Raw genomic sequence first — 72089 nt, forward strand, 5'->3', positions numbered from 1 at the left:
CTAGCCAAATGGATGGACCTGGAGGGCATCATCCTGAGTGAGGTAACCCAATCGCAAAGGAACTCTCACAATATGTACTCACTGATAAGTGGATATTAGCCCAGAAACTTAGGATACCCAAGATATAAGATACAATTTTCTAAACACATTAAACTCAAGAGAATGAAGACCAAAGTGTGGACACTTTGCCCCTTCTTAGAATAGGAAACAAAACACCCATGGAAGGAGTTACAGAGACAAAATTTGGAAGTGTGATGAAAGGATGGACCATCTAGTGATTGCCATATCCAGAGATCCATCCCATGATCAGCTTCCAAACGCTGACACCATTGCATATACTAGCAAGATTTTGCTGAAAGGACCCAGATATAGTTGTCTCTTGTGAGACTATGGCAGGGCCTAGCAAACACTGAAGTGGATGCTCACAGTCAGCTATTGAATGGCCCACAGGGCCCCCAATGGAGGAACTAGAGAAAGCACCCAAGGAACTAAAGGGAACTGCAACCCTATAGGTGGAACAATATGAACTAAGCAGTACCCTGAGCTCTTGTCTCTAGCTGCATATGTATCAAAAGATGGCCTAGTCGGCCATCACTGCAAAGAGAGGCCCATTGGACTTGCAAACTTTATATGCCCCAGTACAGGGGAACGCCAGGGCCAAAAAGGGGGAGTGGGTGGGTAGGGGAGTGGGGGGGTGGGTATGGGGGACTTTTGGTATAGCATTGGAAATGTAAATGAGCTAAATACCTAATAAAAAATGGGAAAAAAAAAGAAAAACTGAGATTACCTGAAAGGGGAACTGGAAATGAAAACAGACGGGGTCTGAGAGAAGAATGAAGCCAAGACAAGGTTCTGATCAAAGCTCCAAGTTTAATTCTGCAACTCAACCTTATAAAGGGAAGACCACAATGCCCATACTTTGTTTCAGCTGGATTATGTTGTAAAACAAGCTAAGCAGACAATCTATTCCTCTATGTTCCTTTAGGAAATTGCATGTACAGTGAGGCAGAGGTTTGCAACTAGATCATAAAACCCATTGTGGAAGGCACTCAAGGTTGTCTAACCTGTTTAAGTCTGGGAGAAGTGCACAATTCTCCCCCCCCCTTTTTTTTACTTGTTAAAGATGAGCTGAACTGGGGCATAATCAAGTCTAAGTAGAGAGTGGCCAGGTGACCCTGTCTGTCTTAGGTTGGTGTCTATATTGCTCCTTCTTACCTGTCATGAGACACAAACATAGCTTTTTGACATATGTCTGCCTTAGGTTGATAGGAGCTAAATAACACTCTTACTCATCTCTGACTACCGGCCTTCGATAGCACACTCTTTCCCATTCAGACCAAAGCCAGGAAGGACATTTGAATATGCACTCAATGCATTAATTCTTAATAATGGATAACTGCCATGGTGAATAACTGAGCTTGCTGAAAGCAATCCTGTGTGAAGGCAACCAATCTGTTTAAGATACAAGGTCCAAATGTTAAAGGCAACGAGATTATAATTAATGGTCCAAGGAGTGTAGAAATTAAAGTTGTAAGCCATGGAGAATAGGAGAATCAGGATTCAAACCATCCCTGATTCCTCCTTTTTCTCTTTTTCCATTTGGCTAGTCTTCTCAAACTTTACACATAGAATCCTGAATGATTGATGTTAAAGTCACAAATTTCATGCAGAGCTGTACATAGTCCTTCCTGTTAAAGGAATCAAAGATCAAGACCTCTCCTGTTTTCAAGAAATAGCTCAAACAAGGAGGTTAGAGATTCTTGCAAATGGGAAATAGAACTTTCAATCCTTCCTATATCTGTATCTATTCCCGTTCTAAGAAGCTCAATTTTTTTCCTTGCAAAACCGGGGCAGAAGCACCAGGCACTGCTCCTCCCATACTCAGAGAGTTCCTTGGCATCCAAATTTTAAAATAAAAAGCATGATTTAAATAATTTTGTAGTGTGTGGGGATATAATTCCCCCTTTTTTGTTTTTTATGGAGATACTGCTTTAAAGTTCCATGGGCCTGATCCATACTACCTTGTCCTTTAGGATAACAAGGAAAAATGTGTAACATCCATTTGTCATAATTGATTAGGTAGAAGTCATTGAGAATTAACACCATTATGTAGTACATGAAGAAATTGAGGACACTGAAAACAAGTCTTTACAATTTAATGTGCATATTTTCTTGACATACCACATTATCGTCTCAAGGTATTACTATTTTGATAATGTGAAAAATGAGTTTGTATGGCCAATTGTTTCTGTGTAAGGCCTATAATCTTCCTGGTATAAAAATCTGGTGTGGCATGGCACTAAGGAAATTATTCAGGCAACCCAGTATGAGCTCTTAAATGTCCTATAAAGTTAAGGAATAGTATGTTCACTTAAATTGAGTTGTATTTGCATAAATAATTGCCAAATTTGAGTATGAGCAGTATCTTAAAAAAAAAAAAAAAGGAACAATTTCAAGCTATTGAAAACCATGGGGTTATATTGGCTATCAGTATAGAATTTGAAAGCTGAATTTTTTTCAATATTTCCTAAACAGTGTCTACAACATATAATTCAATTATTTGTGAAGCAGGAGGAAACTCAAAGAATAAACTTGGGATCTAATTATGGATGTTGATTTCTCATTAGATGAGCCATCTGTAAATACATTAAGCACTATCTCTATTGGCTATATACAAAAATTACAGGAAATACCAACGCTTATATGCAGGCATATTGCAACAACATGTCAATTTTACCTGAAAATATTGCACATGCCATAGGCCAAACATTACTACTCCCCAATAACCAATTTAATTACTGTTTGGAATATGGAATAAACATCTCATCAGTTTCTTAAGGCATTCTTTAAAAAATACTTTTATAATTCTATCTTACAATTCTGCATTAACACAGCAACAGCTTCATAATAGGGTTTTCACACTTGGAGATGAAGAAAGATGAATCCACATTAATGGTCCCCTTGCCAAAGAATTGCTGTGGTCAGGTGAGTAGCAGTAACCCAAACCGCCAACAATTGATCATAATCTATATAATGTAGGTGTTGTTGGCTAATAGTTTCCTCTAATGTCTGCAAAGCTATTTGTGCCTCATCAGTTAGTTGTCCAGTGGAATTAGAATTTGCATACCCCTTGATAATATTAAACAGAGGTTTAATTTTTCATGGGGTAAGCTTAAGATGAGGTCTTAGCCAATTAACATCTCCTAGAAGCTTTTTAAAGTAAGTAAAATATCTTTTCTTATTTGAATTTTCTGTGCCACAATTTGTTTAGGAAAGAACTGATGCCCCAAATATCAAAAAGAATATTGTTATTGAATATTTTCTGGAGTAAAAACTACTCCCCAAAATTTTTAATGCTAATTGTATTAGAGAAAAGGCATGTAGAAAACAAAAACAAAAAACAAAAACAAAAAAAAAACAAAACAAAAAAACCCTTCAATTGTATCAGCTAATAAATCTCGCTCCATATAATGAATAATATCCAGCAAAAGATTTAAAGTTCTAACTTCTTGTATTGAAGCAGAAACAAAATTTCTTACAAGATATAGGGCTATTAGCCATTCCTTGAGGAAAAACTTTCCAATGATGTCTATTGCTCATGGGTCCTTTAAAATGACAAGCTCTCTAAAAGCAAACCATTTATAACTATCAGGGTGCAAAGAAATAGTATAAAAACTATGTTTTGAATTCATAATAATCTTATCCCTATATTTTGGAAAAGCAGCTGGAGTAGGTAATCCAGGTTGTAATGCCTTCATAAGTCCCTAGCTTCATTAACTTTTCATAAATCTTAAGTTTGGAACTTTGTTTAGAATTATTAGAATAACCAATCCCTTGAAAGTGAGTGAGCACATCAGCTCCAGTGTCTATTAATCCTTCAAAGTTTTTTTTCTTCAATTATGAATTATGAGTAGGTCTCTTACTAGTAATAGATTGAACCAAATACACATCAGAGGAACCAAAGCCACCTTGTCCTCCCTTACTCTTAACAAATTTGGGAGGGATGGGATACAAGAGAACTAAAGCAAGTTGAGCAATTCTTTTGTCAGCAGGTCTGGTAAACACTTTTCTAGGGACTAGTCAGGATGTCAAAGACCAAAGGAATGCCACATAAGCCTCCTCTGAGCCCACCATGAGCTTTGCTTTAACTCAAATGTAAATGTTTCTTAATCTGGACCTATTTCCTGAGGACTGGCCCAGTAATTACCCTCCCCGCACTGAGGACAGATTCCAGGGGAGTGATTCTGCTGCCTGTCTATGCTTCTATTTTTTGGACAGTCTTTCCCAAAATGACCTATGCCCCCATACTTAAAAGATTCCGTATCCCCTCAGCACTGTGAAGGCATTGCTTGTACTGTAGTCACCTGCAAGGCAGCAGCCATAGCCAAACCCTGATTCTATGAGTGTCCAAAGACAAATTTTTTGTTTTCTATACAAAGACAAATGTATCCAGATAAGTTTGTCTCTTTTTGTATGGCCAGATGGCCATCTAGCAGGCTGCATTGGCATTCTCATAAGCCAATTATGTAACAAAAGGAACTCCTGCCTGAGGGTCTCCAAAAATTCTGCCAGCTGCTTTTAGCAGTCTCTTCAAAAATACCTGAAATGGTTCATGGGGACCTTATTTTGTCCCAGATAAACTCCCACTGAGATTTCTTATCTATCATGGTGAGTCAAATTTCCTTCTATCACTGTATCTGATAAAGCTTATGTAAAAGGGGCCGCAGGCCAGTGCTGTGCTACAGCTCTTTTTAACTCTTTATTACTCTTGCAGTCATCTCCACTTGCTTGAATTTTTCTTCATTACAAATATGGGTGAGGTAAAACTAGTGAGCCTGTGATCGAAGTGAAAACTGCAGCCAATGGAACACTGGCAGATTACTATAATTTTCAAGTTTGTTTTGCAATTTTAGAACATAACCGGAGTTTTGGAAAACAAACCCAATTATTAACAGTGTAAACAATCCATTCTCTTTAAAAATCAATACGAGGAGTATTACTTTCACTTTAAAATGTTTGGCTTCCAGTTTTTATATATGAATGCATGACAGAGCAGCTTTTAATACCTCATTAAAGAGACACTGTTTTAAATCCTATCCTTTATGAGTATAGTTTCTAGGATAGGATAGGGTTGGCTCATGCCAAGTATTGTTGTTTAGAATGATTCCAACCCTGAGTTACCAGGTTTAAGTTAACTTACTCTTAGCAATATTAGAAATTTCTAATCATACCCAATAACTTATAAGTCAACACTTTATAACCAAGACATGCCGAACATATTTATACCTTTAAAACCACTCAGAAACAAAAATGAAGTAGTACACACATCTTTTATATTTAGACCAAACAAAATTTTCTCATCCTTTCTAGCTGTAATTTCAAGGGAAAAACACCCTGTCTCCAGCTGAGCTTGACTCCCAGTTATCATGCAGGATAACTTATTAGTTTCTGCTCTGCAAATTAAGACTGCATTCTAAACAAGTTAGATTAAATCGAGGGGTGGATAGCCAGAGATAAAGTTTTAACCATTTTTCCTTTTCAACATGAAACATAGAACAACAATCATTCAAATTATGAAATGAAAATAGACATAAATTGACACACATGGACAGATTGGTGCACCAAGGGCAGACAATAAACAGAGAGAGAAGAGAATTTCGTGTCCCAAAGGGACCTAGATTTAACCAGGACTAAGGATATCTCCAGTAGGAGCCAGAGAGGAAGCTGGATAGCAATTTCCAACTGTCACTAGGAGAGTTCTGAAATAGCTTATGTACATTTTGCTAACAGGTCCTGGACTGGGGAAACCTATTCTCTCTCTTTATTTATCTCTCTTTCTTTCTACTTCTCTGAGACACTCAGTGCATAAATTCAATTGAGCTAAGAATTTTTCTAACATCTGTTTTTTACAAACCTTGCTCCTCTCTCCTGATGGAGCTCTTGGCTACAGATATATCCCTATATAAAATTCCCCTGTCCAATGCGCTTTCGCCCCTGGGTGAAATCAGCATCTGGTCAGCATCACTCCAGCCTCGCTGTATCCTGCTTAAATGCATGACCTGCAACAACAGCCTCCAAAAAATAAACTTTATATCTAGTGCTACCATTAATGCTGTTTGTTTCTTAGTGTGCAGGATACCGTTACTTTTCCTCTGTTTTCTCTGGACCTCTACCCAAGACAGCATTTCTCAGTGGGTCAACCCATTTTAGACCCCTTGTTCCAGCATCACCTGTATATTTCCAATGCCCATGGAAAACTGGGTTTACCTGAATGGGGTTCTGGAAATGGAAAAAGATAGTGTGTGTGAGAAGGATAGAGCCAAAAGAAGGATCTGATCAAAACTCAAAATTCAATTCTGCAGCTCCAGCTCATAAAGGAAAGACCACAAAACCCATCCTTTGTTTCAGCTGGATTGTGTTGCAAAGCAACCTTAGCTGGCCAGTCAATTCCCTCTAAGTTCCTAAAGGAAATGGCAGGTGCAGCAAGGCAGACAACTCCACTTAGGTCATAAAATCCATTGTTCTAAGCATTCAAGTTCTGTTTTCACTACTCAAGGATGGGGGAATGTAGGGCAGCAGGCATGGGGGAATAAAGGGAGAGGGAGGAAATAGGAGTCCCCTCAGAGTTCTGGTGCTCTGGGCAGGCAGAATAGGGAGAACTGCCATAAGCTTTCCACTGGGCCCCAGGTGGGTGTCTGCCTGTGGGAAGCCATAGAACTCAGCCTGCCAGGGCTGGGTGTAGAAAAAGGGCAGGCATTCTGAAGTCTCTGGGCCTCAATGAGTCCAGAGATAACAGGTTCTCAGTCTTAGGCATCCCAAACAGAATTTGATACCTTGGAAATGCTGAGAACAAAGTGGGAGCCCTGAGGGTGGCTCAGCCAGCCTCATGGTCAAAGGAAGGAGGCAGGGGAATAAGGGGCACTGGGTGTTTCCCATGCAGGCAAGAATCCTTGGTACAGTCCATGGAGGAGGAAGGGCACAGGAAGGCCTTCAAGAAAGTTAGACATGGCTCTTCAGGGGAAATCCTACCCCATCATTCAAGCACATCAGGCCATGATGAGCAGAGACAGTCTACTGTTTTAGATCTCTATTGTAGAAAGGCAGGGAGAAAGAGAGAAAGGAGAGAGAGAGAGAGAGAGAGAGAGAGAGAGAGAGAGAGAGAGAGAGAGAGAGAGAGAGAGAGAGAGGCTGACCATGGCCAAGTGGAGAGAAGAGGGGGAAGAGACGAGAAAGGAGAGCTAGAAATGAGAGTAAGAAAGGTGAGAGTCTAAGAGAGAGAGAGGAAGGGCCAAGCAACTCTAGTTCCTTTTCTAGTGGGCTGGGCTACAGTCTTGTTGCCAGGTAACTGTGGAGAGGACCATATCAGGCCTCATACTCAGGTAACTATGAGGGTGGAGTCAAGCTAGAATGCCAGGAGCTTGGGGCTTTGTCTGAATGACTGACAGTGACAGAATTATGGTGTTGGTGACTCTGTGGTATCAGACACCTCCCTGGGAACGTGGCTCACTGTCCCATCCCTTGTAAAATTTTCAACTGGGTCTCAAGAGCAAGCCTCTTTCAACCAAACCAGGCTGCTTTTCAGGGCCCCACAGGGGAATGGCACAAACTCTGAAAATCATTAAGAAATTATTTAAAATTCTATGAACAAATTGTCTCTGTTTTGCCTGCTTTCTTAATTTATTAATATTTTCATTCCTCAACTCAGAAAAGTCTCTTCTGTTTGGCAATATTGCCTTATTTACTTGAGAAAGGGTTTTGTCACACAGTCTAAGCTACCTTGAGCTCCCTGTGGTCAGGCTCAGCCTCCTTAGTGCTGGGTCTCCAGTCATAAACTCCCCTTACCTAGAGAGTCAGTCAGTCAGGGAGCTTCTTTTGCATGTATGTATGCATGCTTTGCCTGAATGTGTACCAAAAGCATGTAGTTTCATCAGAGGCCAAAGAGGGCGATGAATCCTTGGAACTGGATTGTCAGTTGTGAACTGTCCTGTGGGTGCTGGGAATCGAACCATGGTCCTCTGGAAGAGAAGCTCTTGTCTTAACTGCCAAGCCTCGTCTCTAGTCCTTTGGTTTTATTTCTTTTGAGAGGTGGTGTCATGTACCCCAGCTTAGCCTTGAGCTCACCATATGATTGAGGATCCATTTACTTTGGCCACTCAAGTGGCTTAGCTATGGGGTTTCTTTCTGCGTGATTCTGTGTGATTTGCACGTGTGTGCATGTGTGGTAATCTGAAAGAGAATGAGTCCCATAAGCTTGGCCAATAGTTGGTGGAACTATTTTGGAAGGATTAGGAGGTGTGGTTCTGTTGGAGGGGTTGTGTCACTGTGGATAGTCTTTGAGTTTTAAAAAGACTTGTCATTCCCATGGTGTCTCTTTGCTTTCTATGTGCAGATCAATATGTGCACTCTCCACTGTTCCTGCCTCCATGCCTTTGCTCTACCCTATTGACTCTAATCCTTTTAAACCATAAGCTCAATTAACTTTAATTTTCCATGTTAACATTTTCTTTATTTTTATTTTTATTTTATTTTATTTTTTGGTTTTTCGAGTCAGGGTTTCTCTGTATAGCCCTGGCTGTCCTGGAACTCACTTTGTAGACCAGGCTGGCCTTGAACTCAGAAATCCGCCTGCCTCTGCCTCCTGAGTGCTGGGATTAAAGGTGTGTGCCACCACGCCCAGCCCATGTTAACATTTTCAAGGCAGGGTTTCTCTGTGAACACATATACATAGCCCTGACTGTCCTGGGACTCGTTCTGTAAACCAGGCTGGCTTGTACTCAGTTCTGGCTGACTCTGTCTCCCAAGAGGTGAGATTAAAGGTGTGCTCTGCTACCTCCTGGCTTTTAACAATTATTTTTTCTTTGCTTCTTTTTTTTTTCTTTTTTCTTTTTTTTTTTTTTTTTTAAGATTTTTATGTCTCTTGCTGTTTTGCCTATCTGTGGGAAGGGTAACATATCCTCTGAAATGGATCACAGACAGTTGTTAGCTGCTCTGTGTGCTAACAATTGAATCCAGGCCAGTGGTCTTCACAGCTGAGTCATCTCCCCAGCCCATATGCCCTTGATTTAAAAAGGATCTGAGAGAAAAAAAAGAGGTCAAGAATTCAAAAGAGAACAGTGAGGAGAGGTATATGTGAAGGTTTAGAGGAGGAGGGGGGACAGGGGAAGGTTTATTATTTTCTTTAATTACATTTCAAATGTTACCCCCTTTCCTAGTTTCCCCACTGAAACTCCCTACGTGCTCCCCCATCTCCCTGTTTAAAACCTACCCACTCCCACTTCCTGGCTCCAGAATTGCCCTATACTGGGGCATAGAACTTTCACAGCACCAAGGGCCTCTCCTCCCATTGATGACCAACAAGTCCATCCTCTGCTATATATGCCGCTAGAGTCATGAGTCCCAACATGTGTTTTCCTTGGTTGGTGGTTTAGTCCCAGGGAGCCCTGGGGGTACTGGTTAGTTCATGTTGTTGTTCCTCCTATGGGGCTGCAAAACCCTTCAGCTCCTTGGGTCCTTTCTCTAGCTCCTCCATTGGGGACCCTGTGCTCTGTCCAATGGATGGCTGCAAGCATCCACTTCTGTATTTGTCAGGCACTGGCAGAGCCTCTCAGGAGACAGTTGTATCAGGCTCCTGTCAACAAGCTCCTGTTGGCATCCACAGTAGTGTCTGGGTTTGGTAGCTGTATAATGGGGTGGATCCCCAGGCGGGGCAGCCTCTGGATGGTCATTCCTTCAGTCTCTGCTCCACACTTTGTGTCTGTAAATTATACCATGGGTATTTTGTTCTCTTCGATCTAAGAAGGATCGAAGTACCTATACTTTGGTCTTCCTTCTTCTTTAGTTTCATGTGTTTTGCGAATTGTATCTTGGGTATTGGAAAAGGGAAATTTATAGTCTCAAAAAAGGTATTTTTTAATTTGCCACATAGCTTCTGCAGTGATAAGTTGCCCACATGGTTTTCTCATCTGAGTCAACCCTATAGCAATGAAATGACAGATGTCACAGCCAAATGGCTTGTTCATCTAGCCATGGTGTTTGTTTCAGAGATAGGTTCTCATGATGTAGCCCTGGTTGGCCTGGAACTAGATCTGTAGACCAGGCTGCCATCAGAACTCAGATCTTCCACCTGCCTGTGCCTCCCCAGTGTCAGGATGAAAGGTGTACACCATTACATTTGGCCTCTTCACTGCTTAGCAACACTGAAGTCACCAGCCTGTGCTTGCAAATAGACCTTTATTATCATTGAGGAAGAATACACACAACCCACTCAGTTTTCAAGAGCAGATGTTCAAGGTATATGCCATCAGAAAGCAGGGGCCTTGACGATCTATCATCAACTGAACTATGCTCACATCATCACATAGCAAATTTTTAATGAAGCTGCCAACGGGAAAAAAACAAGATGTCAGTACTCAAGTGGGAGTGAGGTTTATCTACCATAATTAAAGGAGTGTCTTTTCATCACAGCCATGAATCTGTTTAAAACTTTTAAATACTTTTTTGTGGCTAGCCGGAGAGATGGTTCATTGGTTAAAGCACTGTTCTTTCAGGGGTCCTAAATTGAAACCACATGTTGACTGACAACCATCTGTAATGCGATCTAATGCCCTCTTCTGCTGTGTCTGAAGACATCTTCAGTGTACTCAAAAACATAAAATAAACAACTGAAAATATATACTTATTTGTCGTGTGTGTGTGTGTGTGTGTGCGCGCGCGCACGTGCATGTGCTCGACCATGTGTAAGCCTGTGTGTGTGGTACATGCCTGTGTGTACCTGAGTGGGTACTTGCCTAACTGTGCATGCTGATGTTTGTGCATATATAACAATATACTTGTTTGTGTGTGCCTGTGCACCTGCTGACATGGGTGTGTGTGCCTGTATGTGTGTGTCCTGGAGTACATGCATATGCTCTGATGCCTGGAGTGCATAGATAATTACTTGTGGGAATCCATTCTCCCCTTTCACCAATAGGTTCCAGACACTGAACTTATCTGGCTTGGTGGCGTTGCCTAAACTGCTGAGCCATCTCAGGTTAATTTTGAGTAACTGCGCACATTGGACAAGGACGACTATCATCCATAGCATGAGTTCCAATCCCGGCCTTCTGCAATTGATCTCTGCCCCATTTCTCAATTCTCAGTTGTTCCATACATTCTAGCTTAAGAACAGAGAGAGCAGCCGGGTGTGATTCCACAGACCTATAAATCACTTGAAATTAGGAGATGAGGCCAGGGAATTGACAGAGTTTGAGGCAGTTTGAGGTTAGTCTAGGTTACATAGTGAGACCTTGTCTCAGAAAAAAATCCAAAGATTTTCTTTAAAATTTTTATTTTAAAATTGAAGTTTGTTTGCTTAGCCAAACTTGGTTCACTCAGACTGAATATAGCAATGCATCTCCTCCCCACTAGGGGGCGTGGAGATGGTGGGGCACATGTCAATCATTCCATTATTTACTACTGAGGGAAACATCTACTGGATCACTCAGGAGCTAAGTCAGGCCTACCCTGGACAGTTACACATCCTCCTGCCTGTGGCCTTGTAGACCCTAATGAAAACCTGTCACCCATACCCTTATTCTGCTTTGCATTGAGGTGGTAAAAATGGCGCCCCTATCTCCCTCCACCTGGCATGCAAAACTCCCTGAAATTCTGGGGTAAAGTTCATTATTAGAGTTCATCCTTTACATGTGGAAGACCCTAGATTCACTCCCCCAGCACAAGAAAGACAAAATACCTTCCCAAAATTGGTAAGTCTACAAAGTCAAAAGCAGACCAAGCCCAAATATATTAACATCCAACCATTTACATTAGATTCACCAAAAACACGTTTCTAAAATTAAACAAAAAACTTGAAATCAGAGGGACATTCCACCTGCTCATCTATAGAATGACAGACCCCAGTGACAAGAGATGTTTCAGCACATCATAGAAGCCAGAAGGACATTGTAGCCCTTTCCAAATCCTGAAGGAGAAGAAACTAATACCAATTTTAAAAACTGAAACTGAGTGAGAGGGAGAAGTTTCAGGAGTTCAAAGCAAGCCTTGAATACATAAAGTGTTAGACTACCCTTAACTGTATAGCAAGTTTCTGGGGGTATACAAGATGTCTCAAAACAACAAAATACATGTACATGCTCAAACACACACTGACACAAACAGACACACACACAAACACGTTACATGTTACACATCCAAGGTCTTCTTGAGCAAAACAACAAAACTGAAGCTATTACAGTATCAGATTTTAAAATACCTCACAGCAAGCTGCTGTAATCAAAGCAGAATGAATGATCATATCATCAAACACATACATCACAGCCTAGGAAGAGAACCTGCACTTTTATCCTTTGTTGATTTTTTTTTAAAGGACAAGCAATAGACTCTCCAATAAATGGTATCAGGAAGATTCAAAGGCAACCATATTTTTATACCTATCACTAATCAATAGTTCAATAATCGACTCATAATACATGGGAGGAAAGACTAGATCCGAGACTAGAAAATGACTAAGAGAATCTGTAGAAAAAGCTCAATGACTTGGGTCTAGGCAGGAGTTCTAGGCTAGGAACTCCCAAGTACCAGCCACCAAAGCAAGAACTGACAAATGGGACTGAATCAAATTACAAAGTCTCCACAGCACAGTGGAGGAAACAACCAAACAGCACACCAAAATGTATCAAACAACAACAACCAATCAAGAAAACTAAGAGAATCCTCACAGATTGTGAGAAAATTGAAATAAGTTTTCAATTGTGTAGCCCAGATTAGCATTGAATTTGAATGTGGCATGGGCTAGCCCCAAACTTGAGGTAATTCTTCTGCCTTAGTTCCCTGCCTTCTGGAATTATAGCTCTGTGGCACTATGTTCAGAGGGAGAAATATCTTTAAGTAATACATGTAATTTAAATTATATTGCTAACTTTTTAATATGCTGTTGACCCTTGAAATTAAGGGATCCAGGGTAAAAACCTTTAGTCCCAGAACTCTGGAGGCAGAGACAGGTGGATCTCAAGGTAGAGTTCATAGCCAGGCTGTTTCCAAGACTGCATATGATACACAGAGCAAACCAAAGAGTGGGGACTCATTTTTTTCTCTTCCTTTTTTTAAAAGACATGTGTTAAAGGTGTCTTGCTAACAGACAATCAGCATTTGCTTCAGCATCCTGGGGGCAGGTTTTGGGGACTGTGCTACCATACCAAGATCACTGAAAATAACTTGGATGAAGGTAAGTAAAACTCAAAGGAAAATTAGCCAAATGGAGATGATGACAGCTCACTGATGAAGCACCCCAAGAGGGGTCTGCACTCAGGAGAACCCACCCATCCTGCCATTAAAGACAAGATATGAGGAAACAGTCCCCTCACTTCAGCTGTGGGCCTGGGACTGTTGAAATAACTCTTTGTGCTGAAATCCGAAGAACTAGCAATTCTTTCTTTTCTCTCCCTGCCTTCTTTTCTAATACATAATATCTCTCTCTACAGCCCTGGCTGTCATGGGACTCACTATGTAGACCAGGCTGACCTCAGACTGACAAGATAGCCACATGACTCTGCTTCCTGAGTCGTGGGATTAAAGGCATGTGTTATACTTAGCCATTTATTATTTTTCTCTGTTTGTGATGGTTTTGCAATGAACCCAATCTGGCCACCAAAATTACTAAATAGCAGGAGGTGACCTTGAACTTCTGGATCCTCCTGCCTCTGCTTCTTAAATATTACACACACACAGCCAATGTCTGTTCTGTGTGATGCTGGAGATCATACATTTAGTCATACATTTTATATAAAGTTCATTTCTGTTTAAAAATTCATTCTTATATAGAATTTTTAGTATGTTTAATGTTATTTTCAATGCATTGATGTGAGGGTGTCAGTCAGATCCCCAGGAACTGGAGTTACAGACAGGTGTGAGCTGCCATGTGGATGCTAGGGATGGAACCCAAGTCCACTGGAAGAGCAGCCAGTGCTCTTAATTGCTGAGCCATCTCTCCAGCCCCAGAAATATTTTACAATTAATGTCCAGCTTAAGTCAAGAAGCAGAGCTTACCCAAATGGTGGCAGATGTCTCCCGTTTTGCAGTCGATAACACATCTTGAGCAATAGGCTTCTCTCCTCCCACATGTACACATCTATAGAGCCATCATTACAGGTGATGATGACATGAACGGGGTCCTTCAAAGAACATCCAAAGGTGAGTAGGCTGGAGTCAATGTCAGATCAAAAGACAGGGAGAGGGCCTAGGATATGGCTCATCAGGTAAAGGCACTTGCTGAGCAAACTTGGTGCTCTGAGCCCACGTAAAGATGGAAAGAAAGAGACTAACACCAAGAAGTCTGCCTCTGGACTCTGAAAGTGCTCACACACAGACAAATGCATATGTGCACACCCCAACAGTGTAAAGTTTTTTTAAAATGTAAATCTATTTTTAAACCCCCACTGGAGAAGAAACGATCTAAACATACCACCCATAGTCTCACAATCATTTCTGGGCTGTACTGAAATGTCTGCAGATGGAGACCCTTCATGCTGAAGAGCAAGAGAGAGGATCCAGTTGAACAAACAATCACGCTCTTATCACTGACTCCCATCCATTTCGGGTTCTCATTGTAGTCTTGCAAAGAGAAACTCGCTACCAAATCTCCTGTTCCAAACAAACAGAAAATACAGAGGCAAGTTTTTCAGTCATTTAAGTAAGAGCAATATCCTTAATGCCTTGTGAAAAGCATATCCCTCCTTCCATGGTGTGCTAGTCTGAAAGAGACAATGAAATCATCCCATTGGTCTGACAAGTCCGTGTCCTGACAATGTCATGATCTTGGCCGTGGAAAGGCAGGCTATGACACAGGGACGGTGTGGACAGTCAGTAGCTCAAACATTGCAAAGACAACTGTACTGGCAAAGGACAGTAAAACCCAGGCCCTAGTGCATGACAGCAATGGTAACATGTCTGAGAAATTTGTAGTTGGCTACTGTAGTGACCAACCAGCAGGCACAAGTTTACATCTGGTCAAGGAGCCTCCCTGCTCCCTTTACAAAAGCATCATGTGGAGCACGATCATAAGGTGATCCACAATCCCACACAGTCCAGTGGATCTCCAAATTCATGGCCTGCCTGGTCTACAGAACAAGTTCCAGGTTAGCCATGGTTACACAGAGAAACCCTGTCTTTAAAGTCTAAAAATACAAAACAATGTTAAGCATTTATATCTTACTATGGGAACTTGGGGGAGATACATGAGAAATTGGGATTTCTTTTAAAAATTGTTTTTACATTATTATGTTTGTGTAGGTATTCATGCCAGAAACACACATGTGGGGGTCAGGGGACAACTTGAGGGATTTGGCTCTGTCCTTTATCATGTGGTACCCCAGGAATTGACCTAGGTTGTCAGGCTTGGTAGGTAAGTGTCTCTATTCTCTAAACCAGTCCTTCTCAACCTTTCTAATTCTTCCTACTGAACTTTGTTACAAATTTCATGTGGCATGGGGCAGGGGTCCTGCCCAGCCATAAACTTACTTTCATGGCTTTTTCATAATGGTAATATTGCTACTGTTATCAACTGTGATTTCAGTATTTTTGAAAACAAATTTGTCATAGGGTTCATGACCCATAGGTAGAAAACCACTGGCCTAAGCCATTTTGCCACACTTTCTTATAGTTCTTTATTGTTTACATGTGGGTTTGTTTTTTTTTTCTTTTGAAACAAGGTCTTACTATGTGTCTGTGTCTAACCTGATACTCATTGTATACAGCAGACTGGCCTGGAACTGGAAAAGACCAGCCTGTATCACAGCCGGAATGATGGAATTAAAGGTATGCACAATCATGTTTGGTCTTTTTTTTTTTTTAATTTTATCAGTGTGTGTGTGTGTGTGTGTGTGTGTGTGTGTGTATGTGTGTATGTATACAGATCTGTGTGGGTGTATGTATGCATGTGCACATGCTAAACATCTTCTCAGCTCCATCTTTCCATTTCTGAGACTGCAGCCTTTATGACTCAGTTTTCCTGACTCAGTCTCCTGATTTGGGGCGTGTGCCAATATGTCTGGATTGAGAACTTTCTAAGGTTTACCTTTAACAATTGTTTTGTTCCCGTTCTCTTCCAGCTTCATATCAAATGTTTCAAACCTTGTGACTATGGGGCGCCCTCTTCTGGACATCAGTGTTATTCTGTCTTCCCTTCTTGGGGTCCAGAAGGCTCTTTTGCATAAGGAAAATTCGAGAACGGTAGACACTGGGTCAGAGAATTCTGATGTCCTCAGTAAGCTGCTCATGTAAAACACCTGCAGAGAGAATTGCCCAGGGGAGTCAATGAAGAGTAAATCTCTGCAGCCTGGCACAAGCACACTCCACATGAGGGGCTTCCGAAAGAAACCCAGAAGTGGCCCCATCTGTTCTATACCCAGGACAGGGAAGAACAGTCATTGTTTCCACTCAAGGTCCGAATAACTCACCCTCTCCCTGCCCCTCCCATCATCTTCAGAGACAGAATGGAGTCCCCGAGTCAGGTCAAAAGGCCCCTCACATACCCTACTGCAATGGATGCCTCAAGCAGAGCTTGCTTAGGTAGTTTCCCTGTGCACATGATTAGCCCAGGGCACTTCTGGACACATGTTTTCTTTAAATAAGGCTTTGAGATTATCATAGTGTAACTGAGGCTGCTTTAATAATATATTGATGTATAACTAAATGAATATGCTTGGGCCCTGAGGAGTACTTGGCCTCTGAGAAGACCATCTCTCATCTAAGAACCGGGCACCAGAGGGCTGGCAGTTAAGAGAGAAGGCAGTATATAAACCATTGAGTAAGGTAGCACTTATGTGAAATCTATCAGCTACAGGTGGGTATGTCAGCTAGTGATCTAAAATGGCTTTGAGTTCAGGGTCAGCAAAGCTTTCTGGGGACTGTTATTTCACCTGCCTTCATCCTTTGGGTGAGCCACATTTCAAGGACACGTCATGAATAGTTATATGCCACTATGAATGGACATGTGACTGCTTCCAAGCACATTATTCTTTTCTGACTGTAGGAATGGCTTTTCTTATGATAGGGTTTGAGGGAGGGGGAGTAGTCTGCCTGGATATCCCTGAGAACCTTCCCACTCTCTCCAGTCTTCACCATTACTAGAAAAGACCTACCTTTGGATAAATACATGGGTGGTTCTGACTCAGTAAGACCCATTTCTTCTGAGGAGAGCAATCAATTTTATCAAAACCGCAAGGGAATACATTGACTGTGGAAATGAGGTGTAAATCTGGAATCCTAAAGATGTAGAGGTTACCCAAGATATCGCCTGCCTGAAATCAGAGCAACAGCACCTGGTCAGTGGGGAAAAGGTTAAGTATGGAGGAAGCAGTGTGATCTGCTCTGAGATACACCACTGTGTCTTCAAGTCCAGTAATGAGACCCAAATGAGACCCAGCCTGCCTCACAGAGTGTCTGGATGGATGCCATGAAACAAGGCTCTCTAGAACTGGGGTTTGTCTCAGTAGGTAACTGTGCAGAGAGAGACAGAGACAGAAAGACAGACACAGACAGACAGACAGACAGACAGACACAGAGACAGAGAGACACACACAGAGAGAGAAAAAGAGAGAGGAAGAGAAAGAGACACACAGAGAGAAAGTGTGTGTGCGGGGGGGGGGGGGTGTTCAACCCCAGGGCCTCCAATAGTATTTTCTTGATTCCAAACCTGCTCATGATTCATAAACATACATGTAAGCAAAAATTCAAACAAACACAAATAATTTTTTTCTTTTGTGTTTCTTCAGACAGGATGTCTCTGTGTAGCCCTGGCTGTCCTGGAACTCACTCTGTAGACCAGGCTGGCCTCAAACTCAAGAGAGTCACCTGCCTCTGTGACATGCACCACCATGTCCTAAAGGATTATTTAAAGAAACTTTTGTAGGACATGGTAGCATATGCCTTTAATCCCAACACTCAGAAGGCAAAGGCCGTCTGATCTCTTTGAGTTAGATCACCCTAGTCTACACAGCGAGTTCTAGTCCAGCCAGGAGTACATAATGAGAGTCTGTCTCAAACACATGAGGTATGGTATATGCAAAGATTTTCCAAGCCCTAAATCACTCCTCCCCAGAACTCACTCAAAGGATATCAACATTATCCTTTTTTCTCAATATCTGATAAAGTTCTGAATTTTCTCTCTATTGTCCTTACCCAAATTCACAGATTCAAAAATAGTAAACAATTCAAAGACAAGAAGATGTAAAGTTACTTAGAAAAATTGTGTGTGTGTGTGTTTGTATATGTGTTATATATATATATTTATGCATGTGTATGTAGATTACATATCTGGGAATACATGGAAACCAGAGAAGGAAGCCAGGTATCCGGTTAGATCACTATTCTCCTGATTTCCTGAGAGAGTCTCTTATTGAACCTGGAGCTAGGTTGGCTTGGCTTGGAGCCATCTAGTCCCAGTGATCCTTGTGTTTCCATCCCCAACAACACTGGGGTTACAGACACATTTAGCCACATCCCACTTTTTATGTGAGTGTCAGGGATTTGAACTCAAGTCTTCATGCTTGAACAGTAAACACTGCTACTCACTGAGCCATCTCTCCCCAGATCCCAGGAAAGAATTTTAAAGTGATATTTTTAAGAGAGTGGCTTAAGGAAATGTACATGAAATAGGTCAAAGAATAAAAGATAGCCATATTTATGGTATACTGTAAATGACTCTCAGCATTTGCAGAGACTCCAAGATGGCAAGTTGGATCAGCAGGTAAGAGCATTGACTGCCCTTCCAAAGGTCCTGAGTTCAAGTCCCAGCAACCATATGGTGGCTTACAACCACCCGTAATGACATCTGATGCCCTCTTCTGGTGTGTCTGAAGACAGCTACAATGTACTTATGTATAATAATAAAATAAATATTTAAAAAAAGACTTGACAGTAATGGGACCTCAAATTGGCAAGTGTTCTGTTCTGTGTGACTATTCCAGATTTAGGGGGGGGCACTTACCAAGACAATTGGGCCATCCTTGGAAATGACAGCTTTCAGTGATTTACATGGAGATTCCAGGTTGTTAGTTGCCAGAGCTTCCCTGTTGTGACAGTCCCACAGTTTGATAGTTGATTGTATATCTACAGTGACCGCAATGTGCATATCAGGGAGGGTAGTCAACAACTTGATGCTTGCTGGCTGTACTGGGCTTACCCAGGTTATAACGCTCTGGGGAACAAGAGCATCACCATGTCTTATCAACTCTAGTTCAGCTGCTTTCACCCACCAGTTTTATTTGGAAGCCTTGTCCAGACTGGAACCCTTTCTTACAAGGAAAGTATATGAATGTTCAAGATGGTGAGATGGCTCAGCAGGTAAGAGCACTGATTGCTCTTCCAAAGGTCCTCAGTTCAAAGCCCAGCAACCACATGGTGGCTCACAACCAAAGGCAATAAGATCTGATGACCTCTTCTGGTGAGTCTGAAGACAGCTACACTGTACTTATATATAATAATAAATGAATCTTTGGACCAGAGGAGGCAGGGACTGATTGAACAGAAATGACCAGAGTGAGCAGGGCTAACAGGAGCAAGCAGGGTTGACTGTTCAGAGCAGAGGTCCTAAAAATTCAATTCCCAACAACCACATGAAGGCTCACAACCATCTGTATAACTACAGTGTACTTATATACATAAAATAGATAAATATTTTAAAAAATATGAAAGTTCTAAGCATCCCTCATTGAATGTGATAGCACAAGCTGCAAATTCCAGCCCAGGGAGGCAGAGGCAGGAAGGTCACTAGCAGCTTGAGGCCAAAACGGTCTACAATGTCAAGTTGTAGGCCAATTGGGAGTATGTTACAAGATTATCTCAAAAAGAAAAAGAAACCCAGGGTTAGAGAGATAGCTCAGCAGTTCTGACCACCAGATATTCTTAACCAAAGGACCTGGGTTCAATTCCTAGCACACCCATGGCAGCTCACAACTGTTTATAATTCCAGTTGCAGGGGATCTGACACCATCACACAGACATACCTGCAGGGAGAATACCTATGTACATAAAAATAAAAAGCAACACAAAGAAGAAAAAAAACATCTAGATTATTTGGGGCAGGAGTGGACAGGAAAACAGGACACCTGCATTACACTTAGAGGTGAGCACACACAATACAGACCAGGGAGAAGAACATGGCTGCCAAGATGGCTCAGCAGAGAAGTGTGCCTGCCACTGAACCTGATGACAGGAGTTCAGGCTCCTGGAACCACATGGAAGGGGAGAAACAATTCCCCCAAACAAGTATGAAGAACAATCCCTGGCCCTGTGCTCCAAGCCATTTCACCTTTTACGGACAATACAAGCAGGGAGCATGTTCTTATGGTTACTTCTAGTGAGGCTAGGTTTTGTTGGTTGTTGGTGGTGGTGGTTCTTTTTTGTTTGTTGTTGTTGTTGTTTGTTTTGTTTTGTTTTTTATGAGACAGGGTCACTCAGTCATTCTATATAGCCCTGGCACTCCTGGCACTCACTATATAAACCAGGCTGGATTCCAACTCACCTGCCCTTGCCTCCTGAGTGCTGGAGTTAATGGCCTGAGCCACCACTTCTGGCAGTATTAAGTTTTACAACACATGAAACAAACCTATTCACAATGAATCAATTCTAACACTGGTTATTGTAACATCAATTCTTATACAATGCAAATGAGAAAAACATGTTTCTCTACCAGGCTTTCCTTTAGCTTAAAAAAGTTCAAGGGACAGGAGAGATGGCTCAGTGTTTGAGAGCAGGGCCTGATCTTCCATAGGTCCTAAGTTCAATTCCCAGTAATCATATGGTGGCTCACAAACATCTGTAATGGTATTGGTATTTGATGCCATCTTTGGTCATGCAGATGGAGCAAATAAAATAAGTCTTTTTAAAAATAATCATACACACACACACACACACACACACACACTCAACCAGCAGTACCATCGAACACAAAAAGCCAAAAACATAATTAATTTTACTAAAATATTAGAGGCATCAGTTAAGAGAGCCATTTCTAAGCTCTATCTTCATTTCCATTAAAATTATTAATAACTTCTACTTCCCTCTAAATGTAATCTTCCCTTTAAGTCAATCTCTCACTAAAATGTGACTCCTGAACTGACTCCCTTGAAAGGCAACCTGTTGAAGGCCTTATTACCATGTAGCACATGACTCAGTCTCATGAGGTTGAGGTCCTGCTCCACTCCTGGCTCCCTCTGCCAGGTACAATGATGATGATGCACCACTGGATCCTGCCTAGCACTTAGGAGGCAGAGGTAGGAGGGTCCCCATGAGTCCACGGCCAGCCTAAACTCTAGGGTAGCCTGATATCATCCTAAGCAGCCTACTACCACCCACTTGCCAAAAACAAACTAAAACTAAAAAACCCCAAAACCTCCAACATCAGAATCATCCTGTTCACTATGTTACATTTACAGTTTGCTGTGGGAGGCAATATTTATAAACATTGAGACCCTAACAAAATAGAAGCCCTTTTCTTGGGTTGGTTGGGTCAACCCTTAATTCCAGCACTCAGCGGGCAGAGGCAAGTAGATCTGTTGAGTTGGAGGTAGCCTGGTCTACACAGTTCCAGGCCACCTAGATATATCAGGTAAGACCTTCTGCCAGAGAAACAGAACCAACTAACCTCAAGAATGGATTAATGTTCACCATTAGGCTCTATTATCTTTTAAAATACAAAATAGTTGAGAGAGAAAAGAAGTGTCCATCCTGATTGGAAGGAAGGGTTCTGCCTCGGAACACCTGAAGGAGCCATCTTGGGTCCCAGATCCCTCAGTGATTAGTCTGCACAGGTGCGGACTACAGAAGCAACATAGCTTCTGGGACAGACCCCGTTTCAGGCTCCAGACATCCAGGCACCTTCCCTGCCAGAGGAGAAGTGTCTGCCCCACCCGGGAGGGCTCTGTTGAACAGCACCTGAGGGAGCCATCTTGGGTCCCAGATCCCTCAGAGATTAGTTTGTGTAGGTGAGAGTTCAGACTACAGAAGCAACACAGCTTCTAGGATAGGCAGAAGCAACACAACTTCTGAGGCAGGCCCTGTTTTGGGCCTTCATCTTCAACCAGGAGGCAGGTTCGAATGCCAGATATCTGTGCACCTTCCCTGCAAGAGGAGAGCTTGCAGAGAGTACTCTGATCACTGAAACTCAGGAGATATCTACACTCCCAGGTCTGCTGACAGAGGCTAACAGAATCAAAGGAGGAACAAGCTCCAATCAGAGACAACTATAACAACTAACTCCAGAGATTACCAGATAGGGAAAGGCAAACGTAAGAATCTTACTAACAGAAACCAAGACCACTCACCATCATCAGAACACAGCACTCCCACCTCAGCCAGTGCTAGATAACCCAACACACCCGAAAAGCAAGACTCAGATTTAAAATCATATCTCTTGATGCTGGTAGAGGACATCAAGAAGGACATTAATTACTCACTTAAAGAAATACAGGAGAACATTGCTAAAGAGGTAGAAGTCCTTAAAGAAATATAGGAAAACACAACTAAACAGGTGATGGAATTGAACAAAACCATCCAAGACCTAAAAATGAAAGTAGATACAATAAAACAAAAACAAACAAACAAAAAAAAACAAAGTGAGACAACGCTGGAGATAGAAACCCTAGGAAAGAAATCTGGAACCATTGATGCAAGCATCAGCAACAGAATACCAGAGATGGGAGAGAATCTCAGGTGCAGAAGATTCCATAGAGAACATGGGCACAGCAATCAAAGAAAATGCAAAATTCAAAAAGATCCTAATTCAAAACATCCAGGAAATCCAGGACACAATGAGAAGACCAAACATACGGATAATAGGAGTAGATGAGAATGGAGATTCTCAACGTAAAGGGGCAGCAAATATCTTCAACAAAATTATAGAAGAAAACTAACCTAAAGAAAGAGATGCCCATAAACATACAAGAAGCCAACAGAACTCCAAATAGACTGTACCAGAAAAGAAATTCCTCCCAACACATAATAATCAGAACAACAAATGCACGAAATAAAGATAGAATATTAAAATCAGTAAGGGAAAAGGGTCAAGTAACATATAAAGGCAGGCATATTAGAATTACACCAGACTTCTCACCAGAGACTATAAAAGCCAGAAGATTCTGGACAGATGTTATGCAGACCCTAAGAGAACACAAATGCCAGCCCAGGCTACTATACCCAGCAAAACTGTCAATTACCATAGATGGAAAAACTAAAGTATTACATGATAAAACCAAATTCACACATTATCTTTCCAGGAATCCAGCCCTTCAAAGGATAATAAAGGGAAAACACCAACACAAGGATGGAAACTACACCCTAGAAAAAGAAAGACAATAATCCTTCAACAAACCTAAAAGAAGACAGCCGCAAGCACAGAATCCCAACTTTAACAGCAAAAATAACAGGAAGCAACAATTACTTTTCTTTAATTTCTCTTAACATCAATGGACTCAATTCCCCAATAAAAAGGCATAGACTAATAGACTGGCTACACAAACAGGACCCAACATTTTGTTGCTTACAGGAAACCCACCTCAGGGAAAAGGACAGACACTACCTCAGAGTGAAAGGCTGGAAAACAAATTTCCAAGCAAATGATCCAAAGAAACAAGCTGGAATAGCCATTCTAATATCGAATAAAATTGACTACCAACTCAAAGTTATCAAAAAAGACCAGGAGGGGGACTTCATTCATACTCAAAGGTAAAATCTACCAATATGAACTCCCAATTATGAATATCTATGCTCCAAATAAAAGGGCAGCCACATTCATTAAAGAAACTTTACTAAAGCTCAAAGCATACATTGCACCTCACACAATAATAGTGGGAGACTTCAACACCCCACTCTCACCAATGGACAGATCCTGGAAACAGAAACTAAACAGAGACACATGGACACTAACAGAAGTTATGAAACAAATGGATTTAATTGATATCTACAGAACATTTTATCCTAAAACAAAAGGATATACCTTCTTCTCAGCACCACATGGTACCTCTTCCAAAATTGACCATATAATTGGTCACAAAACAGGACTCAACAGATACAACAATATTGAAATTATCCCATGCATCCTATCTGATCACCACTGACTAAGGCTGATCTTCAACAACAACATAAATAATAGAAAGCCAACATTCATGTGGGAACTGAACAACACTCTTCTCAATGATACCTTGGTCAAGGAAGGAATAAAGAAAGAAATTAAAGACTTTTTAGGGTTTAATGAAAATGAAGCCACAACATACCCAAACGTATGGGACAAAATGAAGGCTAAGGGGAAAAAAATCATAGCCCTGAGTGCCTCCTAAAAGAAACTAGAGAGAGCATATACTAGCAGACTGACAGCACACCTAAAAGCTCTAGAACTAATGGAAACAAATTCACCCAAGAGGAGTAGACGGCAGGAAATAATCAAACTCAGGGGCGAAATCAACCAAGTGGAAACAAAAAGAACTATTCAAAGAATCAACCAAACCAGAAGCTGGTTCTTTGAGAAAATTAACAAGATAGATAAACCCTTAGCCAGACTAACTAGAGGGCACAGGGACAGTATCCTAATTAACAAAATCAAAAATGAAAAAGGAGACATAACAACACAACCTGAGGAAATCTGAAACATCATTAGATCCTACTACAAAAGGCTATACTCAGCAAAACTAGAAAACCTGGATGAAATGGACAACTTCCTAGAAATGGACAAATTTCTAGACAGATACCAGGTACCAAAGTTAAATCACGATCAGCGTAACGATCTAAACAGTCCCATATCCCCTAAAGAAATAGAAGCAGTCATCAATAGTCTCCCAACCAAAAAAAAAAAAAAAAAAAAAAAAAAAAAAAGCCCAGTTCTATCAGACCTTCAAAGAAGACCTAATTACGACTCTTCTCGAACTATTCCACAAAATAGAAAAAGAAGGTACCCTACCCAATTCATTCTATGAAGCCACAATTACTCTGATACCTAAACCACAGAAAGATCCAACAAAGAAAGAGTACTTCAGACCAATTTCCCTTATGAATATCGATACTCAATAAAATTCTCGCTAACTGAATCCAAGAACACATCAAAATGATCATCCATCATGACCAAGTAGGCTTCAACCTACGGATGCAGGGATGGTTTAATATAAGGAAATCCATCAACATAATCCACTATATAAACAAACTGAAAGACAAAAACCACATGATCATCTCGTTAGATGCTGAGAAAGCATTTGACAAAATCCAACACCCATTCATGATAAAAGTCTTGGAAAGATCAGGAATTCAAGGCCCATACCTAAACATGATAAAAGCAATCTACAGCAAACCAGTAGCCAAAATCAAACTGAATGGAGAGAAACTTGAAGTAATCCCACTAAAATCAGGGACTAGACAGGGCTGTCCACTTTCTCCCCACCTATTCAATATAGTACTTGAAGTTCTAGCCAGCGCAATTCGACAACAAAAGGACATAGAGGGGATACAAATTGGAAAGGAAGAAGTCAAAATATCTCTATTTGCAGATGATATATTAGTATATATAAGTGACTCTAAAAATTCCACCAGAGAACTCCTAAACCTGATAAACAGCTTCAGTGAAGTAGCTGGATATAAAATTAACTCAAATCAGTGGCTTTTCTCTACACAAAGGATAAACAGGCTGAGAAAGAAATTAGGGAAACAACACCCTTCAAAATAGTCACAAATAATATAAAATACCTTGGTGTGACTCTAACTAAGGAAGTGAAAGATCTGTATGAGAAGAACTTCAAGTCTCTGAAGAAAGAAATTAAAGAAGATCTCAGAAGATGGAAAGATCGCCCATGATCATGGATCAGCAGGATTAATATAGTCAAAATGGCTATCCTGCTGAACTTAATCTACAGTTTCAATGTAATCCCCATCAAAATTCCAACTCAATTCTTCAACGAATTAGAAAGGGCAATCTGCAAATTCATCTGGAATAACAAAAAACCTAGGATAGCAAAAACTATTCTCAACAATAAAAGAACCTCTGGTGAAATCACCATGCCTGACCTGAAACTGTAGTACAGAGCAATTGTGATAAAAACTGCATAGTACTGGTACAGCGACAGACAAGTAGATCAATGGAATAGAATTGAAGAACCAGAAATGAACCCACACACCTATGGTCACTTGATCTTTGACAAGGGAGCTAAAACCATCCAGTGGAAAAAAGACAGCATTTTCAACAAATGGTGCTGGTACAACTGGCAGTTATCATGTAGAAGAATTCGAATTGATCCATTCTTATCTCCTTGTACAAAGCTCAAGTCTAAGTGGATCAAAGACCTCAACATAAGACCAGAGACACTGAAATTAATAGAGCAGAAAGTGGGGAAAAGCCTCGAAGATATGGGCAAAATTCCTAAACAGAACAGCAACAGCTTGTGCTGTAAAATCAAACATTGACAAATGGGACTTCATAAAATTGCAAAGCTTCTGTAAGGCAAAAGACACTGTCAATTAGACAAAAAGGCCATCAACAGTTTGGGAAAGGATTTTTACCAATCCTAAATCTGATAGTGGACTAATATCCAATATATACAAAGAGCTCAAGAAGTTGGACTCCAGAAATTCAAATAACCCCATTAAAAAATGAGGTTCAAAGCAAAACAAAGACTTCTCACCTGAGGAATACCGAATGGCTGAGAAGCACCTGTAAAAATGTTCAACATCCTTAATCATCAGGGAAATGCAAATCAAAAGAGCCTTGAGATTCCACTTCACACCAGTCAGAATGGCTAAGATCAAAAATTCAGGTGACAGCAGATGCTGGAGAGGATGTGGAGAAAGAGGAACACTCCTCCACTGCTGGTGGGATTGCAAGCTTGTACAACCACTCTGGAAGTCATTCTAGAGGTTCCTCAGAAAATTGGACATAGTACTACCAGAAGATCCAGCAATATCTCTCCTGGGCATATACCCAGAAGAAGTTCCAATTGGTAATAAGAACACATGTTCCACTATGTTCATAGCAGCCTTATTTATAATAGCCAGAAGCTGTAAAGAACCCAGATGTCCCTCAACAGAAGAATGGATACAGAAAATGTGGTACATTTACACAATGGAGTATTACTCAGCTATTAAAAACAATGGGTTTATGAAATTCTTGGACAAATGGATTTATCTGGAGGATATCATCCTTAGGGAGGTAACCCAATCACAAAAGAAGTCATTAGATAAGCACTCACTGACAAGTGGATATTAGCCCAGAAACATAGAACACCCAAGATACAATTTGAAAAACACAAGAAAATCAAGAAGAGGGAAGACCAATAGGTGGATACTTCCTTCCTCCTTAGAATAGGGAACAAAATACCCATGAAATGAGTTACAGAGACAAAGTTTGGAGCTAAGATGAAAGGATGGACTATCCAGAGAATATCCCTCCCAGGGATCCATCTCATAATCAGCCACCAAACCTTGACACTATTGCATATGCCAGAAAGATTTTGCTGAAGAGACCCTGTTATAACTGTCTCATATGAGGCTATGCCAGTGCCTGGCAAATACAGAAGTGGATGCTCACAGTCATCTATAACATGGAACACAGGGCCCCCAATGGAGATACTAGAGAAAGCACCCAAGGAGCTGAAGGGGTCTGCAACCCTACAAGTGGAACAATAATATGAACTAACCAGTACCCCCGGAGCTTATATCTCTAGCTGCATATGTAACAGAAGATGGCCTAGTCGGCCATCACTGGGAAGAGAGGCCCCATAGTATTGCAAACTTTATATGCCCCAGTACAGGGGAATGCCAGGGCCAAGAAGCAGGAGTGGGTGGGTAGGGGAGCAGGGCAGAGGGAGGGTATAGGGCTTTTGGGATAGTGTTTGAAATGTATATAAAGAAAATACCTAATAAAAAAATAAATACATAAAATTAATTGAGAGAACGAAGGAAAATCAGAAATACACATTGAGGTTCCAGCATTCACCTGGTTGTCTCTTACAGTGGCTCAGCAGCTGGCCATCTCTCAAGTCAGAGTACACAAGAGAAAAAACTCTTGCATAAACCAGCAGGGACTACACAGTGGCAATCTGGTGTCATAACGCTAAGACAAGCCAGGAGTAATGTCCTCAAGAATCACAGGCATGGCCCATCCTGTGTTCTTTTCCACTGGTACTAGGGTCCCCACCATCCCTATCACAGGGCATCATATATGACCCTAGCACTCACAAAAGCATAGAGAACAGAGATTATCTACCTACACAACTGTGCTGCAGCCAGGTCAAGAGATGCTGCCAGAAATCTAGCCCTGTTTCCTCCTCTAAAACACACAGCTCAGGAAGGTCCCAGGAGAACTATATTCAGTGCAAGCCAAACCCTTTATGTTTAGCTCCCTGGGGTAGGTACCCCAAATCCTAGTAGACACTATCAAGACACTATCAGACAAAGAATAATGTGTGAAGAGTTGTGTCAATTTCTCTACCACCAAGAGAGCACAGGTCCACTGTGCTGCCCAGTAAAGAAGTGGGGGCTCATTCTCCTAGTGCCACAGCCAATGAGAAGTCAAGGCCAGCTCTCCCTACTACCACATGTGGTGAATTGAGAAATGGCAACACCCCCGCATCGATGCAAGCTGATTGCCTCTAAGCACATCCACTGAGTATTTCCCTAATCAGTCATCAATGTGGGAGGACTCAGCCCACTGCAGGCAGTGCTACTGCCAGGCTGGTGGTCATGGGTGGTGTAAGAACACTAACTGAAGAAATCATGGAAAGGTAACCATAAAGAATGAACAACCCTCCATGGCCTCTGCTTCAGTTTATGCCTCAGCCTCCTCTGATGGACTATAACTTGTGAGTCGTTTCCTCCAAGTTACTTTTTTGGCCATAGCCTTTTACACAGCAACAGAAAGCCCACTAACACACAAACTTGTAGCCAACCTGTATTATGTGGTAATTGTTAGTTCTCAAGACTCTCCAAATATCCAGAAATGAGATCAAGCTGGGTTATGGGATTTCTGACTCTTATATAAAAGTCATTATTCCTCAGGAACTTATGAAACCAGTTCCAATCTGCCAAAGGATAACTTTATCCTTGTTTTTGCTACTGTCATAATGTTACAATGTACTCTCTTTATTTACTAGATATTAGATACATTCTGGAACGAATAAACACAGATTGTCTAACTCAGATATACTTAGTAGATACTGGCTTTCAATCTTGTCAGAAATCTGCTAAATGTACTGTTAAATGTTTTAGCTTATTATAAAAGACAGAGGCCCCCAAATCCTGACTATGATCCCCTCACCACCCAAGATCTCTGAGTGATTTTGGCACAGTGACAAGACTACCTAGAGTGTGGTATGACAACAACAGAGAATCACTGCTCCATTGCCATGCCTGATGCCAGGGCTTGGTCTACACTGTGGAGAAACAGAGGATACCCAGATAGATAAATGTCTCATATTGCCTACCACAAGTGAGTCATGTCTCCCACTCCCCTCCCCCATAGAAAAAAAACTCTCATCTTCTGAGCCTGATGGATGGCCAGACTACCTCTGCCCGAGTCTCCATGGAATTTGTCCACTGTGGGTCCCACCAGATAGATGATTCTATTGCCTCCAAGGAAAACAACTGAACTGACAAGGTAACTAAAGTTGTGGCCCTTAGGGGCCTAGACTTGTCTCGCCCACCACAGAACATTCTTACCCTCCTCCAAGGTCATTACTTCCTGGACATCCCCCCTCATAAATAACACTAACTTGTCATTCCTTTTGTCTTCTGCTTCAGATCCTGACCTCAGCCTACCAACTCCTTAATGTCACACAACCTGGCCACTTTAAAGATTGCTGGCTATGTGTACCCCCTGGAATTAACTCACAATTGCCACTTACAGCTTTTCTGATGAAACTGTCAAGTAAATTTACATCACCTTGTACCCAGTTGCCCCAACTCGTTGCTATAACACCATACCTTTTCTATATCATTCTTAATTATAGACTTAAGGGTGGTTTTCATGATAAACTATACAATCAACTATCATTTTCACATGGTCAAAATTTCAAGTATCCTTTACTTATCTTTTAAATTTAAGTTAAAATGTGTTTCACTATGCTAAATTCATATATATATATATATATATATATATATATATATATATATTCAGTCTCCCAGATAAAAGTAAAAAGCCCTTATTACTTCTGTTCTGTGAAAAGTTTTGGTCATCCCTAAATTCATCATAAAGTGTGTTCCTGTTGTTAACAGATTTATCTCATTTGTAAACTTATGAGCTCCAGAAAAACCCACTCAGATTCAACTCTCATGGCACACACAGACTATCTAGAAAAATACACCTGCCAATCAATATCCTACGTTCCTACCTGTTGCCCATTCCAGGGGCTGGGATTCCTCTCCTGTTCCCTGGGATTGGGACTCCTCTCACCCCACCCACCAAGACCTAAAGGTTTGTAATGTACACCGAGAACATTTCTTTTTCTCTCAAAAGCACTTGACTTTATTCTCTTCCTCAAATATACATAAGTGTTCCAGCACCTTGCTATTTCCAGGTGTTTACTCAAAATCTACATCCAGGACAGCTCCAGAGAAGCAACCCACAGATGCATCAGCGCCTGCTCTCACAGACACGGATGCTTCTACTGGACCTGTTCCTTCCTACCCACAGATGGTACCACAGATCCTGCACAGCAAGGAAACAACCGACTCTCCTAAGACTAGACAAACACCCCATCCCCATTTTCTTAGGTTTCCCAGACATGTCACCCCAAAGTCAGTAGAAAGTAGCTAGAGATCACAAGGACCCTATTCCTGCTTCACTATTGCCCCTTTCTACTTTCTCCTTTTTAAAATTAAACCAAAATGGACAAATGTTAGCATTCCTTCTGGGCACCACGTAACAGTTACCTGGCAACAGCCAGGTAAGCCTGGCTTGCTATGTAAGTGTCTGTTGGGTCCGTACTCCCTCTCTTCTGACCTTTCTGTCTGAATCTTTTCTCTCCCTAACTCATTTTTCCCTCTTTTCCCTTACCCCTTCCCTCTCCCTCTCCACATTTTCTAACCTGCCTCTCCTTTCCTCTCAACATTTCTCCCCTTTCCCTTTCTATCTTTCTCTGCTCTACTTCCTTCTCAACTCTACTTCCAATGCCCTAAAAAAACTCTATTCTACACTATACCCATCATATGTCTGGTACCTCAGGGGAAGAGATGCCTCACCATGGACCTTTCAACTGAAGCCCCATACAACCTCACAATAAATACTCTACTCTACAAAACATTTCCTGGTCTTAAACACACAACACAGTCTACTTTCTGTTTGCTTTGGACTCTTCTAAACCTCTCTGGTCATTCTCTCATATCTACAATAAAAATCTTAATCATATCAAGGAACAGTAATGTCAGCAGTTTCTTTACTGTACATCCACAAATAGGGTGAAAAAAATCAAAGCATTTCCAACAAAATCAGGAACAAGACAAGTATATCCACACGTTCTACTCTCATTCAACATGGTATTGTTTTAGCTAAAACAATAAAACAAGAGAAACAAAGAAGAGGGAGGCCAAGAGGAAAGGGAAGCCAGCACTTCCTCATTTGCAGGCACTATGAGCCTGTATTAGAGATCCTAAGACTCCTCTGAAAACTCTTACAACTGATAAACTTCCAGAAAATTGACAGGCTGCAATGTTAACAAGGAAAAAATCACCACCCTTCCTATAGAGTAATAAACAAAGTAAAGAAGGATCAGGGAAGCCTTCTGATTCAAAGTAGCCTCGACCACCACCCTGAAGGGGCCTGGTGAACAAGGTATATGCTTTTGATTCCAAGCAGGCATAGTTTGGCAGATCTCAAAGTTCAAAGCCAGCCTTGTCTACAGAGCAAGTTTCTCCCAGGGCTCTTACACAGTGAAACACTGTTTCAAACAAAAAAAAAAAAAAACCCAAATAAACAAAAGCAAACCAACAACAACAAACAAACTCTGGAATAAGGGGCCAGAGTAATTGTTCAGCAGTACAGAGCAATTAATATTCTTACAAAGGACCCTAGTTGAGTTCCCAAAGCCTATACAACACCTCATAGCCTCTGGCCTCTGCCAATCGGCACCAACCATTAACTAACACAGACACACACATATATAAAATCAAAAATATATATAAAAAAGAATACCTAGGAGTAAACTCAACCTTGGACAAGAACAATCTCTATGATGAAACACTGACAATCCTTGCAGAGATGGCTTAGCAAAGGACCTGAGTTCAGTGCCCACAGCTCCAGTGCCTACAGCTTACAATCATCTGCAACTACAGTTTATAAGGGACCTGACACCCTCTTGTGACGTCCACAGGCAGCAGACACGGATGGATTACACATACATATATGCACAGAAAACACTCATACATAGAAAACAAATCGAAAAATAAAAAAGTAAGAAGTGGGGAAATCAGGTGTGGTAGTGCAAATCTTTGACCAAAGCACATGGGAAGCCAAGGTAGGTAGATCTATCTGGGGACTTCGGGACAGCCAGGTCTGTACAGGGGGATCCTGTCTCATCATCACCAATAACAAAACGATGAAATTAAAATTCATATGAGGGTAACACTTGCTACTTATTGACCAGACTCACCTCGCTAATATCCCAGGTGGAAATCTTGTTCTTGGAACTCACCATACAGACAACAGACTTGCCTTGTCCGTTTCTTGTTAAGGCACAGCCTGATATGTAACCTGCATATCCCCGAACACCTGCAAGGAAACCCCAGTAAGACATGGACACTAAACAGTTGAAGGGCGACACAAACCAAAGAAGGAGTTTCATTTCCCTCTACTTTGTAAAAGGCTTGGAAAAAGCTGTGGAAAGGGTGGAAGCAGAAGCAGCCAAACACACTGCAGGCTGGGCATCTGTTCAGGTGCATTGACTCTTTAATCTGTTTCTATAGTTACAAAATGGGTACTGGCAGCTGGGGCCGTAACTCTGTAGGGAGAGTGGTCAGTTTTGTTTATAGAGGCCTATAAACCATAACTCAGTACTTATTGGGAAGCAGAGGGATCCAAAGTTCAAGGTCATTGGTGTGTGTAGTTACCTGAAGGGTTTGAGGTCTTCCTGTGGTACATGAGATCCTGTCTAAGAAGGAAAGAAAGGAAGGAAAAACGAAAGAAAGAGAAGATGGAAGGAAGGAAGGGAGGGAGGGAGGGGGAGAGAGAGAGAGAGAGAGAGAGAGAGAGAGAGAGAGAGAGAGAGAGAGAGAGAGAGAGAAAGAAAGAAAGAAAGAAAGAAAGAAAGAAAGAAAGAAAGAAAGAAAGAAAGAAAGAAAGAAAGAAAAGGAAAGACAAATCATGTATCATTCCTAGTGAAGGCAAGCAGAAGTTCTTGATTTTAGACCAGCCTCGTCTACAGATGAAATTCCAGACTAGCCATGCCTATAGAGTGAGGCCTTATCTCAAAACAAATGGAAAAGGAAAGATTCTTCCCTTCAAGAAAACAGATTCCACAAAGTTGTCTTCTGACACACACACAGTGTGCCCTGTACCAAATCAAATACAGAAATACTTAAAATAATAAATGTAAAAAACTTGAAAGCATATCTCCATCAGAAAACTGTTCTGAGGAAGTTTTTTTAAAAAGATAAACACTAAAGCCTATTTGGTAATTTCCCCAGTTAAATTCTCTCTACACTCTGGGAAGGGTACAAAGCATTCAGGGAAAGGGAACAATAAGGCTGGTTTGAAGATGTTGAGCAACCACTCAGCAGATCACAGACTGGTTCCATGGCTGTGCTAGCACAGCTGCCCCATCCTGTTAAACTACAATTCCCTTCCTCTTTTAAATGAGAATGTAGCACTGCACAGAATGGGAAAAACCAAGTGGGGTCTCTCCTAGGTCCTCAAGCCCATACCACACTCCAAAGGAATTTCCTTGTAAGTGAAATCTTCTGGAATTGCCCGGGACTTGACGTGTTCTTGCCATGTTCGGTAAACAAAGAACTGTTTCCATGTCTCTTTGCCCAGGAGCTGTAGGGTAACCATGTCACAGAAGAGCCATCTTTCCTGACACAACTTCCTGCAATACACAGTTGCAATTCCATCAGGCTGACCCCAGTCACCTTACTTTAGAGCCATGGTTACAGTGTGCAAACATAAATTCACTAACCATCCTCATGCAGCAGAGGTCCAGGCCCAGAATCCGAAGGCCTGTTCTTCCCTCTCTGCCCCATCTTGTCCCCTCCTCCCATCCCACCCTGCCCCTCTCCTTACCTCCACAGGAAATCATTGCTTGCAAGTGCATTCCAGTTCTATGAGAGAGAAAAAAATTCCTTAAACCAACAACCACCTCCCTCTCCTGTACTCATTTTTTTTCTGGGCTAGGCCTACACAGGTTAATAAAACAGAGTCCTAGCTCTCAGCATGGAGAGACCTACCCCAGCCAACACAAGTCACCTTGTGAGGGCTCAGAGGAAGGAGGGCCAGGCTCAAAGGTCTGACATGGAGTCTCAAGAATGGCAAGCATCAGCAGCACATCTCCGGAGGGAAGACTGTTCGTTTCTTTTGGCAGAATGCTATTATCACTGTTATTGTTGTGAATTAAGGTTTCTAGTAGCCTGGCCTGGTTTTAAATTCCTTTCATTGAGTTTGCCCCAAATTCCTGATCATCTTGCTTCTACCTCACAAGGGCTTCAATTACAGTCCTAAACCACCACTCCTGACTCATTTAACCAGATTTGAGGTCTTCAGAGTGGATAATGCTCACCCGTGTCCGCTAGATATATCTGTTTGCTATTCTGTAGGATGGAGCTCCTGTTGGTCAAGAGAAGCAGATGAGTCCCAGAGAAACTTACATGTCAGAGCTGAGTTGACAGGTCTGAATAAGGTAAGTTTAAGTAGGGAGGGATGGAGGAAAGGAAGGAAGGAAGAATGGAAGGAAGGAAGGAAGGAAGGCAGGCTGTGTTGAGTGTGATGCTGGGGTATCTAAGACTGCAAGACTGAGTGGGAAAGGTCAAAGGGCCTCATGTAGGGTGCACCGAATAGAGGAGTTCAGCCAAGGAGCTTTTACCTTGTTCACTTGGGCAACCTGTAGCAAACTGTAGGCATCTAGATAGGAGAAGATTTCCATCATAGGGAAACTAGACAAATGGATCTCCATCTTCAGTGGCCTAAGTCCACACTGACTCTCCTTTCTCCTCCCAGCTTGATCTGATTTTAAAGACTCGGCCAAAGATTTCACAGGATTGCCAACCATAGTTCATCAGGATTTGACTGGAGCAAGCTGCAGCTGTGTAGACGCTCAGCCTGACTCCCCTTCCCCTCTCACTGCAGCCAGATGCACTCAGCTGAGAGTGCTCACACCTTAACTCACTCCACAGTGATTTTCATAGCATAGATGAGCTCAACAACCCCTTCCTGGTACTGTGGAGACCAAAAGCACATGATCTGGGGCAGCCCTGATTGATGATGTACTTCTCAGAACCTTCTAGAAAATCCCGAGTAACACACTAATTGTCAACAGGTTCAATTGCTTATGTGAAGTCCATTAGGTTTCTCCAAATTCCTGGTGTAGGGAAACTGGTTTCCATGTTCATGTCTACCTTGAGACCTGAGTTAGATCAGCAGGGCCCACCTCTCTGTGCCTGCACAGCCTCTGAGAGCATGTGCTTGTGTACTTAAATTTCTATTAGACAGTGGCAACAAAGAAGACACCTAATATTTACTGCTAATCTCTGCACATGGATGCTCATGTGCACTGCAGCATATAGGCACTTTTACATGTACTGAACATGATTCCTGGACAGCCTAAGGCTAAAGAATGAGACTTTGTTTCATAAAAAGAGTAAAAGTGTCATGCTGATTTTACTCATGCTGAGTATATTACTAACTAGAAATCAGAATGAATTTTCATTCTAGACGGTCATCCACAGGTAGAGCTTAGGTCCTGGACCTTTGGTAACTGTGCTACTCTATCCTTTAAGACAATAACCCAAGGAACCCAGCACAACAATAGAGTACACTCAGACATACACCATGGACATATGCACATATACATACTTAGACATACACACATACAAAATGGTTATATGAGACACAGTTTAAATTATGCTCTCTACTGATTCAGATTGAAAATAATTTTGAGGACTGCAGACCCCACCATTGGATTTGTTACTACATAATTGGATGTTAGAACGTGAAGCGACTGCAACCAGCAAAACCAAAGCAGCCTGCAGAGGGGACTCAGGCCACAGTACAGGCCCTGAAAGGAGCCAGAGACCTCGTTGTGCTTCACTTTCTCAGCTTTCACCTTTCTTTCCTTTCTTTTTCTTTTCTTTTCTTTTCTTTCTTTCTCTTTCTTCATTTCTTACTCTCTCTCTCTCTCTCTCTCTCTCTTTCATTTCTTTTTCTTTCTTCTCTTCTTTATTTGATTTTGAGACAGGTTTTCACTCTCTACCCCTGACTGACCAGTCTGGATCTTGATATATAATCCAGGCCTCAAACTTGGAGATCTGTCTGTCTCTGCCTCCCAAATGGATGGGATGAAAGATGTGTGCCACAATGCCTGGCTTTGACTTTTGTGTTTGGTGAGCCAGAGGCTGACCCTGGCTTCTTTCTCTGAGTGACTGATTTAGATGTTCAAATGCAGAGCTGTTGTAACTCCTTATAACAGACATGAGGCATTGATACCCTAGAAAACTAAACAATGGGTATTATCCATTCATGATGAAGATCTGATTAATTTTACAGTGTGTAATTGATTAAGCTGTGCCTGTTCATGTACTTGAATGCGTGTGTATATGTGTGTGTGTGTGTGTGTGTGTGTGTTTCTGTGTCTGTGTCTGTGTCTGTGTCTGTGTCTGTGTCTGTGTCTGTGTCTGTATCTGTGTGATTGAATGACAGAGGATATCATCCAATAATCTAGGCTGGCCTAGAATTCACTGAGGAGTTTAGATTGGCCTCAAACATGAAATATCTTGCTTGCAGAAGCCAGGATAGGGCATTTGACCTCCTGGTACTGAGGTTACAGACAGTTGTGAGCCCCCATGTGGGTACTGAATAGTCAAAACCGGGTTCTCTAGAAAAGAAGCCAGTACTCTTAACCACAGATCCATCTCTCCATCCCCTAAACATATACTTCTTCTCCTTGTATTTAAGCCAGTATTTCAATAATGGTCATCTGAGAAAGGGCCCATCAATTAAGCAGTAGAGAGATGAGCTGAAATACATTTTCTGAGGCTCTGATATTCACCTCAAGGTGTGATCTGAAGATGGTTGTTGCAGTATCTTCCTGAGGCAGATTAACAAGTAAGTGTAAATGAGATGCGGTAGGTGGGAAAAACACTCTCTGTCCCAGGTTTAGACATTGCTTATCTAACATTGTCAGGGCACTAGAAGCACAATCTGCAGAGGCACTAGAAGACAATCCACCCCTCTCTCTGCCAGTTCCCAGCAGCTGCCCTGGCATCCCTGGACTTGAGAAGCATCACTCCATTCTCTGTCCCTGCCACGAGTCATGAACTCATCCCAGGATTCACCCTTCTCTGCTTTGTTGTCTCACTATGTAGCTCTGGTGACCTAGGCTCACTATGTAGACAAGGCTGGACTTGAACTCACAGGGATCCACCTGCCTCTGCCTCTGCCTGCTGCTGAGTGCTGGGATTAAAGGTGAGTACCATCATGCTAAAGTGACTTTTGTTTTGTTTTTTGTTTTGTTTTGTTTTGTTTTGTTTTGTTTTGTTTTAAGACATAGTTTGTCTGTGTAGCCCTGGCTGTCATGGAATTTACTCTGTAGGCCAGGCTGACCTCTACCTCAAGGATCTGAATGCTTCTGCCTCCTGAGTGCTGGAATTAAAGGTCAACACAGGCACCATCACCCAGCTGGGATGTCTTTCTTAGGTCACCTGTAAATGTAGTCAGAGCACATCTGGGTAAATTAAGATAAGCTCCTCATTTGAGATTGATAGCCCAATAATATCTTTGGGTTTTTTTTTTATTATGTGAATGAGCATGTGTGTTTGTGAACTTGAGTGCAGGTACCCACAAAGGTCAAGGTGTCAAATCTTCCTGGTGCTAGAGTTGCAGGCCGTTGTGAGCCATCCCAGGAGATTCAGGGAATAGAACTGGAGTCTTCTATAGAGGTGGTATGTGCTCTTAATTGATAAGCCATGTCAAATGTTCCACTCAGTAATATATTGTATCATATTAAATGACATTCACACCCTTGTCAATTAAGGCAATACACATTCCAGAGATTGGGACATAGATGTAACTTTTAGAAGGGGCAACCATCAATGGCCACTGCAGTTATTGAAAAAAGACATATTTGCATGTTCACGATGGTTGGAAACCCTATAATACCTGCTTAACAACATTAACGAGGGACAGAGATAGAGTGCACCCAGGTTCTTAACCAGTGTCTGCTGCAAACAGTTGAGACCTTGCTGGATATGGCAAGATATCTGTAGCTCTTAATAGCAAGCTTCTGTGAATTACCAAGTTGGTTTGGGAAATATGCCATCATAATCTTCAACTTCCAGTAAGACTGGAATACTATGAGCTTTCATAAAGAGACAACAAAGGCTCAAGACACCTTATAGAGAGATGGAGAAGGAAGGAGGAAGGAGAAGCTCAGAGCCTGCAGCTCAGGCAGTGGACAGAATACAGAAGGCTCTGAAGATGACTGAGGTTGTGTAAATGTACCACATTTTCTGTGTCCATTTCTCTGTTGAGGGACATCTCAGTTCTCTCCAGTTTCTGGCTATTATAAATAAGGCTGCTATGAACATTGTAGAGCATGTGTCCTTATAACGAGATGGAGCATCTTCTGGGTATATGCTCAGGAGGGTTATTGTTGGATGTTCCAGTAATACTATGTGCAATTTTCTGAGGAACCGCCATTCTGATTTCCAGAGTGGGTGTACCAGCTTGCAATCCCACCAAGCAATTAAGGAGAGTTCCTTTTCTTTTTTTCTTTTTTTCTTTTTTCTTTTTTTTTTTTGTTGTTGTTGGGTTTTTTTTGTTTGTTTGTTTGTTTTTGTTTTTGTTTTTTGAGACAGGGTTTCTCTGTATAGCTCTGGCTCTCCTGGAACTCACTCTGTAGACCAGGCTGGCCTCGAACTCAGAAATCCGCCTGCCTCTGCCTCCTGAGTGCTGGGATTAAAGGTGTGCACCACCACGCCCAGCTCGAGAGTTCCTTTTTCTCCACGTCCTCAACAGCATCTGCTGTTGTCTGAGTTTTTGATCTTAGCCATTCTGACTGGCATGAGGTGGAATCTCTGGGTTGTTTTGATCTGCGTTTTCCTGATGATTAAGGGTATTGAACAATTTTTTTGGTGCTTCTCAGCCATTTGGTATTCCTCAGTTGAGATTTCTTTGTTTAGCTTTGTACACCATTTTTAATAGGATTATTTTGTTTTCTGGAGTCTAACTTCTTGAATTCTTTGTATAGATTGGATATTAGCCTGGCTAATTGACTTAAATGAGTCTCATTTCTGCTCCCCCTGCTGTTGCCGTCAGTACTGAATTACTGGTGCACAGTCTTCCTGTGGAAAAAGCACACCACACCATGTCTTCATAAAGAGCAGAGTGTGTGATGTTCATTATCACAGCATTCTGCAGTACAGACCGGGGAATGAGGCAGACAAAGCACCAACGTGTAAGCACAGAACTCAAGTGACGTGAGACTCCACAAAGAGCCAGACAAAGCCAGGATTTCAGACTGCCATTTATTGGGGAATTTCTTGGCAGTAGATGAATGTTTCTGGGTGGTAGCAAGACCAGGGGATCCCTAAAATGTATGTGAGTAGAAGAGAGCTTATGGCATGTGGACAAAAGTAACTTAAGCAAATGCCTGCTCTTCTCAAGCTAATAGCAAAGATGTTGGGAGCATCCCTGCACTTCTGCTGCCAGGAGTGAGTAATAGAACTTGACTTATCATTCTGATGGGTCAGCTTCATTATAGTGCAAAGGGAAACAGTGGGAGGGGACCTTACAGGATTATTCAGACATAATCATGGTTGCTATGGCTGTAGTCAGATCAAGTTGACTCCCTCCATTGTGATAATGTTATAGTATGTTTAAAACACACAAGATGCTTCATTTCTAGTCATTTGTCATCAAAGTGTCTGTCTATATTCTAGTTCACAGGAAACCATCAGTTAGAAAACTCATGAAATTTTGTTTTGTATTTTTATGTTTATTTTTTTAAAGATGTATATATTTTATATATGTGCTTACACTCTCACTGTCTTCAGACTCAGCAGAAGAGGGCATTAGATCCAATTAAAGATGGTTGTGAGCCACCATGTGGTTGCTGGGAATTGAACTCAGGACCTCTAGAAGAGCAGTCTGTGCTCTTAACCACTGAGTCATCTCTCCAGCCCTTGTATTGTTTTTTCAACATATTTTATCGATGTAGTTCTGGCTGTCCTGGAACTTTCTCTGTAGACTCTTTCCTCGAACTCAAAGACATCCAGCTGTCTCTCTTTCCTGACTGCTGGTTCTAAAGCCAGCACCATCCACATCAGGAAATTTAAGTTAACTATCACTGCAGAATTTGTCATCAATAAGGTGGAGCAGGTGACATCTCAGCTGTTCAGAGGGTAAAGGCACTTGCAACTGACCCTTATGACTTGAGTTTGGTCCCCAGGACCCACGAGGTAGAGGAGGGAAGCTAGCCCCCCAAAGCTATCCTCTGGCTTTCACAGGTGTGCCACGGCAAAAATTAATTTAAAATATTTTTTAATGGGACTGGAGAGAAGAATCATGAATTAAGAGCACAAACTATTGTTCTATGGGGTTTGAGTTCCTCTGCCTGTAAGGCTTACATCTATCTGTAACTATAGCTACAGGAGGTTCTGTGTCTGATATGTATCTGCCTCTGGTCTCCAGATCACCTATCGTCACATTCATATGCCACCCCCTCCATATATGAAGCCCCCCATATATGGCATCCCCCAGCATATGCAACCCTCAACATTTAACCCATAACATCTGCTACTCCAAGCATTTGCCATCCCCAACATCTGCCACACAGGATATGCCACCACATCATCTGCCATCCCCAACATCTGCTATTCCACAGCATATGCCACCCCCAGCACCTGTGACCCCCAGAATCTACTACTCCTCCATATATATAACAAAAATATTTTTTTAATTTTGTTGTTGTTGTTCTTTAACAAAAGACAATCTTGGTGCTGTTGAGATGGCTCACCAGACAAGAGCACTGACTGCTCTTCCAAGGGTGCAGAGATCAAATCCCAGCAACCACATGGTGGCTCACAACCATCTATAATGAGATCTGACGCCCTCTTCTGGTGTGTCTAAAATAACCTAAAGTATAATTGTGTATAATAATAAATAATACTTTGGGCCAGAGTAAGCAGGGTTAGAGCAAGTAGAGTTGACTGAAGTAAGCATGGCTGACCAGAGTGAGCAGAGGACCTAAAAAATTCAATTTCAAACAACCACATGAAGGCTTACAACCATCTGTACTCTGTACAGCTACACTATGCTCACATACATAAAATAAATAAAATAAATCTTAAAAAGAGAGAGAGAGAGAGACAGTCTGGTCATGGTGGCTCTTGGCTATAACCTCAGCATTCAGGTGGCTGAAGTAGGAGAACTCTTGTGCTCATCAATGAATTGGGCTACATAGTGAGCTCTGACTTCAATGAACAAACACTCCTACCAAACCATCTTCAAAGCAAATCAAACCAACCAACCAAACAATCAAAATCAAAGTAGACAATGCAAACAAAGGTTCTGTGCTTGTTAGTCATGCATTGGGGGCTGCCCACCAGTAAACCCCATGTTAACAAGGCAAGACAGGCATCTTCAGGGACCTTCAAATGGCCTTTATTCTTCAGTTATAACTAGAAAAAAATGAGCTTAAGTATGTTTTTGTCTATGTTTATACCCTAGGAACTTGTGTTCCTGGATCTCACCCAGGATTACAGACCCAAATCTGCAGTCCATGACTCTTGGAGTAGAACTTCAAATTGAGCATGCTCAGGAAGTGCCTGACCCTTAAGTGCCTTCCCATGTGAATGTGTACAGGATCCCAGAATAAATCCTCCCATCCCTTTGACAAGGGCACTTCTCTTTCATGTCCTTTTGTTTTGGCTTTGCACTTACCAGGACATGAGCCAGCTGTGTTCATTCACACTGACTGATACTAGGTGACAGTATCTCCCAGAAGGCAGGCAGTCACTAAGACACTGATGAATATCAGTATATATTACTGATAATGTATAGATACTGATAATGTACTGGTAGTATATAGAGTGGGCACATGTTGGACAAAGGGGTGATCCATGCCCTGGATGGGAAAGGGGAAGATTTCTTCACAGTGCTCAGAATTATGTGGGTGGAGGCTAATGTTCAGGGTCACCCTGACTGAATTTGGGACCCCCTAGGAGACACACCTTGGAGACTCCATTGAGATGGACTGTCTTCTCTTACACCAGTGAGCCCTCCCCCCCCCAAAAAAAACCCCTGTCCCATGAGTTGATTTTATCAGATACTTAACTTTCACAGCAATGAGAAAGTCACCAGTGTAGTATAATTTATTTGTTCATTTTGGATTTGGGGGAAAGGGTTTTGTCCTGGAACTCATTGTGTAGACCTGCCATGCTCCTGCCTCTGCTTCCTGTTTTGTTTTTGAGACAAGCCCTTTACATAGCCCTGGCTGTCCTAGAAATTGCTATGTAGACCAGAATGGCCTTGAACTCATATCCACCTGCCTCTACCTCCTGGATGCTGAAATTAAAGGTGTGTGCCACTATGACCAGAAGGTTAAATATTTATTTTTATTTTATATATGAGTGTTTTGCCTACATGCATGTCAGTGCACTACATGCTTGCAGTACCCACAGAGGCCAGAAGAGGGCCTTGGATTGGATAATTTGAGACTGGAAGCCCCAGTATAAAAATTGTAAAGCTTACATTTTGAATAGGTGTGTATACATGGATCAAACACGGGGTTTTGGGTGTGCTAGGTAAGCTCTTTACCACTAAGATATATATCTCCTCAGCCTATTTCCAGAATTTTATATTTAATATTTTCAGATTGTTTACCGTGGGCAACTGAAATAATGGAAGCAAATTCTTGCCAAGGGAACAAGGACTACAGTTTACTCTTCAGTATGTTGGGAGCAGGTACAGCTTTGTCCCAAAATGGCTTTTACACAAGTCTATGGGTGGTAAATAAAGATGGGTGGTCCTGTGATTTTTATTCTGGATAGAATCTATTAGTCAAGTCTGGGGCTTAGGGGATGCTTCAGTCATGAGTAAAGTGCTGGATGCTTGAAGATTGAGGGTCTAAGTTCTGATCCCCAGTATCCTTGGAATAGCCAGATACAGCATGGTGTGGCTATAACTGCAATGCTGTGAACCAGCCTAGTAGAAAGGTTTAAACTCTAGGTTCAATGACATAATCTGTCTCAAAAAAAGATGGAGGGCTAGCACATGCTCAGTCAGTAAAAGATCTTCCCTGCAAACCTCATGACCTGGGTTCAATCTCTGAGACACACGGGTGCAAGGAGAGAACTTAGTCCTGCAAGTTGTTTTCCAATGTATGCATGTGTATTGTAACCCCCCTTTCCCTCAAATAAAAGTAATAATTGATTTTTAACATGTAGAGCAAAAGAGGGGAACATGAACACAGATCTCCGGCTTCCATGTGCACATTCACACGTGAGTGTATTCAGATTGATAACTTTAAATGACTTGATATTTTTTAAAAATTAATTTCATGAAAAAAATAAATGAAAGTAAAAAATTGTATCTATATTGACACCCAAGGCTGTCAAGGAGGATCTATGTTCCAGAGATAAGATGCAGAGTGCCCGCTGCCTGGCGCCTGACTTCGGCCCCCATGTCAGCAGATGCCCGCTTCTTTGTTCTTTGTAAAATTCCCCCTCGACCCCTCCCTATTTCCCACGATGTATGCTTTAAAACAAGGCACCTCAGCCTAATAAACAAGACCTTGACAACTTTGCTTGGTCTCCTGCTTTCCTTCCCTTCCTACCATTTCCTTCCAGGTTTGCGATCCCCCTCGCACCCACGAATAACTGAATCCTGTGGGACGGGATAAGTGGTGCCCAACGTGAGGGTGAGGTCCAGATCGTAATTCCTACTGGTGGAGGTTCCAGAGAAGTTCATCGTGACCCCAAGAATTTAGAAGTAGTGAAGGACCCCTTCTGCCGCTCACAGAAGAGCAAGAAGTCCTTGGTGAGTTGAGTCATCTCCACTTCAGGTTATGGGAAATAAGCTATCTAAGAGATAGCCTCAGAAATCCACCTGCCTCTGAGGCCACCCTGGTCTATAAAGTGAGTTCCAGGACAGCCAGGGCTATAAAGAGAAACCCTGTCTCAAAAAAAAAAAAAAAAAGAGACAGCCTTCATCAAAGGCTTAAAGATGGCTCTCAGGGAAAGAGGAGTACGAGTTAAAAAGAAAGATTTGATAGACTTTTTATTTTCATAGACCAGGTATGTCCATGGTTTATTATAGATGAAGCAGAGATACATTGTAAAAAATGGTGAAAGGTAGGTAGAGATTTAAATGATAAACTAGCTAATGAGGGTCCCGATGCAGTCCCTGCAACTGTCTTTTCTTATTGAGGAGTAACTATCAGAAGCAGCCACTGTGCCTCCTTTCCCTTCTCTGGCAGAATTCCCAGAAGAAGGAGATAAAGAATTAGAGTCTGAACATGAGAGAGAGAAAATAAGTTTCAGAAAAGCAGTATCCCCTGTTTGGGATCTTTTAGCAATAAAGAGGGAAAATGAAAATAAGCTATTTCAGAGCTCTCCTAGGGACAGAAGGAAAACAGGAGACATCCTGCTTCGTCTCTGGCTCCTATGGAGATATTCTTAGCTCTGGATAGGATATCTGGGTCCCTTTGAGACATTAAGTTTTATTCCCTGTCTGTCTATTGTATGGTTTTGGTGCATCAAATTGTCCATATGTCTGTCTATTTATGTTTGCTTTTGTTTTGTTGTTTGAATGATTGTTGTTCTGTGCTTCGTGTGAAAAAAAATGGTTAAAACTTTATCTGCTGGCTGTCCATCCTTTGATTTAGTGTAACTTGTTTAAAAAGCAGTCTCAATTTGCACAGCAGAATCTAATAAGTTACGCTGCATTGTGGCTGGGAGTCAAGTACAGCTGGAAGCCCTGCTGGGAGCCGATTGCAAACGGAGCTCTTAACCCTTTAAGCCTTTTGCTTGTAACAGAAAGTTAGCCTAAATTTGGGAACTCAGGGTTAGAGTCATTCTAAACAACATGCAGCATGAATAAACCCAAGAAAACAGGTCTTTAAAGATACTTCAAAATAGGGATAATCTTTGGGCCAGGACTTTGGCAGAGTGCTCAGATTGAGAAAAAGTTTGCATTTGGGTTGAGGCTGAGCTTGGAGGGGAGCAGCCTCAACGAGGCTTGTGTGGCACTTCTTTTGTTTCGCAAACCGTGACTAGGGAAATTCATGGGACTTCAGCTTTCCCTCCCTTCCTTTTAGCTAAAAAAGCCTTGTTACAGACCTACCCAGACGTTGTTCTAAATAAAGTTTAAATTTAAAGTTTATATAAGGTCAATCAGGCTGTGGAATTTATCAAGACATTGCGATTTGACTTGCCTACTTTATATAAAGTTATAGTGTACAGAGTTTGCTTATATGTATAAGTGTCTGTTCCTTATTCCAAACAGCCATTAATTTGGTTATTACAGAATATTGATGTTTGATCTATTGCATACCAACATTTTAAATAAAATTGAGTCATTATCTTAAGATAAGTTAAAAATTGTTTTTATGCATGCTTCTATATCTTTTATAAATTCATACATGCATGCATCCCATTTACTGTGTTTAAAAACAGCCCTTCTATGGGAGAAAAGTATGTGTAAATTAGATCACACACTTAATCATTTGAGTTTTCTCCTGCTTCAGCACAGATACAATTGTGTGCTGTAGATGGTGTTTTAAAATGTTGAACAATCAAACTTTAAGTTGTATATTAATAGTCAATATTATATCTCAGCTTACAAGTGCTTAAAATTGTTCATCCCTTAGATGCTATTAATGCTCAAGATTGCAATTGCTTATGCAACTTATAAGAAAAAATACTGTTCCTTTGGGAAGACTGTTTTTGGGCAGTTAAGAAATTGTCCTGGTTTGCCTGGAAAAGACCCCCAGGATTTGCTTTTGTGTTATAGAGGTTTACATAAAGCTTTAACTGATAAAGATTACAGATAGCCCCTGAAAGGATACAAACTCAGGATCCTTATAATTATTTGGGTTTAAGACTTACTAATCAAGCTGTTTTTTCCCTAGAAGATAGTTATTCACAGAGAAAACTTAAGGACTTTCTCTTATTTCTGATTAATAAATAAATTATACACATGTGACTATAATAACTTTTCAAGCATTCTAGTTACAACCGCTCTTCAAGAGAAACAATTGAAGTGTAATTAGTCACTGTCCATGTTATATTAAAACTGAGTATAACAGTCAAGTATTTGAGATGTTTTGTCAACAATTTAATAATTCTCAAAGACAAGGTATTATAGAACTTTAAAAACTCTATCTTCTTAAAAACAAAAAAGGGGAGAAATTATACCCCAATGCACATTATTTAAATCATACTTTTATTTTTAAGAATTTTGAAATTTAGATGTCAAAGAACTTAATAAATGCCTAGTATCTTAAAACTAGACATAATCATGTCTAGGTGAGATGAAAAGGATCCACTTATTGACACATGGTATGATCCTGAACAGAAAGTTATTATGGGGAAAAGGGGCGGTGTTTCTGTTTTTTCCACAGAATGCTACAGAAGCATGTTAGCTTCCAGAATGATTCGTGTGACAGACTGACCTGTGAGTTCATGGGTACCCTGGCAGTGATGACAAGAAAGCTGTGTTGAGTGCACAGAGAAAGAGGAATCAGGGAGAGCAGCCACTTGCAAACAAGATGAAGAAACTTCCTATCTCCGACATGGGCTACAGCAAGGAGAGCCCACCTGGTGTCAATTTGAGGACAACTATAAATGATGACCCATGAGGCAGAGGGACTGCCACAGTGTATTTACCAAGATTTCATCAGAGACACTGTTTTTTGCCATTCAGGCCAACTCTGCTATAGGTGTGAAAGCTTGTGTACCTTACCTATATGCTATATTGTTAGAAAATTTTAAGAGTTAAGATCACCAATCTTGACAAGTCTTTTCATATTCATTGTAATTGTTGTCAATTAATTAATTTTGTAGATCCTAATTTAGATAACGAATCTGCTGTTATGATTTTGTTAAAGAGACCTGCTTATGTTTTGCCACCTGTTAGAGTTAAGAAATGATCCTTGGTTTAAAAATCTGGGAATGCAAACTTGAAAAAGTCAAATGAGCAATTTTAGGATTTATGGCTTTAATTGCAATTTTAACTTCAATATCTACCACAGCTTTAGATAAACAGCTGTATAGTGGTCATTTTGTTAATGATATGCATAAGAATATTAGCAACTTATTGTAGATAAAAAATTGGAGGCAAAGGTTAATGTCTTAGAAGTAATGGTCTCAACAATAAGGCAGGATATAACAAATATTAAGGCTACAAAGACAGAAATTTCAGATATTAGAAGAATGTTGTTTTTATTCTGATAAGACTGGCTTAGTTGAAGATAGTATAGACAAAGTTAGAACTAGCTTAGAAGAGAGAAAACATAACAGAGAGAAACAAGAATATTGGTATAAAAATTGGTTTTCTACTTCTCCTTGGGTCACCACCTTACTTCCCAGCCTTTTAGGACCTTTCATGGGTATTTTGCTGCTTTTGTCTTTTGGCCCCTGGGCCTTTAGAAAATTAACCAGTTTTGTTAAGTCACAGATTGAAGCTGCTTTAAGTAAGCCGGTTGCAGTCCCACTACCATCAGCTGGATATCCAAGACTCAGAGGAAGAGGATCCTCCTCCCACTGAGGCAAAAAGAGTGACTGGTCTCCAATTTTCCACCCTTGCTGCTAATGCGAGGTCCCCTTGGTTCCTCGGGCTTTGGAGACAATAGGGACAAGAAAGGGTGACCTCCAGCTCCTATTATAGCTTAAGAGCCACAAATTGTGGTGTTACAATTGGCATAATTCTTGTAGAGGCCTTACTGAGTCTGAGGTTGACAATTCTCCTACAGGAGGTGCATAGAACTCAGAACTGTGCATGCTGGTTCGTGATATACGAATCTGGTATGGGCCCAGCATGGGTGCGAGGCTAAGTACTGCAGGGAAAGGTCCAATTTGACCGTTTCTGAGTTCCCTGAGAGACACACCCGGTTTGGATGAAGGTTGGTATCTAGTTTCAATTGCAAGTGAAGAATTTTTCTAAGGCTCTGCCTCCCCTCCCCCAAAAGATACCAAGAGCCACAAGTGTGGGTCTGTGACAGCACCAACGGGAGGAATCGGGTCACTGTCCCCCCCAGCCATGGTAATGCCCACTCATCCAAGGATGAGAAAATTATTTGATCACATCAGTTAAGTGTGGCCTTATTAAATTTAATTCAGAAGGGGAGGTGTCAGAGACCATCCCGTGAGAAAGGGAGCCCTTCACAATCTCCCTGACAGGCCAAATGGCCTCGTGCTAGGAGCTGGTTATCACACCCTCCTCCCTATTCCCTTCCTGGCACCTGAGGCTGTAAAAGCTGAATTATAGTCCCCTCTTCCCTATCTCTTCCTGACTCTCATGACTTCCAAGGACATGAGTTACGCCTGAGCCCGGCCTGACACCCAAGGCTGTCAAGGAGGATCTATGTTCCAGAGATAAGATGTAGAGTGCCTGCCATGTTAGTCTACATAGATGCAAATATCACCCTATGCTTGAGAATGTGGGTGCACACACATGTATACATGTAGTAAAACTGTGCAAGTGCTCACACTCAGGCTATAACATACATGTGGAGTTCAGAAACCAGCTTCGGGAATTTAATCTCTTTTTTTGTGTGTGTGGGTTCTACAGAGTGAACATGCCAGCCATCAGGCTTGCCTAAAGCTCCTTCACCTACTGAGCCATATGATTGGACAGCTTTTATTTTTAAAATCTTGTTTCAAAGCTATCTTGTTCATGAAACTATCCTGAAATTTATCTGTGATACCTCACTTCATGCTAGGACCTCAGCTAACAGGAAGCCCAGTGCAAAGAGTGGTCTGTGCAACCACTTGGACCTTCTGGAAAGTCATTTCTGGTTTTATTCTGTCTCAGAGACAACCATCACCCTCTCAAAAATACTTTCATAATTCTATCCTACAATTCTGTATTAACACAGCAACAGCTTCATAATAGGGTATTCAAACTTTACTGGGAGATGAAGAAAGATGAATCCACATTAATGGTCCCCTTGCCTAAGAATCGCTTTGGGCACATGAGTAGTAAAAATCCAAACAGCCAACAATTGATCATAATCTATATAATGTATCTGTTGTTGGCTAATAGCTTCCTCTACTGTCTGCAAAGCTTTTTGTCCCTCATCAGTTAGTTGTCCAGGAGAATGAAAATTTGCATACCCTGAAGAATATCAAAGAGAGGATTAAGTTTTCCTGGGGTAAGCTTAAGATGAGGTCTTTGTCAATTAACATCTCCAAGAAGATTTTTAAAGTAAACAAACTATCTTTTCTTATTTGAATTTTCTGTTCCACCAATTGTTTAGAAAAAACTGATGTTCCAAATATCAAAAATAATATTGTTTTTGAATCTTTTCTGGAGTAACAACTACTCCCCAAAATATTAATGCTCCTTGTACAAGAGAAAAGGCATGTGGAAAAACACCATCAATCAGATCACCTAATAAAACACACTCCATGTAATGAATAATATCCAGCGAAAGACTGAAAGTCCTAACTTCTTGTACTGAAGCAGAAACAAAATTTTTTGCAAAATATAGGGCTATTAGCCATTCCTTGAGGAAAAACTTTCCAATGATGTCTATTGTTTCATGGGTCCTTTAAAATGACAAGCTCTCTAAAAGCACCCTTTATAACCATCAGGTGCAAAGAAATAATATAAAAACAATCTTTTTAATCTATAATAATCTTATTCCTATATTTTGGAAAGACAGCTGGAGTAGGTAAGCCAGGTTGTAATGCCTTCATAAGTCCCTAGTTTCATTAACCTTTCATAAATCTTAAGTTTGGAACTTTGTTTAGGATTATTAGAATAACCAATCCCTTGAAAGTGAGTGAGCACATCAGCTCCAGTGTCTATTAATCCTTCAAAGCTTTTTTCTTCAATTATGAATTTAAGGTTAGATCTCTTACTAGTAATAGATTGAACCAAATACACATCAGAGGAACCAAAGCCACCTTGTTCTCTCTTACTCTTAACAAATTTGGGAGGGAGTGGATGCAAGGGAACTAAAGCAAGATGAGCAATTGATTCTTCTGTTAGCAGAGCTGTTAAACACCTTCCTAGGGGCCAGCCAGGATGACAAAGACAAAAGGAATGTCACATAAGCCTCCTCTGAGCCCATCATGAGCTTTGTCTCAAATCAAATGTAAATGTTTCTTAATCTGAGCCTATTTCTTGAGGCCTGGCCCAATGATTATTCTTCCATCAGGGAGGACAGATTCCAGGGGAGTGATTCTGCTGCCTGTCTATGTTTCTATTTTTTGGACAGTCTTTCCTAAAATTACCCCCATACTTAAAACATTCCTTATCCCCTCAGCGCTGTGAAAGCATTGCTTGTACTGTAGTCCCCTGCTAGGCAGTAGCCATAGCCAGACCCTGCTTGTATGAGGGTACAATTTCTATACAAAGATGAATGTATCCAGATAAGTTTGTCTCTTCTTTGTATGGCCAGATGGCCATCTGGCAGGCTGCATTGACATTCTAATAAGCTAATAATGTAACAAAAGAAACTCCTGCCTGAACGTTTCCAAAAATACTGCCAGCTGCTTTTATAACTCTCTTCACAAATACCTGAAATGGTTCATGAGGACCTTATTTGGTCCCAGATAAACTCCCACTGAGACCATCTATCTATTATAAAGAGTCAAATTTACTTCTACCACTGTATCTGATAAAGCTTGTATAAAAAGGTGGCAGGGCTGTGCTGTGCTACAGCTCTTTTTAACACTATTAGTTTTGCAGTCATCTCCACTTGCTTGATTTTTTTTCTTCACTACAAATATGGGTGAGTTAAAAATTCTGAGCCTGTGATCTAAGTACAAACTGCAGCCAATAGAACTCTGGCAGTTTAACTAGAATTTTTAAGTTTGTATTGCAATATTAGAACATAACCGTAGTTTTGTTTTGAAAACAAAACCCAGTTTTTAACAGTGTTAGCCTTGAGCTCACTATATAGTTTAGGATTCTTTTAAGGCTTTTGCCTCTCAAGTGGCTTAGCTATGGGGTTTCTTTCTTTGCACAATTCTGTGTGGTGTGCACTTGTGTGCATATGTGGTAATCTGAATGAGTATGGCTCCCATAAACTTGGCCACTAGTTAGTGGAACTATGTTGGAAGGATTAGGAGGTGTGGCTCTGTTGGAGGGGTTGTGTCACTGTAGACAGTCTTTCAAGTTTAAAAAGACTTTCATTCCCATGTTGTCTCTTTGCTTCCTATGTTCAGGTCAAGATGTGCACTCTTCACTGTTCCTGCCTCCATGCCTTTTCTCCACCCTATTGACTCTAATCCCTTTAAACCATAAGCTCAATTAACTTTAATATTCTATGTTATGGTTTTTCAAGATAGGGTTTCTATGTATACATATATGCACATAACCCTGACTGTCCTGGAAGTCACTCTGTAAACCAGGCTGGCTTGTACTCATTTCTGGCTGACTCTGTCTCCCAACAGGTGGGATTAAAAGTGTGCTCTGTCACCACGTCTGACTATTAACAATTATTTTTTCTTTGCTTCTTTTTGTTCTTTTTAAAAATGATTTTTATATGTTTTGCTGTTTTGTCTATATGTATATCTCTGAGAAGGGTAAATATTCTCTGGAATGGATTACAGACAGTTGTTAGCTGTTATCTGTCTGCAAGCAATTGAATCCAGGCCCTCTGGAAGAGCAGCCAGTGGTCTTCACTGCTAAGCTATCTCGCCAGCCCATATACCCTTGACTTAAAAAGTGGTTGGGGAGAAAAATGAGGTCAAGAATTCAAAAGAGAACTGTGGAGAGATATATGTGAAGGTTTAAAGGATGAAGGGGAAAAGGGGAAAATTTTTAATGAGATATTTTCTTTATTTACATTTCAAATGTTATCTTGCCTTTCCTAATTTCCCCTCTGAAACCCCCTTATATCCTCTCCCACCCTTCTGCTCATCAACCCACCCACTCCCACTTCCTGGCCCTGGCATTCCCCTATACTGGGGAATAGAATCTTCACAGGACCAAGGGCCATTCCTCCCATTGATGAACGACTGGGCCATCCTCTGCTACACATGCAGCTAGAGACATGAGTCCCACCATGTGTTTTCTTTGATGGGTGTTTAGTCCCATGGAGCTCTAAGGGTACTGATTATTTCATATTATTGTTCCACCTATGGGGCTGCAAACCCCTTCAGCTCCTTGGGTCCTTTCTCTAGCTCCTTCATTGGGGACCCTGTGTTCCCTCCAATGCATGGCTATGAAGCATCCACTCCTGTATTTGTCAGGCACTGGCAGAGCCTCTTAGCAGACAGCTATATAAGGCTCCTTCCTGTCAGCAAGCATTTGTTGGCATCCACAATAGTTTCTGGGTTTGGTGGTTGTATATGGGATGGATCCTCAGTTGAGGCAGCCTCTGGATGGTCATTCCTTCAGTGTCAGCTCCACACTTTGTCTCTGTAACTCCTTCCATGGAGTTCTAAGGAGGATAGAAGCATCTACACTTTAGTCGTCCTTCTTTTTGAGTTTCATGTGTTTTGCAAATTGTATCTTGGGTATTGAAAAGGGGAAATTTATAGCTTCAAAAAAGGCATTTTTTTAAATTTGATACATGACTTTTGCAGTGATAAACTGCCCACATGGCCTGCTCATCTGATAAAACCATATAGCAATGAAATGACAGGTGTCACAGCCAAATGACTTGTTCATCTACCTATGGTATTTGTTTCAGAGATAGGTTCTCATGATGTAGTCCTGGTTGGCTGCTATATCCACTCCAGTAGTGACTCATTTAGCAGGCCCAAAAGCCTGGAAGCAGTCCTGAGGCAAAGAGTTTCACGGAAACTTAGCCTCTTGGAACCTTGGCATTCCCATAGCTAGAACGCCCCAGATTTGTCCCTGCGATATTGTGGAGGGTCTTGCATGCTTTCTTACAGTATTTTACTGGATAAGAGTTAAAAATCTCAGGGTAGGGCCGGTGAGATGGCTCAGTGGGTAAGAGTACCCGACTGCTCTTCCAAAGGTCCAGTGTTCAAGTCCCAGCAACCACATGGTGGCTCACAACCATCCGTAACAAGATCTGACGCCCTCTTCTGGTGTGTCTGAAGACAGCTACAGTGTACTTACATATAATAAATAAATAAATCTTAAAAAAAAAATCTCAGGGTAAGCTTAACCAAGTGTACTTAGAATCTTCATTACAGTCAAGTATCGCAAACTACATTACATATTAGAAAAAAGTTGGTGAATTCTTCTGACAAATGGAGATTCCCTAAGGATACTTAAAAGAAGAGCCAAGTTACTCTCATATGCAAGAACTTACCAAGGCCCAGGAAATAGGGGGGTTGTGGTATTGCATTATTCATAAGAAGATCTGCTAGAGGAGAACCCCCTGGTGCTAGCTTTCACAAGGCTCAAAGGAGTAGCACAAATTGTGACTAGGGTGTGAAGTCTTTACCTGTCATTAGCTAACTCTAGGCAGGGCTGTTTTATCTTTACTGTAAACATTGCCTGGTTCCTGTCAGTCCTTTCAAGGCATTCCTCTGTTTTGTGTCAGATACTTCAATGTACCTTGCCTGCTGTGACACCCTACTCTTTTGTTTTCTGTATTATATAAGACTGGTATTCACTTTGTGAAAATACATCCAGATACAGCACTTCCTTGTGCTCCTATTTGTTTGTCATTCATTTCTCACCGACTCTTTGCTTACCTGTAACCAGAACCCCATGCCCTGAAGATTGGAGACCCAATTGAGGTTCGTCTGCAGCAGTTGGACTGGAACTAGCTCTGTAGACCACATTGCCCTCAGAACTCAGATCTTCTACCTGCCTGTGCCTCCTCAGTGTCAGGATGAAAGGTGTGCACCATTACATTTGGCCTCTTCACTACTTAGCAACACTGAAATCACCAGCCTGGGCTTGCAAATAGACCTTTATTATCATTGAGGAAGAGACACACAACCCACTCAGTTTTCAAGAGCAGATGTTCAAGGCATATGCAATCAGAGAGTAGGGGCCATGACCATCTCTCATCAACTGAACTATGCTCACATCGTCACATAGCAAATTGTTAATGAAGCTGCCAACAGGAAAAAAACAAACAAACAAACAAGAGATCAGTACTCTGTGGAAGTGATTTTTATCAACTATAACTAAAGGACTGTCTTTTCATCACAGTCCTGAATCTATTTAAAACTTTTCCTTACTCGATGCTAAATGGAAAGATGGCTCAATGGTTAAAGCACAGACTGCTCTTTCAGAGGTCCTGAGTTCAATTCCCAGCAACTACACGTTGGCTCACAACCATCTGTAATGCCATCTACAATGCCATCTGATGCCCTCTTTTGGTGTGTCTGAAGACATCTGCAGTGTACTCATGTACATAAAATAAACAAATAAAAATATACGTACTTGACACGTATGTATGTATATGTGTGCACTCAAGTGTGTGTGTGTGTGTGTGTGTGCTCAAGCATATGTGTGCCTGTGTGTACCTGAGTGTGGGTACTTGCCTATGTGTGCTTGCCTGTGTGTGCATACATGACAATATACATGAGTGTGTGTGCCTGTGCACCTGTCTACATGGGTGTGTTTGCCTATATGTGCCTATACGTGTGTGTCCCAGAGTACATGTATATGCTTCTATGCACCAAGTGGGTAGATTATAACTTGTGGGAATCAGTCCTCCCCTTTCACCAATAGGTTCCAGAGACTGCACTTGTCAGGCTTGGTGGCATTGCCTAGACTGCTGAACCATCTCAGGTTAATTGTAACTATGTACATTGGCAAAGGAGGACTACTGAAGAAATACAGTTTTCTGCTTGGCTAATGTGCACCAAAGCTGTTTGTAAAAGCTTCCCCCACCCCCCAACTGCTTGAGGGATTTCCCTTTCCCTGCCAATGTAAGCAAGTTCAATAGTTCAATACCACCCGGCCCCTTCCCCATCTGAGAGGACTGACTAAGAGGTCATGATGACCACAGTTGACCGGAGCAAGATTAGCAGTTCTCAAAAATTAGCTATAATACAGATAACAGTCCTTGGAAACCCTGCCTCAGTTTGAATTCCCAGATAAACCACATACTGCCCTAATCTTGCTGACAAAGTTTTCTAGCACATCAATAGCTAATGACTAAAATTAAAAATATACTATTGCTTTGCTAGAAAATAATGATATCACTGTGAAGTCCCCTTTTCAAAGAGTATAAAAAAGCTGTAATTTTGAAAATCAAGGTTGACTCTCCCAGCAAGGCTGAGCAACCCCACTTGAAGCGACCTGTTATCGAGCTGTGTTTCTGAGAGTCATGTTCTCAACACTTGGGCCTCTGGGGACCCAACATAACCATCCATAGCATGAGTTCCAGTCCCAGCCTTCTGCAATAGACCTCTGCCCCATTTCTCAATTCTCAGTTGTTCAAGTATATTACCTAACTTAAGAACAGAGAGAGAAGCCAGTTGTGATACCACACACCTAAAACTAACTTCAATTTAGGAGGCTGCAGCCAGAGAATTGACAGAGTTTGAGGCAGTTTGAGATTAGTCTAGGCTACATAGTGAGACCTTGTCTCAGAAAAAACAAAAATTTTAATTCATAAATTTATTTAAAATTGAGTTCTGTTCCCTTAGCCAAACTTTGTCCACTCAGAGTGAATATAGCAGTGCATCCCCTCCCCACTAGGGGGTGTGGAGATGGTGGGGCACAGGTCAATCATTCCATTATTTACTACTGAGGGAAACATCTACTGGATCACTCAGGAGCTCATAACTGTCAGGCTGCCCTGGGAAATTATACATCCTCCTAACTGTGACCTTGCAGACTCTATCCGAAACCTGTCGTCCATGCCCTTATTCTGCTTTACACTGAGGTGGTAAAAATGGCACCCCTATCTCCCTCCAGCTGGCATGTGGAGGACACAGCAGAACTCCCTGAATTCTGGGGGTAAAGTTTATTATCAGAGTTCATCCTTTACATGAGGAGGACCCAGGATTTACTCCCCAAGCACAAGAAAGACAAAGTACCTTCCCCAAACTGGTAAGTCTACAGAGAGTCAAAAGCAGATCAAGACCAAATACATTAAGGTCCAACCACTGGCACTAGATTCACCAAGAACAAGTTTCTAATAGTTAAACCAGAAATGTGAAATTAGAGGGACATTCCAACTGATCATCTATAGAATGACAGACCTCAATGACAGGGGATGTTTCAGCACATCATAGAAGCCAGAAGGACATTGTAGAGCCCTTTCCAAAACCTGAAGGAACTAATTCCAAGGAAAAATCTGAGACGAGGTGAGAGGGCAAGAGGGCAAGACAAAGTTCAAGGCAAGCCTTGGACACATAAAGTTTTAGGCTAGCCTTAACTGTATAGAAAGTTTCAGTCCAGTCTGGGGGTATACAAAATGTCTCAAAACAACAAAATACATGTACATGCTCAAACACACACACACACACACACACACACACACACACACACAGAAATACACACATTTTACATAGCCAAGACTTTCTTGAGCAAAACAACAAAACTGAAGCTATCACAGTATCAGATTTTAAAATATATCACAGCAAGCTGTTGTGATCAAAACAGAATGAATGATCATGTCATCAAACATATATGTCAGAGCCCAGGAAAAGAACCTGCACTTTTATCCTTTATTTTTTTTTAAGGACAAGTAATAGGCTCTCCAATAAATACTGTCAAGAAGATTCAAAGACCACCACATTCTTATACCTCCCACTACTCAATAATTCAATAATCAACGTGTAACACATTGAAGAAAAGACTAGATCTGAGACTAGAAAATGACTAAGAGAGAATCTGTAGAAAAAGATCAATGACTTGAGTCTAGGCAAGAGTTCTTGTCCAGGAACTCCCAAGTATCAGCAACCTCAAGCAAGAATTGATAAATGGGACTGAATCAAACTACAAAGTCTCTCCACAGCACAATGGAGGAAACAAACAAACAAACAAAAAACACTAGAACTTACCAAACAACAACAAGCAAGCAAGAGAACTAAGAGAATCCTCACAGACTGGAAAAATTGAAATAAGTTTTCAGTTGTGTAGCCCAGATTAGCATTGAATTTGAATGCAGCATAGGCTAACCTCAAACTTGAGATAATTCTTCTGCCTTAGTTTCCTGCATGCTGGAATTATAGCTCTGATTCACTCTGTTCAGAGGAAGAAATATCTTTAAGTCATACATGTAATTTAAATTATATTGATAGCTTTTCATATGCTGTTGACCCTTAAAATAAAGGAATCCTGGGCAAACAACTTTAGTCCCAGCACTCTGGGGGGAGAGACGGGTGGATCTCAAGGTAGAGTTCATAGCCAGCCTGTTGAGACTGCATATGATACATAGAGAAATCCTGCAAGATCAGGAACTCATTTTTTTTTCTCTTCCTTTTTTTAGAGATGGGTTAAGGTGTCTTGCTAAGTAGCTTCAGCATCCTGAGTGCAGGGTTTGGGGCCTGTACCACCACACCATGATCACCAAAAATAACTTGGATGAAGGCAAGTAAAACTCAAAGGAAAATTAGCCAAACGGAGATGAGGCAGCTCACTGATGAAGGAACCAAAGAGGGGGCTACACTCAGGAGAACCCATCTTTTCATTAAAGACAAGATATGAGGAAGCAGTCCCCCCACTTCGGCTGTGGGCCTGAGGCTGTTGACATAACTGTTTGTGCTGAGATCCCAAGAACTAGCAATACTTTCTTTCCCTCCCTCCCTTCTTTTCTAATACATAATCTTGCTCTATAGCCCTGGCTGTCCTAGGACTCACTCTATAGACCAGGCTGGTCTCAAACTCAGAAATCGCTTGTCTCTGCCTCATAAGTGCTGGGATTAAAGGTGTGTGCCACCCCTGCCAGGCCAAACTTTACTTTCAATGTATTGGTGTAAAGGTGTCAGTCAGATCCCCTGGAACTGGAATTACAAACAGGTGTGAGCTCCCATGTGGATGCTGGGGATTGAACCCAAGTCCTCTGGAAGAGCAGACAGTGCTCTTAACTGCTTAGCCTATTCCCCAGAAACTACCCAAGGAGCTAAAGGGGTCTGCAACCATATAGGAGGAACAATATGAACTAACCAATACCCCCAGAGCTTGTGTCTCTAGTTGCATATGTAACAGAGGATGGCCTAGTTGGCCAGGAATGGGAGGAGAAGTCCTTGGTCTTGCGAAGATTATATGCCCCAGTAGAGGGGAATGCCAGGGCCAGGAAGCAGGAGTGGGTGGGTTGGGAAGCAGGGCAAAGGGAGGGTATAGGGGATGTTCTGAGAGGAAACTAGGAAAGAGGATAGCATTTTAAATGTAAATGAAGAAAATACATAATAAAATTTTTTTAAAAAAATTAATGTCTAGTTAAAGTCAAGAAGCAGAACTTACCCGTACAGTGGCAGAGGTCTCTTATTTTGCAGTCGATAACACTTCCTGAGCAACAGGCTTCTCTCCTCCCATGCATATACATCCAAAGAGCCATTGTTACAGGTGACGATGACATGAACAGGGTCCTTCAAAGAACACCCAAGTGTTAGTAGGCTGGAGTCAATGTCAGACCAAAAGACAGAGAGAGGGCCTAGGAGATGGCTCATCAGGTAAAGGCACTTGCTGAGCAAGCCTGGTGCTCTGAGCCCATTTAAAGGGAAAAAGAAAGAGACTGACACCAGGAAGTCTGCCTGTGAACTCTGCAAGTGCTCACACACAGACAAATGCATATGCGCACATCCCAACAATATGAAGTTTAAAAAATGTAAATCTATTTTTTAAAAAACCCCACTGGAGAGGAAAAATTCCAAACATACCACACAGAGTCTCACGATCGTTTCTGGGCAGTACTGAAATGTCTGCAGATGGAGACCATTGATGGTAAAGAGCAAGAGAAAGAAGTGAGTTGAACAAACAATCACATCCTTATCACTGACACCAATCCAGTTGGGGCTCTCCTCATAATATGGCAAGAAGAAGCTTGCTATCAATTTTCCTGTTCCAAACAAACACAAAATACAGGGGCAATTTTTGCACTCATTTAAGTAGGAGAAAAACCCTTAATGCTTACTGAAAAGCATATCCCTCCTTCCATGGCATGCTAGTCTGAAAGAGACAATGAAAACAGTCCATTGGTCTGACAAGTCCATGTCCTGACAAGTCTATGACATTGGCCATGGAAAGGCAGGCTGTGACACAGTGAAAGTGTAGACAGTAGCTCAAACATTGGAAAGACAAACTGTACTGGAAAAGGACAGTAGAACCCAGTCCCTAGTGGAAGACAGAAATGGAAACATGTCTGCCTGAGAAATCCATAGTTTGCTAGAGTAGTGGCCATCAAGCAGGCACAAGTTCACATCTGGCCAAGGAGCCTCCTGCTCCCTTTACAAAAACATCATGTGGAGCATCATCATACGGTGGTCCACAATCCAGCACAGTCCCGTGGACCTCCAAGTTCGAGGCCAGCCTGGTCTACAGAGCAAGATTCAGGTTAGTCATGGCAGCACAGAGAGACCCTGTCTTCAAAGATTAAAAATACAAAACAATGACAAACATTTATACATTACTCTGAGGACTTGGGGGAGACACAGGAGAAATCAGGATTTCTTTTAAAAATTGTTTTTACATTATTATGTTTGTGCAGGTATTCAAGCCAGAAGCACAGATGTGGGGGTCATGGGACAACTTGAGGGATTTGTATCTCTCCTCCATCATGTGGTACCCCAGGAATTGCACTAGGCAGTCAGGTTTGGTCGTTATGTGTCTCTATCCTCTAAGCCAGTGCTTCTCAACTTTTCTAATACTTCCTACTGGACTTTAATACAGATCTCATTTGGCATGGGGGTGGAGAGTTTCCTGCCCAGCCATACGGTTGCTTTCATGGCTATTTCATAACGGTATTATTGCTACTGTTACCAATTGTGAGTTAAGTATTTTTGAAAAAAGAAGTTTGTCATAGGGGTCAAGACCCATAGGTAGAAAACAACTGGCATAAGCCATTTTCCACCCCATCTTACAGTTATTTATTGCTTGTCATGTGGGTTTTTTTTTCTTTTGAAACAAGGTCTCACTGTGCTTAACTGGCTAACAGAGTGCTCACTGTATACATCAGGCTGGCCTGGAACCCAGAGAGATCTGCCTCTGTCTCCACTGAATCCTGGAATTGAAGGTGTGCACTACCATGCTTGGCCTTTTATTTTTCTTTTTTAACTTTATCAGTGTGCATGTGTGTGTGTGTGTGTGTGTGTGTGTGTGTATACAGATCTGTGTGGGTGTGTGTATGCATGTGCACATGCTAAACATCTTCTCAGCTCCATCTTTCCATTTCTGAGACAGCAGCCTCTATGACTCAGTTTTCCTGACTCAGTCTCCTGATTTGGGGGCATATGACATCATGTCTGGATTGAGAACTTTGTAAGGTTTACCTTGAACAGCTACTTTGTTCCCGATCCCTTCCAGCTTCATATCAAATGTTTCAAACTTTGTGATTTGGGGGAAACCACTTCTGGACATCAGGGTTATCCTGTCTTCCCTTCTTGGTGTCCAGAAGGCTCCTTGGCATAAGGAAAATTCGAGAATGGTAGACACAGGGGCTGAGAATTCTGATGTCCTCAGTAGGCTGCTCATGTAAAACACCTGCAGAGAGTATTATTGCCCAGGGGAGTCAATGAAGAGTAAATCTCTGCAGCCTGGCACATGCACACTCCACATGAGGGGCTTTCAAAATAAACCCAGGAGTGGCCACATCTGTTCTTCACCCAGGACAGAGTGGAGCATCTCACCATCTTCCTGCCCCTCCCATCACATTCAGAGACAAAATGGAGTGCCTGACTCAGGTCAAAAGGCACATCGGTCATCCTACTGCAATGGACACATCCAGCAGAGCTTGGTTAAGTACATTTTCCCTGTGCAGAGGACCAGTCCAGGGCTATCCTGGACTAATTTTAAAAATTGGCATTGAGACTGTCATAGAGGAACCCAGGCTGCTTTGAAATTATATCAATGTATAAACCTAAATGAATATGCTTGGGCCCTGAGGAGTACTTGGGCTCTGAGCAGACCATCTCTCACCTAAGAACCAGGCACCAGAGAGCTGGCACTTAAGAGAGAAGACAGTATATAAAGCATTAGATTATGGTAGCACTTAGTTGAAATTTGACATGGCATGTCAGCCAGTAATAGAAAATTGCTTTGAGTTCAGGGCCAGCAAAGGTGTCTGGGGACTGTTATTTCACCTGCCTTCGTCCTTTGGCCGAGCCACATTTCAAGAATACTTCACACCAGGCAGTGGTGGCACACGCCTTTAATCCCAGCACTTGGGAGGCAGAGGCAGGCGGATTTCTGAGTTTGAGGCCAGCCTGGTCTACAGAGTGAGTTCCAGGACAGCCAGGGCTACACAGAGAAACTCTGTCTCAAAAAACCAAAAATTAAGAATTAAAAAAAAAGAAAACTTCACTAATAGACATTTGCCATTGTGACTGGTCACATGACTGCTACCAAGTACAGTATTCTTTCCTGACTGTAGGATGGCTTTTCTTATGATAGGGCTTGGGGTTGGGGGGTGTCTTGCCTGGACCTCCCTGAGGGCTCAACCTTCCCACTGTCTCCCATCTTCACCCTCGTGTTGCTAGAACAGACCTACCTTTGGCAAAATATGTGGGTAGTTCTTACTAAGTAAGACCCATTTCTTCTGAGGAGAGCAATCAATTTCATCAAAACCATATGGGAATACATTGACTGTGGAAATGAGGTGTAAATCTGGAATCCTAAAGATGTAGAGGTTACCCAAGGTATCGCCTACCTGAAATCAGAGCAGCGGCACCTGGTCAGTGGGGAAAAGGTTAAGCATGGAGGAAGCAGTGTGATCTGCTCTGAGATTCACCACTGTGTCTCCAAGTCCAATAATGAGATCCAGAACTGTAACCAGCCTGCCTCACAGAGTTTCTGCACTGATCCCATGGAATAAGACTCTCTAGACCTGGGGGCATGACTCAGTAGGTAACTGTGGGGAGAAACAGAGACAGAAGGAGAGAGACAAAGGGAGAGAGAGACAGAGGGTGAGAAAGTGTGTGTGTGTGTGTGTGTGTGTGTGTGTGCGTGTGTGTTTGTGTTGTGGGTATGGAGATGTGGGGGTGGGTGGGTGCTTGTGGTGTGTGAGTGTAGCTGTGTGTGTGTCTGCGTGTGTGTAGGTTCAATTCCAGGGGCTCCAATGGATTTTTCTGGCCTCCAAGCCTGCTCATGATACATAGACACACATGCAGGCAAAATATTCAAACACAAATAATTTTTTCCTTTTGGGTTTTTTCAGACAGGATTTCTCTGTGTAGCCCTGGCTATCCTGGAACTCACTCTGTAGACCAGGCTGGCCTCAAACTCGAGGCACCTGCCTCAGTGACATCTACCAACATGCCCTAAAGGATATTTTTTTAAGAAATTTTGTATGTCATGGTAGCATATTTAATCCCAACACTCAGAAGGCAGATATAGTCTGATCTCTGTGAGTTAGACTACCCTAGTCTACACAGTGAGTTCTAGGCCAGCCAGGGGTACATAATGAGACTCTGTCTCAAACACATGAGGTAGGGTATATGCAAAGATTTTCCAAGCCCTAAATCACTCCTCCCCAGGACTCACTGGGACATCAACATTATCCTTTTTTCTTAATATGTGATAAAATTCTCAATTTTCTCTCTATTGTCCATACCCAAATTCACATATTCAAAAATAATAAACAATTCAAAGACAAGAATATGTAAAATCACTCAGAAAAATTGTGTGTGTGTGTATTTGTGTGCATGTTATATGTATATTTATGCATTGTATATAGATTATATACCTGGGCATTCATGGAAACCAGAGAAGGAAGTCAGGTACCCTGTTAGATTACTCTTCTCCTTATTTCCTGAGAGAGTTTCTTATTGAACCTGGAGCTACCAGCAGTTTAGTCCCAGTGAGTGACCCTTGTATTTCCTTCCCCAACAACACTGGGGTTAAAGGCACATTTAGCCACATCCCACTTTTTATGTGAGTGTCAGGGATTTGAACTCAGTTCTCTATGCTTGCACAGAAAACACTGCTACCCACTGAGCCATCTCTCCCCAGATCCCAGGAAAGAATTTTAAAATGATATTTTTAAGAGAATGGCTTAGGGAAATGTACATGAAATAGGTCAAAGGATAAAGGATAGCCATATTTATGGTATATTGTGATGGACTCTCAGCTTTTGAAGAGACTCCAAGATGGCAAGTTAAGATTTGACAGTAATGGGATCTCAATTTGGCAAGTGTTTTGTTCTGTGTGACTATTCCAGATAAGGGGGTCACTTACCAAGACAATTGGGCCATCCTTGGAAATGACAGCTTTCAGTGATTTACATGGAGATTCCAGGTTGTTAGTCGCCAGAGCTTCCCTGTTGTGACAGTCCCACAGTTTGATAGTTGATTGAATATCTACAGTGACCGCAATGTGCATATCAGGGAGGGTAGTCAACAGGTTGATACTTGCTGGCTGTACTGGGCTTACCCAGGTTATAACGCTCTGGGGAACAAGAGCATCATCATGTCTTACCAACTCAGTTCAGCTGCTTTCACCCACCAGCTTTATTTGGAAGCCTTGTCCAGACCGGAACCCTTTCTTACTTACAAGAAAAGAATATGAATGTTTGAGCTGGTGAGACGGCTCAGTGGGTAAGAACACTGACTGCTCTTCCAAAGGTCCTCAGTTCAAATCTCAGCAACCACATGGTGGCTCACAAGCACAAGCAATAATATTTGACAACCTCTTCTGGCGAGTCTGAAGACAGCTATACTGTACTTATATACAATAATAAATAAATTTTTGGGCTGGAGCAAGCAGGGATTGATTGAGCAGAGATGACCAGAGCGAGCAGGGTTGACTATAGAGAACAGAGGTCCTAAAACTTCAATTCCCAATAACCACATGAAGGTGCATAACCATCTGTATAGCTACAGTGTACTTATACACATAAAATGAATAAATAAATCTTATTTTTTTTTTGGTTTTTCGAGACAGGGTTTCTCTGTGTAGTCCTGGCTGTCCTGGAACTTGCTCTGTAGACTAGGCTGGCCTCAAACTCAGAAATCTGCCTGCCTCTGCCTCCCAAGTGCTGGGATTAAAGGCGTGTGTCACCACGCCCGGCTTAAATAAATCTTTTTTTTAAAAAAAAGAATATGAACATTCTAAGTATTCCTTACTGGGCATGGTAGCACATGCCTAGACTCCCAGCCCAGAGAGGCAGAGGCACAAAGATGACTAGCAGCTTGAGACCATTCTGGTCTACAATGTCAAGTTGCAGGCCAGTTGGGAGTACATTACAAGACTATCTTAAAAAGAAAAAGAAACCCAGGGCTGGAGAGATGGCTCTGCAGTTAAGACCACCAGATGTTCTTAACCAAAGGACCCGAGTTCAATTCCCAGCACAGACATGGTAGCTCACAGTTGTCTGTAACTCCCATTCCAGGGCATCTCACACCCTCACATGGACATACATGCAGACAGAATACCTATGTACATAAAAATAAAAAGAAACACAAAGAAGGAAAACAAACATTTAGATTATTTGGGGCAGGAGTGGACAGGAAAACAGGACACATGCATTATGCTCTGAGGTGAGGACACACTCACTATACTGACCAGAGAGAAGAACAAAATGCCAAAATGGGTCAGCAGGGAAGGACACCTGCCACTAAACCTGATGACAGGAGTTCAATCCCCAGGAACCACATGGACGTGGAGACCAACTCCCACAAACATGTATGAAGAACAATCAGCAGCCTGTGTTCAAACCCATTTCACCTTTTACTAACAGTGCAAGCAGGGACTATGGGCCTGTCATCACTTCTAGAGGTGCTAGGTGTGTTTTTGGTTTTTGTTTTATTTTTGTTTGGTTGGTTTTTGGTTTTTGAGACAGGGACACTCTATACCCTGGCTCTCCAGGAACTCTCTATGGAAACCAGGTTGGCTTCAAAATCACCTGCCCTTGCCTTCTGAGTGCTGGAGTTAAAGGCCTGAGCCACCACTTCTGGCAGAATTAGGTTTTACAACATATGAAACAAAACTATTCACAATGAATCCATTCCAAAACTGGTTATTGGAACATCAATGCTTATACATTGCAAATGAGGAAAACGGGTTTCTCTACCAGGATTTCCTTTAGCTTAAAAAAAATTTCAAAGGACAGGAGTGATGGCTCAGTTATTTAGAGCACTGGCTGCTCTTCCAGAAGTCCTGAGTTCAATTCCCAATAACCACATGGTGGTTCACAACCATCTATAATGGGATTTGATCCCATCTTTAGACATGCAGGTGTACATGCAGATTGAGCAAATAAAATGAATATCTCTTTAAAAACAATCACACACACACACACTCAACCAGCAGCACAATTGATGACAAAAAGTCAAAAGCAAAATATCAGAAGCAGCAATCAATATAGCTATGTTAAGCTCTATCCTCATTTGCATGAAATTTATTAATAACATTTCCTTGCCTCTAAATGCAATCTTCCCTTTAAGTCAATCTCTCACTAAAATGTGATTCCTGCATTGACTCCTTTGAAAGGCAACCTGTTGAAGGCCTTATTACCATGTAGCACATGACTCAGTCTCATGAGGATGAGGTCCTGCTCCACTCCTGGCTCCCTCTGCCAGGTACAATGATGATACACCGCAGGATCCTGCCTAGCACTTAGGAGGCAGAGGTAGGAGGGTCCCCATGAGTCCACGGCCAGCCTGAACTCTAGGATAGCGTGATATCATCCAAAACAGCCTCCTCCCACCCACCTGCCAAAAACAAACAAAAACCAAACCCCCCCCCCCCCAAAACCTCCAACATCAGGATCATCCTGTTCACTATGTTACGTTTACAGTTTGCTGTGGGAGGCAATGTTTATAAACATTGAGACCCTAACAAAATAGAAACCCTTTTCTTGGGTTTGTTTGATCAACCCTTTAGTTCCAGCGCTCAGGAGGCAGAGGAAGGCAGATCTGTTGAGGTGGAGGCTAGCATTGTCTACATTGTTTTAGGCCAACTAGGACTGAAGCATAAGATCTTCTCCCAGACAAACAGAACCAACTAACCTCAAGAATGGATTTATGTTCACTCCATTAGGCTCTGTTACCTTTTAAAATAAAAAAAAAAAATAGTTGAGAGAATGAAGGACAATCAGAAATACACTTAGGTTCCAGCATTCACCCGGATCTTTCCTACAATGGCTCAGCAGCTGGCCATCTCACGAGTCAGAGTACACAAGAGAAAAAAACTCTTGCATAAACCAGCAGGGACTGCACAGTGGGAATCTGGTGTCATAACGCTGAGACAAGCCAGGAGTAATGTCCTCAAGAACCACAGGCATGGCCCATCCTGTGTTCTTTCCCACTGGTGTTAGGGTCCCCACCATCCCTCTCCCAGGGCATTATATGGGCCCCTAGCACTCACAAAACCATAGAGAACAGAGGTTCTACCTACAGAATCAACCTACAGGTCAACAATGCTACCACAGCTCTAGCCCTATTTCAGCCCCTAAGTCAAACAGCTCAGGAAGGTCCCAGAGAACTATGCTCAGTGCAAGCCACACCCTTTATGTTTAGCTCCTGGTACAGGTACCCCAAATCCTGGTAGACACTATCAGAGAAAGAAGCATGGTTGAACAGTTGTATCAATTTCTCTACCACCCAAGAGAGCACAGGTCCACTGTGCTGCCCGGTCAAGGAGTTGGGGACAATTCTCCTAGTGCCACAACAATGAGAGGTCAGGGCCAGCTCTTCCTACTACCACATGTGGTGAATTGAGAAAGGGCAACACCCCTGCATCCATGCCAGCTGATTGCCTCTAAGCACATCCACCGAGTATTTCCCTAATCAGTCATCAAACTGGGAGAACTCAGCCCACTGTAGGCAGTGCTACTGCCAGGCTGGTGTTTCTGGGTGGTATAAAAAAAAAGCTAACTGAGGAAGCTATGGAGAGTGAGCCATAAAAAATGATCAACTCTCCATGGACTCTGCTGCAGTACATGACTCAGTCTCCTCTGATGGACTGCAACCTCTGAGTCGTTTCCTCCAAGTTACTTTTTTGGCCATAGCCTTTTAAACAGCAACAGAAAGCCCACTAACACACAAATTTGTAACCAACCTATATTATGTGGTAATTGTTAGTTCTCAAGACTCTCCAAATATCCAGAAAGGAGATCAAGCTGGATTATGGGATTTCTGATATTTCAATAAAAGCCACTATACCACAGGAACGTCTGAAATCAGTTCCCATCTGACAAAAGGTAACTTTATCCTTGTTTTTGCTACTGTCATAATGTTACAATGTACTCTCTTTACTTACTAGATACATTCTACAACAAATAAACACAGATTGTCTAACTCAGATATACTTAATAGATACTAGCTTTCAATCTTGTCAGAAATCTGCTAAATGTAATGTTAAATGTTTTAGCTTACTATAATAGACAGAGCCCCCCAAATCCTGACAGTGAACCCCTCACCGCCCAAGATCGCTGAGTGACATGGGCACAGTGACAAGACTGCCTAGAGTGTGGTATGACAACAACTGAGAATCACTGCTCCATTGCCATGCTTGATGCCAGGGCTTGGCCTACACTGTGGACAAACAGAGGATACCCAGATAGATAAATGTCTCATATTGCCTACCCAAGTGACTCATGTCTCCTACTCCCCTCTCCCATAGAAAAAAAAACTCTCATCTTCTGAGCCTGATGGATGGCCAGACTACCTCTGCCCGAGTCTCCATGGAATTTGTCCACTGTGGGTCCCACCAGATAGATGATTCTATTGCCTCCAAGGAAAACAACTGAACTGACAAGGTAACTAAAGTTGTGGCCCTTAGGGGCCTAGACTTGTCTCGCCCACCACAGAACATTCTTACCCTCCTCCAAGGTCATTACTTCCTGGACATCCCCCCTCATAAATAACACTAACTTGTCATTCCTTTTGTCTTCTGCTTCAGATCCTGACCTTGGCCTACCAACTCCTTAATGTCACACAACCTGGCCACGTTAGAGATTGCTGGCTATGTGTACCCCCTGGAATTAACTCACAATTGCCACTTACATCTTTTCTGATGACTCTGTCAAGTAAACTTACATCACCTTGTACCAGCTGCCCCTACTATGATGTTGCTACAAAGCCATACCTTTTCTCTATCATTCTTAACTATAGACTTAAGGTGTTTTTATGATAAACTATATAATATAATAAAACTATATAATATGAATATGATAACTATCATATTCACATGGTCAAAATTTCAAGGTTCCTTTACTTGTCTTTTAAATGTAAAGTTAAAATGTGTTTCATCATGCTAAACTCATATATATATATATATATATATATATATATATATATATATATATATATTCCATCTGTCAGATAAAAGGGAAAAGCCCTTCTTACTTTTTCTGTTCCATGAAAGAATTTTGTCTTCCCTAAATTCATCTAAACCGTGTTCCTGCTGTTAACAGATTTATCTCATTTGTAAACTTATAAGCTCCATAAAATCGACTCAGATTCACCTCTCATGGAAAACACAGACCCCATCTAGATAAATACACCTGCCAATCAATAGCCTACGTTCCTACCTGTTGCCTATTCCAGAGGGTGGGATTCCTCTCCTGTTCCCTGGGATTGGGACTCCTCTCACCCCAACCACGAAGACAAAACAGTTTCTAATGTACACCTGAGAACATTTCTTTTTCTTCCAAAAACACTTGACTTTATTCTCTTCCTCAAATATACATAAGTGTTCCATCACCTTGCAATGTCCAGGTGTTTACTCAAAATCTACCTCCAGGGCAGCTCCAAAGATGCAACCCACAGATGTGCCATTGCGTACAGACACAGATGTTTCTACTGAACCTGCTCCTTCCTACTCACAGATGCTCCCACAGATCCTAGTGAGCAAGGAAGCAACTGACTCTCCTAAGACCAACACCCCATCTCCATTTTCTTAGGTTTCCCAGACATGTCACCCCAAAGTCAGCAGGAAGTAGCTAGAGATCACAAATACCTGCTTCACCGTCGCCTCTTTCTTTCTCCTTTTTAAAATTAAACCAAAATGGACAAATGTTAGCATTCCTTCTGGGCACCATGTAACAGTTACCTGGCAACAGCCAGGTAGGCCTGGCTTGCTATATAATTGTTGGGTCCGTACTCCCTCTCTCTGACCTTTCTGTCTGAATCTTTTCTCTCCCTAACCCATTTTTCCTCTTTCCTCTTCCCTCTCCCTCTCCACATTTTCTAACCTGCCTCTCCTTTCCTCTCAACATTTCTCCCCTTTTCCCTTTCTGTCTTTCTCTGCTCTACTCCCTTCTCAACTCCACATCCAATGCCCTAAATAAACTCTATTCTACACTACACCCATCATATGTCTGGTACATCATCGGGAGGGATGCCTCCGCATGGGCCTGCCCACTGAGGCCCCCTTCAACCTCATGATATTCTACTCTACAAAACATTTTCTGGTCTTAAACACACAACACAGTCTACTTCTTTCTTCGTTTGCTTTGGACTCTTCTAAACCTCTCTGGTCATTCTCTCATATCTGCAATAAAATCATAATCATATCAAGGAACCGTAATGTCAGCAGTTTCTTTACTGTACACCCACAAATAGGGTGAAAAAAATCAAAGCATTTCCAACAAAATCAGGAACAAGACAAGTATATCCACACGTTCTACTCTCATTCAACATGGTATTGTTTTAGCTAAAACAATAAAACAAGAGAAACAAAGAAGAGGGAGGCCAAGAGGAAAGGGAAGCCAGCATTTCCTCATTTGCAGGCACTATGAGCCTGTATTAGAGATCCTAAGACTCCTCTGAAAACTCTTACAACTGATAAACTTCCAGAAAATTGACAGGCTGCAATGTTAACATGGAAAAAATCACCACCCTTCCTATAGAGTAATAAACAAAGTAAAGAAGGATCAGGGAAGCCTTCTGATTCAAAGTAGCCTCGACCACCACCCTGAAGGGGCCTGGTGAACAAGGTATATGCTTTTGATTCCAAGCAGGTATAGATTGGCAGATCTCAGAGTTCAAAGCCAGCCTGGTCTACAGAGAAAGTGTCTGCCACGGCTCTTACACAGTGAAACACTGTTTCAAACCAAAACAAACAAACAAACAAAAACCAACTACAACAAATAAACCATGTAGTAAGGGGCTAGAGTGATGGTTCAGCAGTACAGAGCAATTAATATTCTTACAAAGGACCCTAGTCGGGTTCCCAAGGCCTGTACAACACTTCACAGCCTCTGGCCTCTGCCAGTCAGCATCAACCATAAATTAACACAGACACACACATATATAATCAAAAATATATCTTCAAAAAGAATACCTAGGAGTAAACCCAACTTTGTATGAGAACAATCTATGACGAAAACTTTGAAACACTGACAGGCCTTGCACAAATGGCTTAGAGGACCTGAGTTCAGTGCCCACAGCCCCAGTGCCAACAGCTTACAATCATCTGCAACTACAGTTTTTAAGGGACCTGACACCCTCTAGTGACCTCCACAGGTAGCAGACACACATGGATCACACATACGTATATGCACAGAAAACACTCATACATAGAAAACAATTAAATAAAAAAAATAAAAAAATAAGAAGAGGGAAAATCTATTGTGGTAGTCCAAACCGTTGACCCAAGCACATGGGAAACCAAGGTAGGTGGATCTGTATGGGGACTTCCGTGGCAGCTAGGTCTATACAGGGGGTCCTGTCTCATCATCACCAGCAACAAAAAGATGAAATTAGAATTCATATGGGGGTAACATTTGCAACTCATTGACCAGACTCACCTTGTGAATATCCCAGGTGGAAATCGTGTTCTTGGAACTCACCATACAGATGACTGACTTGCCTTGTCCGTTTCTTGTTAAACCATGCCCTGAGATATAACATGCGTATCCATAAAATCCTGCAAGGAAACCCCAACAGTATGTGGACAGCAGACAGTTGAGAGACAACTCAAACTAAAGGAGGTATGGTTCCCTTCCCTCTGCCATGTAGAAGGCTTGGATAAAAGCTGTGGAAAAGATGAAGGGAGGCAGCCAAGCACACTGTAGGCTGGTCATTGGTTCAGACACATTTACCCTTTAATCTGTTTCTATAGATACAAAATAGGTCTGGGGCCTGTGGCTCTGACTCCCTGGGCAGAGTGCACTGTTCTGTTCTCAAAGACCAATAAACCGTAAACCATTACACATTTGGAGGCAGAAAGATCCGAAGTTCAAGTTCTTGGTGTGTGTTACATGAAGGGTTTGAGGTCTGCCTATGGTACATGAGATCCTGTCGAAAGAAAGAAAGAAAGAAAGAAAGAAAGAAAGAAAGAAAGAAAGAGAGAGAGAGAGAGGAAGGAAGGAAGAATGAAAGGAAGGAAAGAAAGAGAGAGAGAAAGAGAAGAAAGAAGTGAGAGAGACAGGGAAAGAGGGGAAGAAAGAAAGAAAGAAAGAGAGAGAGAGAGAGAGAGAAAGAAAGAAAGAAAGAAAGAAAGAAAGAAAGAAAGAAAGAAAAAGAAAGAGAAAAAGAAACAAAAGAAAAGAAAAGAAAAACACAGGTGTAAAGATGTACCAGTCCAAGGGAAGGCAAGCAGCAGACCTTGAGTTTGAGGACAGCCTAGTCTAAGGATGAAGTTCCAGGCTAGCCATGGCTAAAGAGTGAGGCCTTATCCCAAACAAATGGGAAAGATAAGATTCTTCCCTTCAAGAAAACAGATTCCACAAAGTTGTCTTCACACACACACACACATACAC

The 72089-nt window shown here is 41.7% G+C and overlaps 2 protein-coding genes across 3 annotated transcripts in view; both read right to left on the reverse strand.

Moving 5' to 3' along the window:
- Nucleotides 1–10213: 10213 nt before the first annotated feature.
- On the reverse strand, nt 10214–35157 carry Fbxw24 (F-box and WD-40 domain protein 24). The gene is made up of 10 exons (NM_001013776.4): nt 35037–35157; nt 34241–34278; nt 33883–34046; nt 32613–32731; nt 18983–19192; nt 17136–17294; nt 16070–16280; nt 14459–14637; nt 14044–14168; nt 10214–10377 (listed from the first exon to the last, which is right to left on the reverse strand). Exons 1-10 carry the CDS (start codon nt 35124–35126, stop codon nt 10272–10274), a joined length of 1401 nt encoding a protein of 466 aa, NP_001013798.2. The 5' UTR covers nt 35127–35157; the 3' UTR covers nt 10214–10271.
- Nucleotides 35158–54111: 18954 nt separating this feature from the next.
- Nucleotides 54112–72089, reverse strand: part of Fbxw25 (F-box and WD-40 domain protein 25) — a 20334-nt gene continuing 2356 nt past the window's right edge. The window contains exons 4-10 of one of the 2 annotated variants that reach the window (XM_030244767.1): nt 71136–71254; nt 63620–63829; nt 61935–62093; nt 60718–60928; nt 59110–59288; nt 58694–58818; nt 54112–54217 (exon numbers count right to left, since the gene is read on the reverse strand). In XM_030244767.1, coding sequence (XP_030100627.1) covers nt 54151–54217; nt 58694–58818; nt 59110–59288; nt 60718–60928; nt 61935–62093; nt 63620–63829; nt 71136–71254 — 1070 coding nt within the window. In that variant the 3' untranslated portion in view covers nt 54112–54150. The other variant, NM_001378643.1, reaches the window with a different exon arrangement.

This window comes from Mus musculus, chromosome 9 (assembly GCF_000001635.26).
Source record: "Mus musculus strain C57BL/6J chromosome 9, GRCm38.p6 C57BL/6J".
NCBI lineage: Eukaryota > Metazoa > Chordata > Mammalia > Rodentia > Muridae > Mus > Mus musculus.

What these genes read in the sequence shown, in the direction of transcription:
- Fbxw24 (NM_001013776.4), bottom strand. Translation starts at nt 35,126, where the DNA reads ATGGAGATCCATTTGTCTAGTTTCCCTATGATGGAAATCTTCTCCTAT. An exon ending in CCACCTGGGATATTAGCGAG is followed by an intron (nt 19,193 to 32,612) that starts GTGAGTCTGGTC and finishes CTTGTTCCCCAG; the next exon opens with AGCGTTATAACCTGGGTAAG. An exon ending in ACCCATGTATTTATCCAAAG is followed by an intron (nt 16,281 to 17,135) that starts GTAGGTCTTTTC and finishes TTCTCTCTGCAG; the next exon opens with GTGTTTTACATGAGCAGCTT.